At 45.2% G+C, this 70,317-nt stretch overlaps 4 protein-coding genes, 1 non-coding gene and 1 pseudogene across 5 annotated transcripts; 2 read left to right on the top strand and 4 right to left on the bottom strand.

Moving 5' to 3' along the window:
- Positions 1 to 3,479: 3,479 nt before the first annotated feature.
- LOC117979582 (NADH-ubiquinone oxidoreductase chain 5-like) lies at positions 3,480 to 9,296 on the bottom strand (annotated as a pseudogene).
- A 5,267-nt stretch (positions 9,297 to 14,563) lies between these two features.
- Positions 14,564 to 15,929, bottom strand: LOC117978313 (PRAME family member 1-like). Its single transcript, XM_063596177.1, has 2 exons — positions 15,799 to 15,929; positions 14,564 to 15,321 (listed from the first exon to the last, which is right to left on the bottom strand). Exons 1-2 carry the CDS (start codon positions 15,927 to 15,929, stop codon positions 14,763 to 14,765), a joined length of 690 nt encoding a protein of 229 aa, XP_063452247.1. The 3' UTR covers positions 14,564 to 14,762.
- Positions 15,930 to 20,352: 4,423 nt separating this feature from the next.
- Positions 20,353 to 20,459, bottom strand: LOC117978368 (U6 spliceosomal RNA). Its single transcript, XR_004669198.2, has one exon. It is a non-coding gene; the product is annotated as a U6 spliceosomal RNA (small nuclear RNA).
- Positions 20,460 to 22,580: 2,121 nt separating this feature from the next.
- On the bottom strand, positions 22,581 to 25,300 carry LOC117978253 (PRAME family member 8). Its single transcript, XM_034951096.3, has 3 exons — positions 25,014 to 25,300; positions 24,056 to 24,631; positions 22,581 to 23,142 (listed from the first exon to the last, which is right to left on the bottom strand). The coding sequence occupies exons 1-3, from the start codon at positions 25,298 to 25,300 to the stop codon at positions 22,581 to 22,583; spliced, it is 1,425 nt and encodes a 474-aa protein (XP_034806987.3).
- A 21,900-nt stretch (positions 25,301 to 47,200) lies between these two features.
- On the top strand, positions 47,201 to 50,742 carry LOC134728943 (PRAME family member 10). The gene is made up of 3 exons (XM_063596175.1): positions 47,201 to 47,487; positions 47,884 to 48,462; positions 49,575 to 50,742. The coding sequence occupies exons 1-3, from the start codon at positions 47,201 to 47,203 to the stop codon at positions 50,131 to 50,133; spliced, it is 1,425 nt and encodes a 474-aa protein (XP_063452245.1). The 3' UTR covers positions 50,134 to 50,742.
- A 7,150-nt stretch (positions 50,743 to 57,892) lies between these two features.
- LOC117978587 (heterogeneous nuclear ribonucleoprotein C-like 1) lies at positions 57,893 to 59,600 on the top strand. The gene has a single exon (XM_034951331.3). It carries the CDS (start codon positions 58,544 to 58,546, stop codon positions 59,420 to 59,422), a length of 879 nt encoding a protein of 292 aa, XP_034807222.3. The 5' UTR covers positions 57,893 to 58,543; the 3' UTR covers positions 59,423 to 59,600.
- Positions 59,601 to 70,317: the final 10,717 nt, after the last annotated feature.

The raw sequence follows: 70,317 nt of genomic DNA, 5'->3' as shown, positions 1-70,317 counted from the left end.
AGTGATTAAATTAGATATGGACTTATGAAAGTGAAAGAATTAATAACAGGGTGAAGGACTAAAACTCATTTATTCACTTATTCCATAAATATTGGTAAAGTTTTACTAATATGTGACCTTCATAGTGATACAGGGAAGGGTTTAATCTGTTTCAGACATTAGAAATACATATATATATATATGGTATCTTTATTGGAGAACCTTTGTCCACATCAAAAGTATCAAAACTTTTCAGAGTTAAAACAGCTTTAAGAAGACAGTGATGTCATCCCTAAAAACACAATAAAAATCTCAGTGTATCCACTGGTCACCTGGGTTTTGTGCTACCTAACATGGTAGATCATATGCCCATTCAGGTGGAAGACAGGAACTACTGAGGGTGTAATTTATCTCAAGGTTAAGGTCAAGGCATCACTGAAAGAAATCAGGCCTAAATTACAAAGTGAGGTTGGGGCTGGGCTGGACAGGACTGAGTGTTTTCATGGGACCCTAGGAGGGAACCAAGACGGCATAAAACATGGCAGGTATTTTGTGGGCATCTAGACAAAAGGATTGAAAGACTTCCTTCTAGATTGAGTTTAAAAATTAAAAAAACCTAATTACAAAAGACATAATGCAGACTCGTAAAACATCACAGTGTCTTTGAGGGCAGAGAGGGCAGACACAGTCTTGACTCTTACTGGAAGGTGAAGCATCATTACTCACAAACAGGATGGGCTTCCCTCAGAATACCAGCTTGGGAAGAGTGAATCTGAGTGTGTGAGCTGGGGCAGAGCCCAGAGAGGAGCAGTGTGGTCAGACATAAGGAGGGAGACTTTTCAATCTGGAAGCATGAATGGTGCAAGCTGTGTATCTGAAGAATTTGGGAGAAAAATGAACCCCCTGGGGGAATCCTGCACCATCCTCAGGACCCCAGTGAGAATCCTGCAGTCTGGGGGGCCTTTCTACCATGTTCTGGTTGCCTGTGCTTCTGAAGGTGCTCCTCTGCTGTCCAGGTCAGAGTAGCTTTCAGAGCCCATCTGAAGGGACGGCCTGACTTCATTTCCACTCACAGAATTTCTACTGGGATTCCAAAGCTTCTCCAGGCTTTTGATGGGGGTCTCTAAAATATTTCTGAACTTCTGTTTTCCTCCCCCAGCCTGAGCTGTGAGAGAAGCTGAATCCTCTGCTTCCTGGAAATGTCAGCCGATCTCTCCTGCACCTGAGGAGTATGGCCACAAACAATGCTAAGAGACACTCTCCCTGGAATCAGCAGTGACTCATACATTCTCTCCAAATTCTACTGAGCTTTTTGGGTGCACATAGTAAGGCACAAAGCAGGGAGCTCCTCAGCTGCTCTTCTGGACCTAAAGAGGCACCCAGGACCAATGGAGGGGAAGTTTGTCTGCCTTCCACAGGAAGAGCTGACTCCTCTGGTTTTCCTAGAAGTGCCAGGCTGTTGGCAGAGCCTGGAACAGGTCCCAGTGCAGGGGCCCATCCCTTCTAGGATCCCCTTGCCCAGCCTTATTGCTGACGAGGCTGCACCTGGAATGCAGTAAGTCTGTTTCTGAGTCAGGGCTTTCTTTGCCTGTGGTGTTTGCCCTCTCCATGTTTCTAACAGTAGAAATCACTGTTCAGGCCCTGCTGGACTTCTTTAGTCCTCAACAGGATCTCATTCCAGGTCGCATTTGTGACCGTCTTTTCCAAGATCAGGGGCTGCCCTCCTTTTTTCCCCAATAAAGATCTGAGGAGAAGCTCACTCTGAGAGCAGAGTGGATGCCTAAGAAGGTGCTTGTGGCAGCCTGGGGTGGGGGAGGTCTGGGAACAGAACAGGCTCCTCTAGAGGGATATGAAGCACTGCCAGGTCCTTTGAGTTTTAAGCTGTGGCTCGTAGTGTTCTGGCGAGCAGTTTTGTTAATTTAACTGTTGAAGTTTAGGGCTAAGCATAGTGGGGTATCTAATCCCAGTTTGGGTCTTAGCTATTGTGTGTTCAGATGCGTTAAAGCCACTTTCGTAGTTTATTTTGTATCAGCTGGAGTTTTTTACAACTCAGGTGAATTTTAGCTTTATTGAGGGGAATTGATCTAAAACACTCTTTACGCCGGTTTCTATTGACTTGGGTTAATCGTGTGACCGCGGTGGCTGGCACGAAATTGACCAACCCTGGAGTTAGTATAGCTTAGTTAAACTTTCGTTTATTGCTAAAGGTTTATCACTGCTGTCTCCCGTGGGGGTGTGGCTAGGCTAAGCGTTTTGAGCTGCATTGCTGCGTGCTTGATACTTGTTCCTTTTGATCGTGGTGATTTAGAGGGTGACTCACTGGGACGGGGATGCTTGCATGTGTAATCTTACTAAGAGCTAATAGAAAGGCTAGGACCAAACCTATTTGTTTATGGGGTGACATAAGCCCGTCGAAACATTTTCAGTGTATTGCTTTAAGGAGGTAAGCTTCATAAACCGTGTGGGGTGTCTTTGGGGTTTGGTTGGTTCAGGGTATGGGGTTAGCAGCGGTGTATGTGCTGGGTGGGGTGGGTAGGGGGTTGCATTGATGGGGCTAGTAGAATGGGAGTTGAGGGGGAGGGCATGTTAGTTGAGGGGTGACTGTTAAAAATGCATACCGCCAAAAGATGAAATTTGAAGTCTGGTTAGGCTGATGTCAGGGTTCTTTGTTTTTGGGGTTTGGCAGAGATGTGTTTGAGTGCTGTAGCCAGAAGTGGGGGGAGGGGGGGGTTGCGGGAATTTTTTGTTATGATGTCGGTGTGGAAAGCAGTTATGTGGACATTTGCTGCTGTTATTATGTCTTACAAGCATTAATTAATTAACACGCTTTAATAGGTATGCTAAGCTGTAATATTGAACGTAGGTGCGATAAATAATGGGATGAGGCAGGAATCAAAGACAGATACTGCGACATAGGGTGCTCCGGGGCCAGCGTTTCGCAATGCTATCGCGTGCACACCCCCCAGACGAAAATACCAAATGCATGGAGAGCTCCCGTGACTGGTTAATAGGGTGATAGACCTGTGATCCATCGTGATGTCTTATTTAAGGGGAACGTGTGGGAGACTTTGAATGTTATGGCCCTGAAGTAGGAACCAGATGTCGGATACAGTTCACTTTAGCTACCCCCAGGTGTTATGGGCCCGGAGCGAGGAGAGTAGCACTCTTGTGCGGGATATTGATTTCACGGAGGATGGTGGTCAAGGGACCCCTGTCTGAGGGGGGGCATCCGTGGGGGCGAGAAGGGATTTGATTGTGATGTGCTATGTACGGTGTACGGCTGTATGTACTATGCACTGTTAAGGGGGGATGGGTTTGTTGGTATCCGGGGGGGGAAGGGTTGTCTTTGGAGGTGTGTTTTATGTTTGATAGTTGAGGGTTAATTATTGTGCATGCTTGTAAGCATAGGGTGGAGGTTTTAATGTGGAAGTAGGTTTTTATGTATTGTAGGTAGTTAAGTGTTTATAGTGCTGTATAATATTCATGGTGGCTGGCAGTAATGTACGAAATACATAGCGGTTGTTAATGAATGAGCCAATACTTGGGTGGTACTTAAATTTGCTTCCCCATGAAAGAACAGAGAATAGTTTAAATTAGAATCTTAGCTTTGGGTGCTGATGGTGGAGTTAAAGACTTTTTCTCTGATTTGCCCTTGGAAGAAAGTTTTCGTTTCCGGTTTACAAGACCGGTGTATTAGCTTATACTACAAGGGCAGGTTCATTCGAGTATTTTGTTTTCGATTAGGGAGGTAATTGGTATTAGGATTAGAATTGTTGTGAAGTATAATACGGATGCTACTTGTCCGATGGTGATGAAGGGGTAGTTCACTGGTTGCCCTCCGATTCAGGTTAGGATGAGGAGGTCTACGGCTAGGAGTCAGTAAAGCAATTGGCTTAGTGGGCGGAATATTATGCTTTGTTGTTTGGATGTATGGAGGATGGGGATTGCTGCTAGGATGAGGATAGATAGTAGTAGGGCGAGGACACCTCCTAGTTTGTTGGGGATGGATCGGAGAATTGTGTAGGCAAATAGAAAGTACCATTCGGGTTTAATGTGGGGTGGGGTGTTTAGGGGGTTAGCCGGGGTGTAGTTGTCTGGGTCACCTAGGAGGTCTGGCGAGAATAGTGTTAATGTCATTAGGGTGAGGAGAAAAAGGAATAAGCCGAGGATGTCTTTGATTGTATAGTAGGGGTGGAAGGTAATTTTGTCGGAGTGGGAGGTGATTCCTAGGGGGTTATTTGATCCTGTTTCGTGTAAGAATAGGAGATGAAGTGCTGTTAGAGCTGTGATAATGAAGGGCAAGATAAAGTGAAAGGTAAAGAATCGTGTGAGGGTAGGGCTGTCTACTGAGTAGCCTCCTCAGACTCATTGGACCAGGTCTGTTCCGATGTATGGGATGGCGGATAGTAGGTTTGTAATTACTGTGGCTCCTCAGAAAGATATTTGGCCTCATGGGAGGACATAGCCCATAAAGGCTGTTGCTATGGTTGTGAGCAGGAGGATGATGCCAATGTTTCAGGTTTCTAGGTAGAGAAATGAGCCGTAATATAGGCCTCGGCCGATGTGCAGGAAGAGGCAGATGAAAAATATTGAGGCGCCGTTGGCGTGAAGGTAGCGGATGATTCAGCCATAGTTTACGTCTCGGGTGATGTGGGCGATCGATGAGAAGGCGGTTGAGGCGTCTGGTGAGTAGTGTATGGCTAGGAATAATCCTGTGGTGATTTGAAGGATTAGGCAGGCGCCAAGAAGTGAGCCGAAGTTCCATCATGCGGAAATATTGGATGGGGTGGGGAGGTCGATGAATGAGTGGTTAATTAATTTTATTAGTGGGTTAATTTTGCGTGTTGGGGTCACTGGTGTTCTTGTAGTTGAAATACAACGATGGTTTTTCATATCATTGGTCGTGGTTGTAGTCCGTGCGAGAATAATGACATATGCTTTATTTTTATTGAGTGTGGGTTTAGTAATGGGGTTTGTGGGGTTTTCTTCTAAGCCTTCTCCTATTTATGGGGGTTTAGTATTGATTGTTAGTGGTGTGATTGGGTGTATTATTATTTTGAATTATGGGGGAGGTTACATAGGTTTAATGGTTTTTTTAATTTATTTGGGGGGAATAATGGTTGTTTTTGGGTATACTACAGCGATGGCTATTGAGGAGTATCCTGAGGCATGGGGGTCAGGGGTTGAGGTTTTGGTGAGTGTTTTAGTGGGGCTGGCGATGGAGGTAGGATTAGTGTTGTGGGTAAAAGAGTATGATGGGGTGGTGGTTGTGGTAAATTTTAATAGTGTGGGAAGTTGAATAATTTATGAAGGGGAGGGGCCAGGGCTGATTCGGGAGGATCCTATTGGCGCGGGGGCTTTGTATGATTATGGGCGTTGATTAGTAGTAGTTACTGGTTGAACATTGTTTGTTGGTGTATATATTGTAATTGAGATTGCTCGGGGGAATAGGTTATGTGATTAGGAGTAAGGTTAAGATGAGTGGGAAGAAGAAAGAGAGGAAATAAAGTTTGATTATACCTTTTTGGGTTGAGGTGGTAATGGAGGCGGAGACTTGGTATTGTGAGATTGTTTTAGGTAGTAGCTTTTCTAGTCAGGTCAGGTCTAGGAGGAGCAGGGGCAGGTTTTGGCTTGTGAGAAGGCCTAGATAGGGGATTGAGTGGTGTATAATGTTAGGGTAGAATCCGAGTATGTTAGAGAAGAAAAATGTATATAGTGGGGATTTTATTTTGAGCTTGTTGGTTAGGTAATTGAGGTCTAGGGCTGTCAGAAGTCCTAGGGAAGTAACGCCTAGGGCTGTGAGTTTTAAGTAAAGTGGGATTGTCATTTGGGAGGTGGATGTGGGGAGAATGTTGTTGGTAATGAGAAATCCTGCAAATAGGCTTCCAATTGTTAGGCGTTTAATGGGATTTAATAGGGTGGGGTTGTTTTCGTTAATGTTAGTGAGGGTTGGGAAGCGAGGTTGGCCCGTTAGGGTGAGGAGAATTATTCGGGTGCTATAGGCGCTTGTCAGGGAGGTGGCGATGAGAGTAATAGACAGGGCTCAGGCGTTTATGTATGATATGTTTGCGGTTTCGATGATGAGGTCTTTGGAGTAGAAACCTGTGAGGAAGGGTATTCCTGCTAATGCTAGGCTGCCAATGGTGAGGGAGGTTGAGGTGAGGGGTATGGTTTTGAGTAGTCCTCCTATTTTTCGAATATCTTGTTCATTGTTGAGGTTATGGATAATGGATCCGGAGCATATAAATAGTATGGCTTTGAAGAAGGCGTGGGTGCAGATGTGTAGGAATGCTAGGTGTGGTTGGTTGATACCGATTGTGACTACCATGAGTCCTAGTTGGCTTGAAGTGGAGAAGGCTACGATTTTTTTGATGTCATTTTGTGTGAGGGCGCAGACTGCTGCGAACAGGGTAGTGATAGCGCCTAGGCATAGTCTGAGAGTTTGGATTAGTGGGTTATTCTCTGCTAGGGGGTGGAAGCGAATGAGTAGGAAGACTCCTGCTACGACTATGGTGCTTGAGTGGAGTAGGGCTGATACGGGGGTGGGGCCTTCTATGGCTGAGGGGAGTCAGGGGTGAAGGCCTAATTGAGCTGATTTGCTTGCTGCTGCTAGGAGGAAGCCTAGTAGTGGAGTAAGGCTTGGATTAGCACTTAGGAGGGTTATTTGTTGTGGGTCTCATGAGTTGGAGTGTAGGAGAAATCATGCTAGGGCTAGGATGAAACCAATGTCACCGATACGGTTATATAGGATTGCTTGAATAGCTGCTGTGTTGGCATCTGTTCAGGCGTATCATCAGCTAATGAGTAGAAAGGATATGATTCCTACACCTTCTCAGCCGATGAAGAGCTGGAATAGGTTGTTAGCGGTGACTAGGATTAGTATGGTAATTAGGAAGATAAGTAAGTATTTGAAGAATTGGTTGATGTTTGGGTCTGAGTCTATATATCATAGTGAGAATTCTATGATGGACCATGTAACGAACAGTGCTACGGGTATAAATATTATGGAGAAATAGTCTAGTTTAAAGCTCAGGGAGAGTTGGGTTGTTTGGGTTGTTGCTCAGTGTCAGTTCGAGATAATAACTTCTTGGTCTAGGCATATGAATATTGTTGTGGGGAAAAGGCTAATGATAAAGGTGGACGCGATAATGGATTTTACATAATGGGGATATGAGTCTTTTTTGTTAGGGTTAATGAAGGTGGTGAGGATGGGGGGAATTAAGGAAGTTAGGGCCAAGGTGGTTATAGTAGCATACATGGTTAATACTTTTATTTGGAGTTGCACCAAAATTTTTGGGGCCTAAGACCAACGGATGGCTGTTATCCTTTAAAAGTTGAGAAAGCCATGTTGTTAGACATGGGTGTACGAGTTAGCAGTTCTTATGAGCTTTCTCGGTAAATAAGGGGTCGTGAGCCTCTGTTGTCAGATTCACAATCTGATGTTTTGGTTAAACTATATTTACAGGAGGTGAATCCAGTAATAATATCAGGATTGAGGGATAGAAGGAGGATGGGGGATAGGTGTATAAATATGAGAGTGTTTTCTCGTGTGAATGAGGGTTTTATGCTATTAATGTGATGGGTGAGTGAGCCTCACTGCGTTGTGGTAAACATGTAGAGGGAGTATAGGGCTGTAATCAGTATGTTGAACCCTGTAAGTAGGAGAGTGATATTTGATCAGGAGAATGAGGTTACTAGCACGGAGAGTTCTCCTAGAAGGTTAATGGTGGGGGGTAGGGCGAGGTTGGCGAGGCTTGCTAGAAGTCATCAAAAGGCTATTAGTGGGAGTAGAGTTTGAAGCCCTTGGGAGAGAATTATGATGCGACTGTGGGTACGTTCATAGTTTGAGTTTGCTAGGCAGAATAGTAATGAGGATGTAAGTCCGTGGGCGATTATGAGAATGACTGCGCCGGTGAAGCTTCAGGGGGTTTGGATGAGAATGGCTGTTACTACGAGGGCTATGTGGCTGATTGAAGAGTATGCAATGAGCGATTTTAGGTCTGTTTGTCGTAGGCAGATGGAGCTTGTTATGATTATACCTCATAGGGATAGTATGAGGAAAGGGTAAGCTATATGTTTTGTTAGGGGGTTGAGAATGAGTGTGAGGCGTATTATACCATAGCCACCTAATTTTAAGAGTACTGCAGCAAGTACCATTGATCCGGCAATAGGGGCTTCGACATGGGCTTTAGGGAGTCATAGGTGGAGTCCGTAAAGAGGTATCTTTACCATAAAAGCTATTGTGTACGCTAGTCATATTAAGTTGTTGGCTCAGGTGTTTGATAGTTCTTGGGCGGTAAGAGTGAGTAATAGGATATTTAGCGAGCCTAGGGTGTTGTGGGTGTAGATTAATGCGATGAGTAGGGGGAGGGAGCCTACTAGGGTATAGAATAGGAAGTATGTACCTGCGTTCAGACGTTCTGGTTGGTTACCCCATCGAGTGATGATAGCTAGGGTGGGGATAAGTGTGGTTTCGAAGAAGATATAAAATATAATTAGCTCTGTGGCTGAGAATGTTATAATTAAGGAGATTTGGAGGGAGATTAATATAGAGAGGTAGAGTTTTTTTCGTGATAGTGGTTCGTTGGATAGGTGGCGCTGGCTTGCTATGATTGTGAGGGGTAGAAGTCAGGCAGTTAGTATTAGGAGGGGGGTCGTTAGGGGGTCGGAGGAGAAGGACAGGGAGCAGCTGAATAGGTTGTTGTTGATTTGGTTAAAAAATAGTAGGGGGATGGTGCTAATAATCAGGCTGTGAGTGGTTGTGTTGATTCAAATTACACGTTTTTTAGAGAATCATGTTAGTGGTAGTAATATGATTGTTGGGATGATTAGTTTTAGCATTGGAGTAGGTTTGGGTTATGTACGTAGTCTAGGCCGTATGTGTTAGAGATTGAGACTAGTAGGGCTAGGCCTACTGCTGCTTCGCAGGCGGCAAAGACTAGTATGGTGATAGGTACAATATTGGCTAAGAGGGAGTGGGTATTGAGGGTTATGAGGGTGGCTATGATGAATAGTGATAGTATTATTCCTTCTAGGCATAGTAGGGAAGATATCAGATGTGAGCGGTATACTAGTATTCCTAGAAGTGAGATGGTAAATGCTAGCATAATATTTATATAAATAAGAGGCATTTGGTAAATATGATTATCATAATTTAATGAGTCGAAATCATTCGTTTTATTTAAACTATGTACCAATTCGGCTCAGTCTAACCCCTTTTGTAATCATTCGTAGGCCAGGCTTAGGGCTAGGATAATGATTAATAAGAGGGACGATATGACTATTAGTGGTAGGTTGGTTGTTTGTAGGGCTCATGGCAAGGGCAATAGGAGGGCAATCTCTAGGTCAAATAATAGGAAAGTGATGGCTACTAGGAAAAATTTTATGGAGAAAGGAATGCGGGCGGGGTATATAGGGTCGAAACCACATTCGTAAGGGTTAGATTTTTCTATGTAGCCGTTGAGTTGTGGTAGTCAGAACGTAATAATTATTAGTAGTAGGGCTAGAAGGGTATTGACTATTAAAATTAGGACGAAATTTGTTACTCTTTTTTGAATGTTGTCAAAACTAGTTAATTGGAAGTTAACGGTACTGCTTATACTAAAAGAGTAAGACCCTCATCAGTAGATGGAGACGTATAGAAATAGTCAGACTACATCTACGAAGTGCCAGTACCAGGCGGCGGCTTCAAAGCCGAAGTGATGTTTGGATGTAAAGTGAAATATTAGTTGGCAGATGAGGCAGATAGTGAGGAAAGTTGATCCAACGATGACGTGGAGTCCGTGGAAGCCTGTGGCTACAAAAAATGTTGAGCCGTAGATGCCATCGGAAATGGTAAAACGGGATTTGAAGTACTCTGAGGCTTGTAGGAGGGTGAAGTAGAGACCCAGTAAAATCGTAATAAGCAGTGCTTGAATTATTTGGTTTCGGTTATTTTCTATTAAGCTGTGATGGGCTCAAGTAATTGATACTCCTGATGCGAGTAATACAGATGTGTTTAGGAGTGGGACTTCTAGGGGATTTAGTGGGGTGATGCCTGTTGGGGGTCAGTGCCCTCCTAGTTGGGGGGTGGGGGCCAGGCTGGAGTGGTAGAAAGCTCAGAAAAATCCTGCGAAGAAAAAAATTTCTGAGGTAATGAATAGAATTATCCCGTATCGGAGGCCTTTTTGGACGGGTGGTGTGTGATGGCCTTGGTATGTGCTTTCTCGTATTACATCACGTCATCATTGGTATATGGTTAACGTGTTAGTTAGTAGGCCTAGTGCGAGCAGGGTTGTGGAGTAGAAGTGGAATCATATGGCTAGGCCGGAGGTTATTAGAAGGGCTGAGAGGGCCCCTGTTAGGGGCCATGGGCTGGGTTTTACTATATGATAGGCATGTGATTGGTGGGGGAGGTCTGGGAACTCCATCCAGCTGCAGGCTGGATGGAGCCAGGGGGACTAAGGAAAAGAACAGGGCCCAGAAAGGGAGTGGCCCAGAGGAGCTGATGTGGGCCAGAGTAAGTACAGAGGAGAGAGATGGCAGCAGGGTAGGGGGCCGGGTTATTTGGCTTTCACAGAGCCGCGTCCCTGATAAGCTGTGCACTTGTGTCTGAGATCCTCAAAGGACCTGTGCCTGGATGTGGAGCTGTGAGTTTCTAAGGCCCTTTGATTTCACCCTGGTCTACATGAGGTTCCAGTGGCTGCCCCATCTCACCCCAGGGGCAAAGAGTCAGTCTAGCAGGGAGACATGGGGAGAGAGAGTCAATGGCAAACATCCACCCTGGATGCAAAGACAAGGGACATGTCAGAGGGAGGGAGACTTGGTGTGAGGCCAGGGGAAGGGAGGCACATTGGATATGGTGCAGTTCCGTCTCTGCACTTGCCACAGCCTCATAGGACTGTGAGGATTGATCTTTGCAGGAGGGAATGGGGTAGAATGGGGTCTGGACTGGAGTCCCTGTCATCCAAGTGACCCCATATCTACTCCTGCCAACCAGGTGAAGGTCTTGCTGGATGTAAGTCAAACCAGGACCTATCAGACTGCCTGGCACTTTCTGGTGGATCTAGAAGGAGCACAGTGATCCTCAGTCAAAAAAAATCTTGCATTGTCCCGGGCTGAGGATTTTCAGGTGGTCCTGGAGGGGGAGACTCTGGGGAAAAACCACAGAGAAGATTTTGGCACATTTGACACTATTAACATCCAGTGCCTCCCCTTCCTATTGGCCGGGTGTGGTGGCAGGAGAATTGCTTGAACCCGGGAAGCAGAGGTTACAGTGAGCTGAGATCACGCCATTGCACTCCAGCCTGGGTGGGCAACAAGAGTGAAACTCTGTCTCAAAAACAAACAAACAAACAAAACAAACAGACAAAAAAATGTGAAACAAAAAAAAAAAAACCTTTGACTGAGTGCCTGCAATGTGCCACCTACTATTCTGGGTGCTACTTAGGATAAACAAGAAGCAAGGCAGCTGCAAAGTGAGCTCAACAGAATACACCTGGCTTGGCAGTGCAGTGCAGATCAGTAAAAAAATGCCTGTGCAGCATAAAATGTGAAGAGACATCTTCTTTGCTTTTCTTTTCTTTCTTCTTCTTTTTAAAGACAGAGCCTTACTCTGTTTCTAAGGCTGGCGTGCAGTGGTGCAATCTCGGCTCAGTGCAGCCTTGGCCTCTCAGGCTGAAATGATCCTGCCATGTCGGTCTTCCAGTTAGCTGGAAATACAGGTGTGTTGCATGGAATATCTTTTTCTACCCCTTCACTTTCAGACTACATGTGTCCTTATAGGTGAAGTGAGTTTCTGGAAAACAGCATATAGTATGGTCTTATTCTTTTACTCATTCAACGACCCTAAGACTTTCACTTGCAGAACTGAGATAAATTGTCTTCATTGTTGTTATTGATAAAGGCTTAGTACTCCCATTTAATTTCTTGTTTTCTGGTTGGTTAGAGACTTCTCTCTTCCATCCTTCCTTTCTTATTGTCTTTCTTTGTGTTTAAGTAATTTTCTCTTATGAAATCCTTGGGATGTGACTTTTCTGGCCAGAAGCCTCTATGGCTGGGGGCACCTTTGCCAGAGTTTTGATGGGGTTCACTGGGTTTGTTCTGCCCACTCAGACTGGTAGACTATGCTTGGCTCATGCTTCAGGCCTGGATCACATGCCTATTAAGGGAGGGTCAGGACTGGAGCAGTGAGGGGTGTGTGAGTGAGCAGGGGGTCTGGCCACTTTGGACAGTCACTGGCTCCCGCAGCAGTGGGGCAGGCAGCTCCAGGTGCCAGCACAGGTGCCAGATTTTTGCAAGGCTGCAAATGAACCAGGCACAGCAAAAGCAGCTTCCATGTTTGTCCCTGGAGTACACAGTGGTGTCTGCTGCTCTTTCCAGGAAAGTCATCTCATCATCTCCACAGCTCTCAGTAGAGAAAAGGCCCCGGAGTGGATTGCTTGTCTCTGCAGGAAAATCATCCAAGAGTGGGTAGTTTCACTCTGCCACTGTTCATCCTGATGTTTTCCCTGAGTCTGGGGCTTTTGGGGCATCATGGGGAAGGAATTATGTGCTGCTTGGGTCATAGGTAGCCATTGGCAGGCACAGAAAAGGCACCACATATTCCCACTCTGGTCCATAGCACTAGTGGACCAGCCCACGGGCTTCAGGCCCCGCTTGGTCACAAGGTAGAGCCTCACCAGTTACCCTCGTCTTCCCATCCAGGAGTCTGTCTGCCTGCCACCACCACCCATGGCGCCCAGGTCACTTGCATCAAGGAGCATCCAAAGGCCAGCACTGATCTGTCCTCAGCCCCCTCTCAGCCTCCCTCCCATGCTCATCAGGGCCCAAAGCCCAGAGTGTTCAAGACAGCAGGCGGACGGTGCATCAGCACTAACCTGAGCATGCGCACACTCATCTGGGCTGCCACAGCATACATGCTTGACCCCAACCCCGCTCCAAAATTACAGCAGGTGCCAGGAGGGACCACACAGTGGGAGCAGACACCCCCATGCTGCAGGAGAAGGGGAGACCTCCTGAGCCCCCAAGAGTACTGGGGGACCTTGGTTGGAACTGCGACCTGGGCAGCTTCAGTTGTGCCTTTGGAGCTACTGTCCTGCCAACTCGGGAGAGCCAGGACTCCCTCTTGTCCCAGGATCCCATCAGGTTCAAAGTGTATGTAGCCTCAGTTATGCCCTCTCTCTGTGTTTCTCCACAGAGGTGACAGGTGAGATGCAGGTTCACAGCAGCTCTGGCCAACCCTGCAAAAACAAACCCAATGCTTCTGGGTCTGGTTTAATGAGCCCCAACTGCACTCTAGTTAAGAATATTGCAGGCTAACAGCAGGCAGTGAGGAGTGAGTTTGAGGCTTTGTAGAGGCTCCAGACCTGGGAGCGGGTCTCATTAAGCCATGAGAGGGTGTGGGTGGCACAGCTGTCTGCCCCAGGAACATGGGGCACAGGCCTGGCTCACAACCCTGCCAAGGTGGGGTGCCTCCAGGAGTGGACCGTGGTCCCCAGACCCAGCAATTAGGAACGTCAGTCTCCGTGGTCACCCCTGTGGGGGGCAGATCTTGGAAATGCAGCCCCAGGAGGATTAGCACAGAACCTCCCTTCGACACCCAGGAACTTGGCACTGTTAGCAGGGTGGGCACAGTGGCCCCATAGCTGGCCAGGTCATTGAACTAGGTGCCATTTCTGCTTCCCAACAAAGGCCCCTGTAGCTTGATCCCAGCTCTGCCTACCACCTCAAGCCCATCTTCTCCTCGGGGCCCCTCTCTGCCCGTCCCTTTGTGCCTGACTGAGCTGCTCCTTGCAGGTGAAAATGTAAGGAAAAAACAGATGACTGAAGAGAAGTAAAGAATGGGTGGAGATCATTGGCACACCCGTAATCCCAGCACATTGGGAGGCCAAGGTCAGCAGATCACTGAAGCCAGGAGCTCAAGACCAGCCTGGTCAACATGGAAAAACCACCTCTCTACTAAAAATACAAAAAGTAGCATGCTTGGTGGCACTTGCATGCAATTCCAGCTACTAGAGTGGCTGAGGCATGAGAATCACTTGAGCCCCGAAGGATAGGATTGCAGTGAGCCCAGATGGGACCACTGCACTGCAGCCTGGGTGACAAAGCAAGATGTTGTCTTTTATTTATTTATTTTTTTAAAAAAAAGCAAAGAAAAAGAATGGGTGGGAATTAGATGTTTTGCAGCTGAATCTCAATCACAGACAACAGAGTACTTTGATACTTTTCCATCAATAACTCAATAACTAGAGATTTCTGATGTATAAATCGCTAAAACAAGTCAATCAAATACAGAGGACACCAGAAAGTTTTCATTGACGTTATTTCTGATATTCCTGGGTAACCGTCCCTGCAGGGATAACATTCTCATCACTGTAGAACTTTAGCTTCTCTTTCTGACTCTGTAGGACATGGGTCCCGTAAGGTCTCATTGACTCCACCTCAACATTTTCCTCTAGTCTTGCCCCCTGCTCTTATCTTTTTTCCCTCATACTGAGCACCTGCCTGAAGCAAAGAATTCTCTGCTTCCTGTAAGTTGCATGTGGCCTGGTCACAATCATTCATGCCAGTAATCCTAGCACTCTAGGAGGCCAAGGCAGGAGAATCCCATGTGCCCAGCAGTTTCAGACCAGCTGGGGCAACAGAGCGAAACCCTGTCTCAAATGTTCTTTAATAAAATTTTAGAATTATTAAAAAAGGAAATAAGAAAAAACAAACATAACTTGCACCTACATACTAGATTTTAGTGTCCAAGGGCCTAGAAGAGAACTTTGGATTTCTCTACCCTGCTAGGCACGCCTTCCCTAGCAGCAAAGATGGAGCTCCAGTTCCTCAGACGGTGATGAGCCACAGGAAGGGCAGGGGGTGGGACCAGTGAAGATCCTCTTGGGCTGCCTGACTTCCCTCAGTGTACACACCAGCTCAGCCCGAAGTGGGGTGAAGATCTCCCAATCGACACGAACCAAGGAATTCAAACTCTCCTCAGGGGCAGGATACGTCTCCAGGCTTAACTTGCTCAGCCCACTGGTGTGGCGCAGCAGGTCCTTCAGGGCGCCCATAGACATACAATTTCTGCCAAAGTAGAAGGTGCTGAGCTGGGAGCAGTGGCTCAGTCCAGGCAGGATGGCACTGAGTTGGGAGTAGTGGATCTGACAGCCCTCCAAGATGAGGGTCTTGAGAGTGGCAGCAATTTTCTCTAGCAGAGCTCCGAGGGGTTCAAGACTGATGCGGAACAGCAGCACGTAGCTGAGATTCAGATGCTTTAGGTAAGCGAGGCTTGGGTACTGGGAGAGACACTTCATGTCCTCTTCCAATAGGTAGCCACAAGTTAACTCCAAGTTCTCCCAGGGGTTCTGGAGGCACCTGTGGAGATCAAGAAGTTAGTTCTGGGCAGTGATACCAGTTAGATGAAGGTGGTGGGGAATAACTGAAAGGGAAATGTCTGCTTCACCCAAACACAAGTTTATTCCCATCATGTGATGATGGTCCACATGCAAGTTGCTGTGTGATGAGGACTCTGATCATTCAGGGGCAGTCCTAGTTTAGCCTTGATCCTTTCACCATTGCTTGTGTGATTGGTTCAAGGCCACAAAATCACATCACTAAAGCCTCTTTTCTTCATCTTTTAGCAGAAAAGTTCATCTCTGGGCCACAGTTACTCAGTGGGAGATGTGCACGAAGAACTCAACTGAGCAAGGTCTAGGGTCATCAGCTAGGGCTACCTACTGGCAGGGGCTCCCTGACGTGCCTGCATCTGCAAACCACCTATCACTTTTTACCACTCTCACGCCTACTCCCTCAGCCTCCGTTCAAGAAGCACACGTTTCCCATGTCAGTTACATTTCCGGGGGTTCAAAACAACCTTTTACAGACAAGGAATTAGAGACAGGATCATTTGTGATCACTAAGCTGGTGAGGACAGAGATTCTACTGTGAAATGCACAGGTTTGATGCGCTATCCCTCCTTTCATACCCTCCTGTATTACCTCTTTTATATCATATCAACTTGAAACACACTTTGTAACGAGAAATTCACATATGCACCCCCCAGTAGAGCTGAAACCCCCACTACCTGGCTTGTACATGATGTAGCTCTCTAGCCTCTACCCCAGGTGACCCCGCTGCCCTCATTGCAGAGATCCTGTGATAGCCACTCCAGAACATGGAGCACTGAATGGGACAATGTGTTGATATTCTGGTGTCCCCTTCACTGTGATGTCGCCACTGGCTGACACAAAAGTTATGCCTTCTAGCGTTTGCTGTAACAAAAAAAGGCTGTGTTGTGGTCTACAGAGAAAGTGCACGATCCTTTCTCACCTGATCAGCTGTTCCATGTGCCCACTGAAGAAGGTGATCAATTTTACTTTAAGCAATTGGAGGTGTTCCAGCCTGAGGAACACAGGCTGAATTTGGTGAGTAACCATTCCTCGAGGTCATTGTCTGACGTGTAATGATGGCACCTGGAGAAAACGAGTTTGCGAAGATTCTTCATCTCCTTCAGGTAACAATGAAGCTTTCTTATCAGATGCAGCCAGGACATGTGAATTTCCAGCTCCTGAATACTATTCAGGTGGACTATTTTCAATGACTTTCTAAGATATTTAATGGGTGTTAGATAATTCACCAACTTACTACAGCACAGGTGTACTAAAACTCTCCTTTGGTAAACCCACTGGAAGAGGTATCTCAGGCATTCATCTTGGGGTGTTTCCTTGAGGCAGACGTCTATGAACACCTTTAAGGGCCGGTGCTCTCCCATCCTTGGATAGTCCTCTGCTGTCTGCCTCTTACTCATGGCCTCTGGGGAGGAGGACAGGGCCTAGCCTCCAGGCCATCCGGCCCAGACATTCTCATCAACATCCAGCAAGTCCAGCACTTGAAGTTTCCACCTCCTATAGGTAAAGTAAGGGAGAAGCTCAGAATTTAGAAGGAGCCATCCCTGACTTTTGCTTTCATTCTCATTGCTCCCTGTTCTCTCTCTGACTTTTCTCAGTCCGTTTTCTCTTTTGATTCATACTGCTCCCCACTTCTAGTCCCTTTACCTTCCACTGGGAAAAAGCAGGTTTCTGTTCCCACAGTGGACCCTGAATGGTGAGCAGTCCTTTCTCTGAGGATCTGGACAATGGCCAAAGCCTCCTTGAGCTTCCTCATCAGCACCATCAGAAGACTCTGGGCTACCCTGAGTCAGGCTGGAAAACAAGCCGCTTTATTTTATTTATTTATTTATTTATTTATTTATTTATTTAGTTATGGATTTTGAGACCGAGTTTTGCTCTTGTTGCCCCAGTTGCAGTGCAATGGTGTGATCTCAGCTCACCACAACCTCCATCTCCTGCGTTCCAGCGATTCTCCTGCTTCAGCCTCCCGAGTAGCTGGGATTACAGACATGCACCACCATGCCCAGGTAATTTTGTATTTTTAGTGGAGATGGTGTTTCTCCAAGTTGGTCAGGCTGGTCTCCAACTCCTGACCTCAAGTGATCTGCCTGCCTTGGCCTCCCAAAGTGCTGGGATTACAGGCGTGAACCACTGCACTCAGCCTCAAGCCACTTTATATAGGGTTAAATAAACCCCCTCTGAGGGGACTTTGTGATTTGTAGAAGCTGACTCCCCAGGCCCTTTAGTTAGGAATTGGGGACCTTCATGTCCCAACTTCACCTTTGGATGCAGAGAACCTAATTATAATGCATTTAAATGTAAAGCCTCAACCACCAGGTGAACCTGGGACGTATGTGACATGTATATTTGCTCACCATACATGCATGCATCCCCTACCCTGTGAATTTTCATAGCTGCTCCAATAACCTGCTGAATATGCACACTTGGCGGCCTACAGGTTCAGCATAGATTCCTGCGTCACCTTCCCTCCCTCCAAACGCTTGCCTCAGGTCCTGCCTGGAGGCCCATTTCCCAGCGAGCAGGTTGTAAACCTTTAGAAGAAATTACGCTCCTTTTTTCTAAATCTATAGACCCCATAATTTTTAATGGACCTCATTGGTGTTAGAAGTGGGATTCAAAGGGGACCTCCGATTTCTTCCTGATGCCTCCAGAACAAATGCATCCTGCACTGGCAAGAGCCCCGTGAGCTCTTCTCGATTGCGCCATGGGAAGGCCTCGGGTAAGTCTTCCTGAATTCAGATGTCCAGCTCTTAGGTGGAAGATCTCAGAGACTTTGATTCTTCCCAGCTGGTTCTCTCCAAACAGTTTCTGGAGGGGACCTTCTCCATCGGTTCCAGGTTTTGGGACCTATGGTGCCTTCCCTTCCCTGTTCCCTCTCAGTCCCTGTCCTGGCTCCCTAATTGGGATCTTGGAGGGAATCTCTTTGTTGGTCCTGGGTTTGAGGAGACTCTTCCAGTTCCCTCCATCTGGACTGGATAGAAGATTCCTCTGAGGACTCCTGCCTAGCAGGGAGACATTCAGGTCAGACTTCTTGGGTCCATCAGGTTTGGTGAAGATGCTCGCCCTCTAGTGGTGCTTACAGGGACACCTGTGGTAGGTAAGTGCAGTTATGAGGGCCCTTAGTTCCAAGGGGACAGACTCAGGCCAGTGGCCATCAGGAACCCTGGTGACTCTTTGTTTAAAGACTGTGTCCTGTATTACATGGGGGGAAATCTATAAAAAACAGATGAAGTTCATCCATGTGATGACGGCACTGCCGTGACACACAGGTAGTGACCCCGGCAAAAGGAGGGTGACTTCATCCATATTCAACGTGTTTATATTATTGATGGCAGCTCATGTTGACTGCCCGACATTTGCATTGTAGTGGCTATAAAGTGATTTCTAAGCACTATGTGATCAATAAGCATTTACAGCCACCTGCCAGGCTCCATGCTCTGCTGTGGGACCACAGGGTGACAGAGACACAGTCCCTCCCCTTGAAGAAGCAATCTCTGTCTACCACATGAGATTGTCCAGGAAAAAAATCATTATCAAACACAACCTAGGCACATGGCCCAGCAGCCACGCTCCTTGGCACTTACCCAAATGAGAAAACCTAAAACCTGGATGTTTTTAACCACTACATTCACAATAGACAAAACTTAATAGGGACCAACATGTTCTTCAGCAGATAAATGGATGTATATACTGTAGCACATCCTGACAGTGTAGATTATTAAGTCCTAAAAGACATTAAAAAAAGTAAATGCACATAACCATGTGAAAGAAACCAACATGAAAAGGCCACATGACATTCTGGAAAAGGCAAATCTATGGACACAGTAGAAAGCCTGGGGGGGCCAGGAGTCAGGGTACAGTGGGATGGATAGAAAGAGAACAGGTGATTTTTAGGGCACTGAAGCTACTCTGCATGATGCTATAAGGGTGAATACTTGTCATCATCAATTCATCAGAGCTCATAGACTATACAGCACCAGATGTGAACCCTTAATGTTAATTATGAACTTTGGGTGATAAGGATGGTTCGTGTGGTTCATGCATTGGAACAAATGGATCACGCTGGGGCAGGACGTTGATCCTTTAGGAGTCCGTGCTAGAGTGGGGTCATGAAGTATGTGGGAATGCTCTACTTTCTGCTCAACTTCACTGTGACCTTATAACTGCTCTAAGAAAATAAATCATATTTCCCTAAAAATATTGCACTTCCTTCCAGCTCCAAAATTGTATAAATTTAAATATTTTTAAATAAGAGCATTTCTTATTCATTGATCTTCAAAATCAGTTTTGAAGGTGTCATTTTATTTGAGACTCAAAACCACATTAAGCATTTTTTAAATCTACTTTAAGTTCTGGGATACATGTGCAGAATGTGCATAGGGATACATAGCGATACATATGCCATGGTGGTTTGCTGCACCTATCAAGCCGTCATCTACGCTAGGTATTTATCCTAAGGCTATCCCTCCCCAACACCCCCACTGCCCGACAGGCGCTGGTGTATGATGTTCCCCTCCCTGTGTCTATGTGTTCTCATTGTTCAACTCCCACTTATGACTGAAAACATGTGGTATTTGGTTTTCTGTTCTTGTGTTAGTTTGCTGAGAATGATGATTTCCAGCTTCATCCATGTCCCTGAAAATGACCTGAACTCATCATTTTTTATGGCTGCATAGTATTGAATGGTGTATATGTGCCATATTTTCTTTATCTAGTGTATCACTGAAGAGCTTTTGGTTTGGCTCCAAGTCTTTGCTATTATGAACAGTGCCACAGTAAACATATGTGTACATGTGTGTTTATAGTAGAATGATTTATAATCCTTTGGGTATATACCCAGTAATGGGATTGCTGGGTCAAATGATATTTCTAGTTCTAGATCCTTGAGGAATTGCCACACTGTCTTCCACAAAGGTTGAACTAATTTACACTCCCACCAACAGTGTCAAAGCATGCCTAATTTCTGAACATTCTCTCCAGCATCTGTTGTTTCCTGAAAAATATGGAACGTGTCACGAATTTACATGTCATCCTTGTGCAAGGGCCATGCTAATCTTCTCTGTATCATTCCAGTTTTACTATATGTGCTGCCCAGACCAACACAGACATTTTCTTTTTTTTTTCTTTTTTTTTTTTTTTTTTTTTTTTGAGACGGAGTCTCACTCTGTCCCGCAAGCTGGAGTGCAGTGGCACACTCTCGGCTCACTGCAAACTCTGCCTCCTGGGCTCACGCCATTCTCCTACCTCAGCCTCCTGAGTAGCTGGGACTACAGGTGCCCACCACCACACCCGGCCAATTAATTGCATTTTTAGTAGCTACGGAGTTTCGTTGTGTTAGCCAGTATGGTCTCGATCTCCTGACCTCGTGATCCACCCATCTTGGCCTCCCAAAGTGCTGGGATTGCAGGCGTGAGCCACTGTGCCTGGCCCACAGACATTTTTAAAATGTTGCACTACATACTTTAAAATACCAAATTGCCATTATAAGTTAAAATTTCAATATATATATTCAATATGTATAAATGTGTTATATATAAATCACAATATTTATTCTCTATAAACATTTACATAACAGCAGATTTTTGGAGATACCACTCAATATCACCCTGTTTGCATCAATAAATTACACCAGATGGTCTGAGCAACCAGCAGATGGCACATGAGTCTTATGGGTTGGAAATTTTTATCTCATGATCACTAGAGATGAACTCAGTCCTGCCTCACCCATCGCACCCTCTGCTGGCTGCTGAGGCTCTGCTGTTTGGGGGAATCATGATTAAGTGGTGGTGGCATGTAGAAGTTGAGTCCCATTGCCTGCCCTGGGTTTCTGCTGCCTCCCTGTTATCAGGAATAGAAGGTGAGATTGAAGGGTGAAGAATGCTGGGACTTCTATTAGGAGGGGAAAAAAAGAACAAGATGCATGTATTGAGCTCTTACTGTATGCCAGGCCCCATTCCAAGTCCTGGTCGTGCACCGTCTCATTGGGTCCTACGATAGTCTCATAGGGTGGTGGCATCATCATCTTCATTTTACAGGGAAACTGAGCCTCTTGGCTGTTTCGTGCCCAACAGCACCAGCCCCTGAGTCCTCGGCAGGGTTCTACACTTACGTGCCCTTTGTGTAGGGTCCCTCAGCACAGGTGTGGTCATTAATTACCCACAGGCACTTGATCATTATCCACCCTCTAAGGATGTGTGATTCCTACTACCATGCACTAGTCTTCCTTCACAGGGAGAAAAAGGAGGAGTTAAGAAAAGGTCTTTCATTGATGTTATAGGTATTATATGCCTACGTAATGTCAGCATTTTGCTAAAAGGGAATTTGGATGTCTTTATTGGCCACAACTACTTTAATTCAGCAAGGGCCGCTACCCACCATGACAGGCATGGGTTAGTGATGCCCTGAGGCTCCTGCTCATACAGTGTGGAGCTCTCCTTCCAGGGCAGGGCCACGCCTTGGGCAGTGAAGTCCTTTCCCAGCACAGGTAACGGTCAGGAACTGAGAGCTCTGAATCCACCCATTGAGAGTGAACAGGGTCTTGGCATTGGGACAGAATGAGGGCACCTGAAGGGGCTTAACTTCAGGGGCTGACACTCACTTTACACTTAGAATGCTTCAGGCCCTGTGTGCGTCTCTCATGTGTATTAACCCATTAAATAGGCACAGAGAATAGCAAGAAGGTAACAGATGCACAGAGAGAAGAAAAGAAAAGGAGGGAATTGTTCCAAATGATCAAATTCCATTTTGATGGCTTGATTTCCAGGAGCTGAACCTCATCAGTCACAGACAAATCAGTGCCTTATTAGCTCGATCAGTAACTGGACTTTTTTAGGTTTAAATTGTTTAATTGTTAAGCCATGTTAAGCAATTATGGAGGACACCAGAGAGTTTCCACTCAGTTTCCCTTTATTTCTGACTGTTACTTTACAACCATCTGTGCAGGGGTAACCCTCTCATGTGTCTCTCCTCCCCGATTCTCACTCTAGCAATTCAGATTCCCATTTCTGATTCTCTGGGACACAGGTCTCTAAAGAGCCCATCCACTCCAAGTCAACTTTTCCCCCAGTCCTGCCCCTCCTGCATCCTCATTCCTTTCCCATTCACACTGAGGAGGCATTTGAAACGATGGGTCTGTGCTCCCTTTAACATGCACTCATGGCCTAGGTTTCAGCTGCGAAATGACCAGAAGAAAGCTTGAAATATATCCACCCTGATGGCAGGCATTCAACAGAGGCAGTGACTGGGCTCCAGGTCATAGGAGGCCCTGATGCCACAGCGAGGGCAGGGGATGGTGCAGAACACAATGATCTTGGGCTGCCTTAAGTCCCTCAGTGTCTTCATCAGCTCAGCCCCAAGTTCAGCAAATCTCCCCCAGCAGAGAGCACCCTGGGTGTCATAACTCTCCAGAGGGGCAGGATACAGCTCCAGGCTTAGCTTGCTCAGCCCGACGGTGTGGCGCAGCAGGTTCTCAAGGGCAGCCATGGAGATGAGGTTCCCACAGAAGCTGAAGGTGCTGAGCTGGGAGCAGCGGCTCAGGACAGGCAGGATGGCGCTGAGTTGGGAATCCATGATACCACAGTCCTCTAAGTCCAGGGTCTGCAGGGTGGCCACAACTTGCTCCAGCAGACCTGTGAGGGGCTCAGGGCTGAAATGGGTCAGTGTGACGCCCCTCAGGTCCAGCTCCTTTAATTGACGGATGCTCGGGCACCAAGAGAGATGCTTCAAGTCTGACTCTGACAGCAGGCAGTCGGTCATAACGACCATCTCCAAGGGGGCCTGGAGACACCTGGGAGAGAACAAGAAGGAGTTAGAGGAGAGAGGTGGGGATGACTTCAGGGTGAGAGATGACGCTCTCCATAACCCAGGGCTGCTCTGCTCATCTGAGGATAGTCAGCACCTGGGGTTTGGGAATGGAGACTGTTCCTTCAGTGCAGTCCCAATCGAGGCTCAGTCCTTCACCATCACCGAGGTGACTGGATCAAGTCCATGAACTCTAAGGCTCCCTTTCCTCATCTGTCAGGTAGAAAACCACATCTCTGGGCCACAGGAGCCCGATGGAGACACAGGCCTAAATGACAAACCCAGGCAGGATCCTGCAACATCAGCTGGGGTGGCCAGGTTGCAGGGGACCCTGACATGCCTGTACCATCAGCAAACCATCTATCACTTTTACCATTCTTCACTCCTGCTCCCTCGCCCTCTATTCTATCATCATGTATTTCAATACATTAATTACCGACCTGGAGCTCAAAACAGGGTGCTGACAGGGAAACACAGGATTTTGCCTGTTCACTAGGCAGGTGAGGATAGACCTCATATTTTAAAATATAGGAGTGTGATGGGCATTCTCTTCTTTAGTGCCCTCTTCACCTCCCTATTTCCCATCATCTTAACTTAGACACACATCCTCAGGAGGAATTCACAAATGCACTCTCATCAGATCTAAACCCTGCAGTAGCTAGCTTCCTAGCTTGGCACCTTCTCTATAGCATCTAGCCCAGGAGATCCCTCTGACTTTATTGGGATGGTTGTGTGATACCCATATCAGGACAGAGCCACCAACAGGATAATGCATGGATATTCTAGTGTCCCCTCACTCTTACTTCCTCACAGGCTCACAGTGCATACCCACTGGTGTTTACCGTAACAAAGAAAGGCTCTGCTGTGGTCTGAAGAGAAAGCTCACCATCCTTCCTCACCTGAGCAGCTGGTCCAGGTGGCCTTCGAGGAAAGAGACAGAGTGCATAAACAGATTCTGGAAATAGTCCAGCTTGTGGAACTGAGAGGTGAATCGGGCAATGAACTGCCCCTTGTTGTCTGGGGGAATGCGGGCAGATGCATGGATGTTGAAGAGAACAAGTTTGCGGAGATTCCTCATCTGGCCCAGGTAAGGGGCAAACTTGACAAGAATGGACAGCTCCCAGGGGCAGCACACTTCCACCTCCTGGATACAGTCAAGCTCCACCATGTTCAGGACCTCTATGATACTGTGGATGGGCATTCCAAAAACCTGCAGCTCCTTGCAACACACATGCAGTAAGCCTTTTCTCTGCTTGCCCCACTCTAAGAGGTGGGTGAGGCATTCATCCAGTGTCCTGTTCTTGAGACAAAGGTCTATGAACACCATGAATGGCTGCTGCCCGCCTGTCCCTGGACAGTTATCTGCTGTTTGCTTCTGACTCGGAGCCTCCGGGAAGGATGCAGCAGCTCCAGACAATATGTCGCAGAAGTTCTCATCCACATTCCTCAAGTCCAGCACTTGAAGTTTTGACTGCCTGTGGGTAAAGGAGAAGAGAGGCTCCAAACTAAGGCAAGGACCTGAGCTTTTATTTACATCCCAGACATCAGCTGTTCTCCTCTCTGCCACTTTTCCTTCTCTGATTTTGTCCAACCCCTTTGCCCTCCGGATTTTGCCTCATCCCCATTGCCTGTAGCTTTCAGAGCCACTAGAAGAGAAGTTTCTGTTTCCTCAGTGGACCCTGCATGGTGAGCAGTCCTTTCCCAGAGGGGCTGGGCAATGGCCAAGGCCTTCCTGAGCTTCCTCACTGGCACCATCAGAAGCCTCTGGGCCTCCATTGTGCCCCTCCTCCTCCTGAAACAGCTGTCCCTACCCTGGACAAAAGGGCCCTCCCCACCTGGACACCTGGGTCACCTCACCTGGGGCAAACCTCTTGGGTCAGCAGCACATCAACCCCTTCCAGCACAGATTTTAACGACTCCAGATGAGGCGACTTCATCAGGGACCCTAGAGGGAGGCAGGTGAAAGGCCAGGCCTGCACCATCGTTTTCAGGGTTTCACAGCGTCTCCTGCTGAAGGCTTCCATGAACAGTGTGGGGAAGAGCTCCCTGGGCAGCTCCTCCACGGTGGAGATGGCCAAGGCCTGGTCCCTCAGCAGCCTCTGCCTTGCCAGCTCCAGGAGTCTGGGTGGGGCCCTGATGCTCATCTTGATGAATCTGCAAGGGAAAACTCTAGAGGACAAATCCAGAGAAAAGGCATCACTCTAAGGCCAAATACGATCACCTCATCTTCTCCTATTGCTAATCTCATTGCTCTGGTGGAGGTGGAAAAGCCCTCAATTCCCCCCAATTCCATTCTGCACTTGGTGGCCACAAATCTGTACCTGTGCCCCTGCGACTACCACAAAGAATGTCTTCCAAACACCAAGGAGGGGACGAGGTGGCCAGTGGCCCATTAATTTCTATGCATTGCTCCACTGAAACTCAGGATTACTGGGATCTGTCACTCAGGATCCTGAAAGCTAAGCTCCACCTTTTTGAGGGAAATTTTTTTGCTACTTACCACCCAAAAACAATGAGAATGACTGTCCTGTGGCCCCACACAGCCTGCATTCTCAGTTTACACAATTAGCATGCTTGGGGAAGACTAAAGTGACTCCCTAAAATCAATGCCATTTGTTTTTATTTTGAAAAATTATAAGAGAAACTATAAAAGCAGTGTGGCAGTATTCTAGAGCACTTGGAAGGTGCGGATGGAAACACTAAGTCTCAGATGAAGGATCCAATACACATCCCTTCCACATACTCACAATCACCCACTTAGGGACAGAGTCTAAGGGCAGAGATAAATCCCATGTTCAGAACAAGACTCGAGAAAATCACAATATCACCAAGTGTGTGAACTCTAGCTGAAGGGCACAGAAACCAGTAACTTCACATGTCAAGACATAAAAATTCATCCAACTGTAAATTTTTAATATCTTTTTTAAAAAACTGCTTCAATAAGAATTTTGAAATGAGAAAAATGAAGCAGAAATCAAAATTTGAGGGATGAAGTCAAAACTATATTTAGAGGAAAAATCAAAACCTACATCTGTTTAATTGAAAAAACAGACAGGAAATTCTCTGTGCCACTTTGGGCTGCGTGTCACCATCCCTGACTGGCTGGCTGCAGATCAGATGGGCATGTTCCTAAGGAGGTGGCGACTTACCAGATCTGGACTCAGTTTGCAGGGTGCTGGGATCTCTCAGAGAATCAAGCAGTAGTTCCAGGCACCAGGGCTTTGGGTCTCTCCTGTGCAAACTCAGGAGCTTTTATTGATGTTTCTAACCACACCCTCCCCTTCTCAATCACCAGCTTCCAATCAGAAAGTGATACGTGATTAGATTCTGAAGTTCCACCTAGTTAATCCTGATTGAGTTTCACACTTTCTTCTGATTCATTGATTAAATTAGATGTGCATTTATGAAAGTGAAAGAATAAATAACAGGGTGAAAGTCCAAAACTCATTAATTCATTTATTCCCCAAACACTGATGAAGTTTGACTAATATGTGACCTTCATAGTGACATGGAAGGTTTAATCTGTTCCTGGCATTAGAAAGAAAAAACAAAACCTGATGATATCTTTATGGAAAAATCTGTGGCCACATCGAAATTATCAACACGTTTCGTTAAGACAGTTAAAACAGCTTTAAAAAGACAGTGATGTCCACCCTAAGAAAATGGATTAAAAAGCTCCTTTATCCAATGGTCACCTGGGTTTTATGTTTTATAACAGGGCAGGTCATATGTGGGTTCAGGTTGAAAAGGGAACCACGGAGGGTGTGATTGATCACAAGACTAAGGTCAAGGCTTCACTGCAGGAAATCAGGACAGAATGACAAAGTGAGGTGGGGGCTGGGCAGGATGGGACCGGGTGTTCTAATAGAATCCTGGAAAGGAACCAAGACAGCATAAAACATGGTGGGTATTTTGTGGGCATCTCCACAGAAGGATTGAAAGACTCTGTCTAGATTGAGTTTAAAAATTAAAAAGGGAATAATTACAAAAGAGACAGTGCAGACTCTTCAAACACGACATTGTCTTTAAGGGCAGAGGAGGCAGATACAGTCTTGGCCTCTACTACAAGGGAAAGCGTGTTTACTCCAAAAAATGATGGGCTCGCCTCAGAAAATCAGCCTGGGAAGATGGAATCTGAGAATGTGAGCTGGGGCAGATGCCACAGGAAGGAAGGAAGGAAGGAAGGAAGGAAGGAAGTGAGGGAGGGAGGAAGGAAGGGAGGGAGGGAGGGAGGGAGGGAGGGAGGGAGGGAGGGAAGGAAATAAAGAAAGAAAGAAAGAAAGAAAAGAAAAGAAAGAAAGAAAGAAAGAAAGAAAGAAAGGAAGGAAGGAAGAGAGAGAAACTCAGCCTTCCTGTCTTTAAGAACGGTGCACACATCTGGTTGTATTGTGTGCAAATGTACAATACATTTCCCCAACAAAACCTGGAAGCTCTATTTCATGTTAAAAGATCTGCTAAGTTCAGGGATGGCTCCCATCCTAAGCAGGATCACACAGTCATTCTTCTGCTATTTTAGGGCACAAAGTAGCAAGAACGTCCCCCGCCTCCAGAAAGTCCTCCAGGCCTTTCTCTCCCATTCCATATGAAACCCAAACAGCTCGGAGATGCCACTGGCTTCCAAAACTGCAGTACTTTGAAGGATGTTCTCCATCATGGAATATTTCTGTAAATGTTCTTTCTCCACATTTCTGACCTCACTATCAATGCCCTGCTATGTGTGCAATCGAGTTAAACTGAAACGTGCTCAGTGCGGCTTCTACTTCACCTGCCCTCACTTTGTGAGCCTGAGGCTGAGGGTGAGCTCAGCACCAAAGGTGATCCTGAATGTCTCTGTTGATTGAGCATGCACAAGGCACAGCAGGGACTGGTACCATTCATCCGAGATCTCAGCTCTCCCTCACGAGGAATCTAAGGCATGTTGCTATATTCCCCATTTTTAAAGTGGTGACCCTGAGACTTGGCTAGGGAGAGGAACCTGCCCGTGTTCAGGCAGCAAATGATGGACAGACCCCTCAGGTGAGGGGCTTAGAGGATCCCCTAAGGATTTCAATAATCTAAATGTTGAAAAGAACTGATTGACAAACTTTCCCTTCCTGCCCAATTCAGAAGGTCCAGCACCATCCCCAGGACCCCATTGAGAATCCCGCACATGGGGGCATTTCTACCATGTCCTGTCACCTGTTCTTCTCAAGGTGCTCATCTGCTGTCAAACTCAGAGCAGCCTTCAGAGCCCCTCTGAGAAGATGACCTGACCCCTTCTCCACTCACAGAATCTCCACCAGAATACCAAAGCTCCCCCAGGCCCTTGCTGAGGGTCACTAGAATATTTCTGAGCTTCTGTTTCCATCCTCCAGCCTGAGCTGTCAAGGCAGGTATCTCTTTATGCATCCTGGATACCTCAGCCCAAATCTCCTGAACAACAGAACATGGCCACAATGCTGGGAGACCCTCACCCCAGAGCAGTCATTGAGGAATTCTCCCAAAATTCTATTGAGCTATTTTGGTGAACATGAGAAGCCATAAAGCAGGGAGTTCCTCAGCTGCTGCTCTGGCCCTAAAGAGGCCCCCTGGGACCGGACTGCTGGAGGGTGACCCTGCCTGGCACGCAGAAGGAGACCTGAGTCCTCTGGTCTTCCTATGGGTGCCAGGCTGAGAAGAGGTCCTGGGAAATGTCCCGGTGCAGGGGCCATCCCTTCCCAGGCTCCCCTGGCTCAGCCTTAGAGCTGACAAGGCTGCACCTGGAATGCAGTCAGTCTGTTTCTGTCCAAGTCAGGTCTCTTCTTAGCCTGAGCTGTTCACCCTCTCTGCATTTCTAAGAGTCAAACTCCCTGTTCTGGCCCTGTTGCCCTTCTCTGGTCCTCAACCAGGTCTGATTCCAGGTCAGATTCATGAATATCATGAGCTAAAATAGGGGCTTCCTCTCTTTCTTCCTCCAATCAAGTCTGAGGACAAGGTCACCCTGAAAGCAGACACTTGATGCTGAGGGAGGTGCTCAGAGCCTGGGGTGGGAGGAGGTCTGCACCCTCACTCCAGGCTGGACGGAGCCAGAGGGACTGAAAGTAGGAACTGGGCCAAGAAGGGGAGTGACCAGAGGAGCTGATGGGGCTGAAATAAAGGGGAAGGAGGGAGGTGGCAGCAGAGCAGGCAGCCAGGTTCTCTGGCTCTCATAGAGCTGTGTCTCTGAAAGGCAGGGACTTGTGTCTGAGACCCTGGGGCACTGGGGCTTGGACTTGGGTCTGTGAGTTCCCAAGACACTTTATGTGCCCTGGTCTGCATGAGATTTTAGTGGCTGCCCCATCCTGCCCCAGGGGCACAGAGTCAGGAGAGTGGGGATTCCCAGGAGAGGAAGAGCGGGTGGCGAGTGTCCATCCTGGATCCAAAGACAAGCAGCAGGTCAGAGGGAAGCAGCTGTGGCTTGAGGCCAAGGAAAGGATTCTGTTTGGAAATCGTGCAGCTCCATCTTTTCACTGGTCAGAGCCTTATGGGACAGTGAGGACTGGGCTTTTCAGGAGGGAATGAAAGAGAATGGGGTCTGGCTCAGAGTCCCTGACATCCAAGTTATTCCAAACCTCCTCTGACAAGCAAAGGGAAAATCATGGAGGATGGAAGTCAAACCAAGGCTCATCTGGCTGCCCAGAGCTTTCCAGTGGATCCAGAGAGGGCACAATGATCCTCAGTCAGAAAAATCCTCCAATGTCCAGCACTGAGACCCAACAAGAGTGCCTGGAGGGGACTCCCTGTGACACGTCTGAAGAGAAGATTCTGGCACATGTGACTCCTCCCACACCCTCTGCCTCCCCCTGACTCCTCTCCCCTTGATTCATTCAAAGACCTTCACTGAGCACCTGGGATTGCTTCCTGCAATTCCAGGTGCTACCAGGGAAGATGAATAAAATGCAAGGAAGCTGGAAAATGAACTCAGCAGAGGACACCAGGCTCAGCACTGCAGTCCCGGTCAGAAAAATGTCTGTGCAGGCTGCGCGGTGCAGAGCGATCATAATAACCCATGGGGATAATCACAGGTGTCCCAAATCCTTTAATCACTTTTTGTTGGAATATGAAGAGGTCTCTCACTGCTGAATATAAATATACAGGGAAGTGAAAAACATTAGTAAAACGAACATTTACTAAGTGCAATGTGACTCAAAACACTGAGAAGCCAAGGGTTTTATTTCTTTGAAACAACTTGCCAAGGCAGTTTGAACAGTGATCATCTTGCTCCTGGGCTCAGCACCGCAGAGGCAGCTGGTGTCTTCTCCACCTGGGAGAGTTGTCCTGCTTTTTTTTAAGTTGGGATAGGCCAGTGAGTCGGGAAGTTTGTTCATCTTGGGCTTGGGGTACAGGAGGATTTGGTGGGGTGCCTGTGGCCACTCCACTGCCCTCTGGGATTAGGAGGAGACAGTGGGGTCAGGACTCACCCCCTGGCCTGTGCTTCAGGTGATCCCTCTCCGTCCTGTGGATGTGGGGTTGGGAGCAGGTTTGGGGTCCTCGCCTAACCCCATTGGCTCTTCTTGGGAAGATGAATTTATGGGGCACCTGCAGGTGGCCACGTGTGGGAAGGAATCTCAGAACTTACATGGATCCATGCAAATGAGGCTTCCTTCAGGCAGACACAGGAACTCTGAGCCTCCCTGATGCTGCAGGCACCTGGGTTTGGGGACCGTCTTGGAGACAAATGCATGGAGCGTCCCAGCAAGTTTCCCTGTCTCCCAGCTCCTCCCTGGGCTTCTGCATCTGGGAGTCAGGGCCGGATCAAGAGAAGCCCTGCGGGGAGTGGGAAGGACATAGGATTCTCAGGGTCTCAAGTTCAGCTTTTAACATTATCCTCAAAGGTGGGGTTTTTCCCAGAGGCCTCCTTTCCACAGATCCCATGCCTTCTTGCTGGACTCACGGGAAACTTGCCCTGCTAGAGACATGGGATATTTTACTTGTCTCTGCCATGGAGCCATGCTGGAGAGCTGTGACTTCCTAGCTGACCACACACACACATAAACATGTAAACACCATGAGGTCATTGTAGGGATGCCCACTGGGCCTGCGGTTCTCGATAGCACCCAGTTCATAAAAGCCTCCCTTCCACTCACCTGGGGCCTGGAGTCATTGGCCTCCTCCTGTCTCATTGATCCAGCATTTGGCCTTGACTGGCCAGTGACTCAGACCCCAGCAAGAAGGACAAAATGACTAGTTCACGTGCTTTAGGGGAAACACAGAGAGAATGAGAAGACCAGTGTCTGAAGTGGCAGGTTGTGAATTGGCTCAGGGAGATGAGACTGGAGAGGTGCAGCCAGGGGCAAGGGTGACTCAGGGGTCATTGGCAGTTTGGGGTTAGGGTTGTGAGGCCACTTGAAGCCTATTTTCCACATCCCCGAGGTGGCTGAGAGGACCGTGTTCCCTGGGGGGATAACCAGAGGGCAGGGACATGCATCAGAAGATTCTTGCACTGTCCAGACAGGAGGTCCTGGTGTCCACTTGAGTGGCCATGGACAGCATGGGGACGTCCTGGAGGCAGAGTCAGCAGGACTTGCTCTTAATTCTTCCTGGGGTGGATGTGAAGCTTGTGTCCTCAGAGGGAGTGGCTGGCACAGGAGAGGACTCTGCCTTAGGGCTGAGTTATCCCCTGTGGCCTCAACTGTTTTCCTGATTATGCCTGTTGTCTTTGAATGTCAACAAAAGTAGCCAACATTTATGGAGGGTTTATTATGCCCCATGCTTTGGGCTCAGCATTTTTACCTGAAGATTGAGATTATCCTTCTACACATTTGATGGAGAAAGAGACAGATTCAAAGAGAGAGGGAGAAATTTTCAAGGCCAGACAGCCTGTAAGTGGTGGGACTGGAATGACAGAATGCCTGTTTGTCAACATCTTTGGCGGTGACATGATACCGTCCCAGTCCCTGCAATCTGCTGCTCATTTTCATCCTTTCAAATAAAACTCCACAGTCAGAGGCTTGTGCAAGAGTTGGGGTCCAGAGCATCAGGTCTAATGTTTGCTATGTTTATATTCACTGCCAAATCTGTTATTCCAAAGAAATTTTACTAGTGAAATAGAAATACGTTGTCTGACAGCATTACCCCCTGTGATATGGTTTGGATCGAACCATTGCTCTCCAGCCTGGCAACAGAGTGAGACTCCATCTCCAAAAAAAAAGCAATTAATTATAACAACACGTCCATTCACTCTCCAAAGTGTCTGGGACTGGACAATTAATTGTCAGGCCCTCTTCTGTAGCACCATACACTAGAGCATATACGTGGATTAAAATAAATACTCACACAAAATGCAAGTATATATTCTTTTTTCATTATTATTATACTTTAAGTTTTAGGGTACATGTGCACAACGTGCAGGTTTGTTACATATGTATACATGTGCCATGTTGGTGTGTGGCACCCATTAACTCATCATTTAGCATTAGGTATATCTCCTATTGCTATCCCTCCCCCCTCCCCCCACCCCACAACAGTCCCCGGCGTGTGATGTTCCCCTTCGTGTGTCCATGTGTTCTTATTGTTCAATTCTCACCTACGAGTGAGAACACCTATGAGTTTTCTTCTAGGGTTTTTATGGTTTGAGGTCTAACATGTAAGTCTTTAATCCAGCTTGAATTAATTTTTCTATAAGGTGTAAGGAAGGGATCCAGTTTCAGCTTTCTACTTATGGCTAGCCAGTTTTCCCAGCACCATTTATTAAATAGGGAATTGTTTCCCCATTTCTTGTTTTTGTCAAGTTTGTCAAAGATCAGATAGTTGTAGATATGCGGCATTATTTCTGAGGGCTCTGTTCTGTTCCGTTGGTCTATATCTCTGTTTTGGTACCAGTACCATGCTGTTTTGGTTACTGTAGCCTTGTAGTATAGTTTGAAGTCAGGTAGCATGATGCCTCCAGCTTTATTCTTTTGGCTTAGGATTGACTTGGCAATGCAGGCTCTTTTTAGGTTCTATATGAACTTTAAAGTAGTTTTTTCCAATTCTGCGAAGAAAGTCATTGGTAGCTTGTTGGGGATGCCATTGAATCTATAAATTACCTTGGGCAGCATGGCCATTTTCACCATATTGGTTCTTCCTACCCATGAGCATGGAATATTCTTCCATTTGTTTGTATCCTCTTTTATTTCATTGAGCAGTGGTTTGTAGTTCTCCTTGAAGAGGTCCTTCACATCCCTTGTAAGTTGAATTCCTAGCTATTTGATTCTCTTTGAAGCAATTGTGAATGGGAGTTCACTCATGATTTGACTCTCCGTTTGTCTGTTAGTGGTGTATAAGAATGCTTGTGATTTTTGCACATTGATTTTGTATCCTGAGACTTTGCTGAAGTTGCTTATCAGCTTAAGGAGATTTTGGGCTGAGACGATGGGGTTTTCTAGATATACAATCATGTCATCTGCAAACAGGGACAATTTGACTTCCTCTTTTCCTAATTGAATTCCCTTTATTTCCTTCTCCTGCCTGATTGCCCTGGCCAGAACTTCCAACACTATGTTAAATAGGAGTGGTGAGAGAGGGCATCCCTGTCTTGTGCCAGTTTTCAAAGGGAATGCTTCCAGTTTTTGTCCATTCAGTATGATATTGGCTGTGGGTTTGTCATAGATAGCTCTTATTATTTTGAGATACGCCCCATCAATACTTAATTGATTGAGAGTTTTTAGCATGAAGGGTTGTTGAATTTTGTCAAAGGCCTTTTCTGCATCTATTGAGATAATCATGTGGTTTTTGTCTTTGGTTCTGCTTATATGCTGGATTATGTTTATTGATTTTCATATGTTGAACCAGCCTTGCATCCCAGGGATGAAGCCCACTTGATCATGGTGGATAAGCTTTTTGATGTGTTGCTGGATTCAGTTTGCCAGTATTTTATTGAGGATTTTTGCATCAATGTTCATCAAGGATATTGGTCTAAAATTCTATTTTTTGTTGTGTCTCTGCCAGGCTTTGGTATCAGGATGATGCTGGCCTCATAAAATGAGTTACGGAGGATTCCCTCTTTTTCTATTAAGTGGAATAGTTTCAGAAGGAATGGTACCAGCTCCTCCTTGTACCTCTGGTAGAATTCGGCTGTGAATCCATCTGGTCCTGGACTTTTTTTGGTTGGTAAGCTATTAATTATTGCCTCAATTTCAGAGCCTGTTATTGGTCTGTTCAGAGATTCAACTTCTTCCTGGTTTAGTCTTGGGAGGGTGTGTATGTCGAGGAGTTTATCCATTTCTTCTAGATTTTCTTGTTTATTTGCGTAGAGGTGTTTATAGTATTCTCTGATGGTAGCTTGTATTTCTGTGGGATCAATGGTGATATCCCCTTTGTCATTTTTTATTGCATCTATTTGATTCCTCTCTCTTTTCTTCTTTATTAGTCTTACTAGCAGTCTATTAATTTTGTTGATCTTTTCAAAAAGCCAGTTCCTGGATTCATTGATTTTTTGAAGGGTTTTTTGTGTCTCTATTTCCTTCAGTTCTGCTCTGATCTTAGTTATTTCTTGCCTTCTGCTAGCTTTTGAATGTGTCTGCTCTTGCTTCTCTAGTTCTTTTAATTGTGATGTTAGGTTGTCAATTTTAGATCTTTCCTGCTTTCTCTTGTGGACATTTAGTGCTATAAATTGCCCTCTACACACTGCTTTGAATGTGTCCCAGAGATTCTGGTATGTTGTGTCTTTGTTCTCATTGGTTTCAAAGAACATCTTTATTTCTGCCTTCATTTCGTTATGTACCCAGTAGTCACTCAGGAGCAGATTGTTCAGTTTCCATGTAGTTGAGCAGTTTTGAGTGAGTTTCTTAATCCTGAGTTCTAGTTTGATTGCACTGTGTTCTGAGAGACAGTTTGTTATAATTTCTGTTCCTTTACATTTGCTGAGGAGTGCTTTACTCCCAACTATGTGGTCAATTTTGGAATAGGTGTGGCGTGGTGCTGAAAAGAATGTACATTCTGTTGATTTGGGGTGGAGAGTTCTGTAGATGGCTATTAGGTCTGCTTGGTGCTGAACTGAGTTCAATTCCTGGATATCCTTGTTAACTTTCTGTCTCATTGATCTGTCTAATGTTGACAGTGGGGTGTTAAAGTCTCCCGTTATTATTGTGTGGGAGTCTAAGTCTCTTTGTAGGTCACTAAGTACTTGCTTTATGAATCTGGGTGGGGCAACCCGCTCGGGTCCCCTTCCACAGTGTGGAGGCATTGTTCTTTTGCTCTTTGCAATAAATCTTGCTACTGCTCAAAAAAAAAAAAAAAAAAAAGTATGAATCTGGGTGCTTCTGTATTGGGTGCATATATATTTAGGATAGTTAGCTCTTCTTGTTGAATGGATCCCTTTACCATTATGTAATGGCCTTCTTTGTCTCTTTTGATCTTTGTTGGTTTAAAGTCTGTTTTATCAGAGACTAGGATTGCAACCCCTGCCTTTTTTTGTTTTCCATTTGCTTGGTAGATCTTCCTCCATCCCTTTATTTTGAGCCTATGTGTGTCTCTGCACGTGAGATGGGTTTCCTGAATACAGCACACTGATGGGTCTTGACTCTTTATCCAATTTGCCAGTCTGTGTCTTTTAATTGGAGCATTTAGCCCATTTATATTTAAGGTTAGTATTGTTATGTGTGAATTTGTTCCTGTCATTATGATGTTAGCTGGTTATTTTGCTCGTTGGTTGATGCAGTTTCTTCCTAGCCTTGATGGTCTTTACAATGTGGCATGTTTTTGCAGTGGCTGGTACTGGTTGTTCCTTTCCACGTTTAGTGCTTCCTTCAGGAGCTCTTTTAGGGCAGGCCTGGTGGTGACAAAAATCTCTCAGCATTTGCTTGTCTGTAAAGTATTTTATTTCTCCTTCACTTATGAAGCTTAGTTTGGCTGGATATGAAATTCGGGGTTGAAAATACTTTTCTTTAAGAATGTTGAATATTGGCCTCCACTCTCTTCTGGCTTGTAGAGTTTCTGCCAAGAGATCAGCTGATAGTCTGATGGGCTTCCCTTTGTGGGTAACCCAACCTTTCTCTCTGGCTGCCCTTAACATTTTTTCCTTCATTTCAACTTTGGTGAATCTGACAATTATGTGTCTTGGAGTTGCTCTTCTCGAGGAGTATCTTTGTGGCATTCTGTGGATTTCCTGAATTTGAATGTTGGCCTGCCTTGCTAGATTGGGGAAGTTCTCCTGGATAATATCCTGCAGAGTGTTTTCCAGCTTGGTTCCAGTCTCGCCACCACTTTCTGGTACACCAGTCAGACATAGATTTGGTCTTTCCACATAGTCCCATATTTCTTGGAGGCTTTGTTTTTTTCTTTTTATTCTTTTTTCTTTAAACTTCTCTTCACACTTCATTTCATTCATTTCGTCTTCCATCGCTGATACCCTTTCTTCCAGTTGATTGCATAGGTTAATGAGGCTTGTGCATTCATCATATAATTCTCATGCTATGGTTTTCAGCTCCATCAGGTCCTTTAAGAACTTCTCTTCATTGGTTATTCTAGTTATCCATTTGTCTAATTTTTTCCCAAAGTTTCTAACTTCTTTGCCATTGGTTCGAACTTCCTCCTTTAGCTCGGAGTAGTTCGATCTTCTGAAGCCTTCTTCTCTCAAATCATCAAAGTCATTCTCCATCCAGCTTTGTTCTATTGCTGGTGAGGAGCTGCGTTCCTTTGGAGGAGGAGAGGCACTCTGAATTTTAGAGTTTCCAGTTTTTCTGCTCTGTTTTTTGCCCATCTCTGTGGTTTTATCTACCTTCGGTCTTTGATGATGGTGATGTACAGATGGGTTTTTGGTGTGGATGTCGTTTCTGTTTGTTAGTTTTCCTTCTAACAGTCAGGACTCTTATCTGCAGTTCTGTTGGAGTTTGCTGGAGGTCCACTCCAGACCCTGTTTGCCTGGGTATCAGCAGCAGAGGCTGCAGAACAGTGGATATTGGTGAACCACAAATGCTGCTGTCTGATCGTTCGTCTGGAAGTTTTGTCTCAGAGGAGTACCCAGGTGTGTGAGGTGTCAGTCTGCCCCTACTTGGTGGTGCCTCCCAGTTAGGGTACTCGGGGGTCAGGGACCCACTTGAGGAGGGAGTCTGCCCGTTCTCAGATCTCAAGCTGCATGCTGGGAGAACCACTACTCTCTTCAAAGCTGTCAGACAGGGACATTTAAGTCTGCAGAGGTTATTGCTTTCTTTTGTTTGTCTGTGCCCTGCCCCCAGAGGTGGAGTCTACAGAGGCAAACAGGCCTCCTTGAGCTGTGGTGGGCTCCACCCAGTTCCAGCTTCTGGGCTGCTTTGTTTACCTACTCAAGCCTCGGCAATGGTGGGGGCCCCTCCCCCAGCCTCGCTGCCACCTTGCAGTTTGATCTCAGGCTGCTGTGCTAGCAATGAGCAAGGCTCCGTGGGCATAGGACCCTCCAAGCCATGTGTGGGATATAATCTCCTGGTGTGCAGTTGTTACGCCCATTAGAAAAGCGCAGTATTAGGGTGGGAGTGACCTGATTTTCCAGGTGCCATATGTAACCCCTTTCTTTGACTAGGAAAGGGAATTCCCTGACCCCTTGTGCTTCCCAGGTGAGGCGATGCCTCGCCCTGCTTCAGCTCACGCACGGTGCACTGCACCCACTGTCCTGCACCCACTGTCTGGCACTCTCCAGTGAGTTGAACCTGGTACCTCAGTTGGAAATGTAGAAATCACCCGTCTTCTGCATCACTTATGCTGGGAGCTGTAGACTGGAGTTGTTCCTATTCGGCCATCTTAAGTATATATTCTAAATCCTTGCTATATACTTATATTCTAAGAGGTCACATGCAAATTCAAGGCTAGGTCAAAGAGTAGAGTGGCTATCTATGGAAAGGGGAGTGGAAGTGAATCATGGTAATAAAAATTAAGTATAGATAGAGATAGGAATAGATAGACATACACACATATAGCTGCAAGAAAGGGGAATGTCATGGACCAATGATGACAGCGAGCCATATAAAAAGGCTACAATTCTTGTGATTATGTGTCTGTTTTCAGGATGGGTTGTAGCTTACCTTTTTAGAAAGGCTGATGCCACAGCCATAGTGAATAAATGATTATAAAATGTGTTTCCTTTCTGGGGCGTCTCTGGAGAAATCTCCAGTGGTAGGAGAACTCCGTTTACTGGGCGGGTGATCACACAGATAAGATTTTTCAGATCCAATGGCACTACCATTAACTTCATTATCCTTGGTATCCTACAAAGGTCGAGTGAAGAAATGGTATCTTGAAACTAAAATTAGCTAAACTAACAAAGGAGACTGGGTTAATTTTTTTTTTTTTTTTTTTTTGAGACAGAGTCTCTGTTACCCAGGCTGGAGTTCAGTGGTGCTATCTCAGCTCACTGCAACCTCTGCCTCCTGGGTTCAAGTGATTCTCATGCATTAGCCTCCCAAGTAGCTGGGATTAGAGGTATACCACCACACCCAGCTAATTTTTGTATTTTTAGTAAATAATGGGGTTTCACCATTTTGCCCAGGCTGGTCAACTCCTGGCTTCAAGTGTTCCGCCAGCCTCGGCCTCCCAAAGTGCTGAGATTACAGGTGTGAGCCATCATGTCCAGCAAGACTGGATTACTTTAATGAAATTTTTACCACCCCCTATGGGAAAACACAGCCAGATCCCCCATAAGGTATTTTATTTTTACCAACTGCAATCAGAAACACTGATAATTAAGTATTTACTGGAGAACCTATGCCTTTGATAATAGAACCTCATGTATCCCCTGCACTTTTTAGCTCTGATCATGTAACCAGAGGATCAACTCCAACAGATTAGTCATTGCTTAAGTTGTTACAGGTGATGACGCAAAGCCCAAATTGCTCAGGCATGTCCGATGGGAAAAAGGTTTAACCTCTTAACTATTAACACAGCCAGGCAGACTGTTTGAATTGGCATCATCTGAAACCAGTTGGAAAGATGATGCAAGCTTGCTGCACCATCCCCAGATTGGGGAGACAGGTTTAGAACTTGTCTCCTATCTGCTTGTCAGTTAACTCTTTTTTATTTTTATTTTTATTTTTTTCTTTGAGACAGAGTCTTGCTCTGTTGCCCAGGCTGGAGTGCAGTGGCATGATCTCAGCTCACTGCAACATTGGCCTTCTGGGTTCAAGTGATTCTCCTGCCTCAGCCTCCCCAGTAGCTGGGATTACAGGCATGCACCACCATGCCCAGCTAATTTTTGTATTTTTAATAGAGAGGGAGTTTCACCATATTGGTCAGGCTGATCTGGAGCTCCTGACCTTGTGATCCGCCCACCTTGGCCTCCTAAAGTGCTGGGATTACAGGTATAAGCCACTATGCCCAGCCCAGTTAACTCTTAATAAATTTTTTTTCCCAAAATGGAGGCTTGCTCTGTCACCCAGGCTGGAGTGCAGAGGTGCAATCTCGGTTCACTGCAACCTCTGCCTCACAGGAACAAGCGATTCTTCTGCCTCAGCCTCCTAAGTAGCTGGGATTACAGGCATGGGTCATCACACCCAGCTAATTTGTGTATTTTTCATAGAGACAGGGTTTCATCATATTGGCCAGGCTGGACTCGAACCCCTGACCTTGTGATCCGCCTGCCTTGGCCTCCTAAAGTGCTGCAAATATAGGTGTCAGCCACCATGCCCAGCCTTTTTTGCTTTTCTATGCGCTTAGGAGAGTGAGCCCATCGTTCAGTAACAATATGACTCAGTACCGCAAGACCTTTCAAAGCCTATTTCCAGTTGGTGAAGGAGGGTTTTGATGATCGCTGGACCTTCATGCCCTACCATTTGGAGACTTCATCTTTTATTTTTTTATTATTTTTTTTTAATTGATCATTCTTGGGTGTTTCTCACAGAGGGGGATTTGGCAGGGTCATAGGACAATAGTGGAGGGAAGGTCAGCAGATAAACAAGTGAACAAAGGTCTCTGGTTTTCCTAGGCAGAGGACCCTGCAGCCTTCCGCAGTGTTTGTGTCCCTGGGTACTTGAGATTAGGGAGTGGTGATGACTCTTAACGAGCATGCTGCCTTCAAGCATCTGTTTAACAAAGCACATCTTGCACTGCCCTTAATCCATTTAACCCTGAGTGGACACCGCACATGCCCCAGAGAGCACAGGGCTGGGGGCAAGGTCACAGTTCAACAGCATCCCAAGGCAGAAGAACCCCTCCCAGTACACAACAAAATGAAGTCTCCTATGTCTACTTCTTTCTACACAGACACAGCAACAATCTGATTTCTCTATCTTTTCCCCACCTTTCCCCCTTTTCTATTCCACAAAACCGCCATCGTCATCATGGCCCGTTCTCAATGAGCTGTTGGGTACACCTCCCAGACAGGGTGGTGGCCGGGCAGAGGGGCTCCTCACTTCCCAGAAGGGGCGGCCGGGCAGAGGTGCCCCCCACCTCCCTCTCGGACAGGGCGGCTGGCTGGGCAGGGGCTGAACCCCCGCCTCCCTCCCGGACGGGGTGGCTGCCGGGTGGAGACGCTCCTCAATTCCCAGACGGGGTGGCTGCCGGGCGGAGGGGCTTCTCACTTCTCAGACAGGGCGGCTGCCAGGCGGAGGGGCTCCTCACTTCCCAGATGGGGGCGGCTGGGCAGAGACAATCCTCACCTCCCAGACGGGGTGGCGGTGGGGCAGAGGCGCACCCCACATCTCAGACGATGGGCGGCTGAGCAGAGACACTCCTCACTTCCTAGACGGGACGGTGGCTGGGCAGAGGGGCTCCTCACATCCCAGACGATGGGCAGCCAGGCAGAGACGCTCCTCACTTCCCGGACGGGGTGGCGGCCGGGCTGAGGCTACAATCTCGGCACTTTGGGAGGCCAAGGCAGGCGGCTGGGAGGTGGAGGTTGTAGGTAGCCGAGATCACGCCACTGCACTCCAGCCTGGGCAACATTGAGCACTGAGTGAACGAGACTCCGTCTGCAATCCTGGCACCTCAGGAGGCCAAGGCTGCCAGATCACTCGCGGTTAGGAGCTGGAGACCAGCCCGGCCAACACAGCGAAACCCCGTCTCCACCAAAAAAGTATGAAAACCAGTCAGGCGTGGCGGCACGCGCCTGCAATCGCAGGCACTCGGCAGGCTGAGGCAGGAGAATCAGGCAGGGAAGTTGCAGTGAGACGAGATGGCAGCAGTACAGTCCAGCTTCAGCTCGGCATCAGAGGGAGACCGTGGAAAGAGAGGGAGACCGTGGGGAGAGGGAGAGGGAGAGGGACTGCATCTTTTAAAATTACACCAAGGGAAATCTGCCCATGAGCAGCATTGGATGGGACCATACCAGGTGACTTAAAATTAAGGATAACCAAGGAACAAAGCCTTTCTTACAAGCAGACATCATCACATGGTAGACAGCTTTTTTAAGAAAATGGGACAAAACTCCATTTGATCTCCTTCCATTGACTGAGACTTGGTTTTGTTTTGTATTAACACAAAATGATCAAGCCTACATTTTATTTTGTTACGTACTTTCACCAGTCAAAGCAAACAATTTCTAAGGTCTCCTATTCAAAATTTAGCCACTCTCACTAACCAAAGCAATTACTGGTTATGGAGTCATTTAGATGAATGGGAAGGATCACAACTAATAGTAGAATCTGCTCTCACACGTGGTTGGTTAATATTTATAATTAAATGACTTGGCACTGAGCAGAAGCTATAGATGGAAATGAGTGGCCTATGACTCTTGTTAATTTCATTACTTGTAACTTATCTCCATGCATAGGAAACATTAGTGTAACCGGGTCTAATCTAGGTAGTGTCCCAGACTCCCCCTAGAATCAAACTCTTTCATTTGACACACATTATGAAGACTGAAATGCTAAAAGTATTGACATAGACACAGAATCAGAACATGACCATGTTACCCTCTGCCATATAATCAGAGAACTTACTGAAACTAGACATTTGTTCATTGGAAACTCGAGGCAAACAGAATGCATCTATAGCTCTACTATATGAAATAAACAATAGTTTCATTTATTGGATGCATCCATACTCAGCACATATTTGGAGAAGACCCTATTCATTCTTCAATGGAGATGACATGCAAGGATTATTTAATAAAATTCATAAAAATATTTTTTCATCCCACCCCAGTTCAAACTGTCACCATGCAACCTGGTGTCAGTGGAAGGTAAGGCTCTTAAGGCAGAAATAATTAAATAAATCTTCATTGGAAGCTAAATGTGAGAATCAATGTGGAAGACACAGACCAACAAAGTGGGTGTGTTCCAAAGTCTGTTACAAGTTGGAAGGCTTTTGTGAGAAAAGTTAAAAGAAGGGAATGAGACTCCTCCTATCAGTTTTTTTTTTTTAATTTTCTTTTGTTTTACTGACCTGGCAAGGTTCAAATAGAGTTGAGTTTTTGTTTTGTTTTTGTTTTCTCCATTGGAAGGTACAATACAGAGGTTACAATCATTGACTTTAGCTGACAACATAACAAGTTAAACATTTTCCTTGCAAGACAACCAGTGAAACTTCATGATCAGAATCAAATCAGTGTCCTTCTCACTGTCAGTGGGTGAAGCTTCATCAATACATGTAGAGTTTGAGGCACTCATGAACTCAAGATCAGATTCTTTACTCAGGGACAGAATGTAAGCCAATCATAAGACCTTCCACAGGTGGTTAATTTGGACTCCTGAAAAATGTGACCTGTAAGTTTTCACTGGCAATATGCAGGTGCACATATGACAAATAATAACCAGGACCTTTATATCACCCCCAGCTGGTGGGGAATGGGACCCTTTTGACACTTTCTCTCCATAATACCAGGCTACTCATCTTGTGTGGCAATAAAATATATGGTCTACTTCACAGAGAAAGAGATTCTTTTAAAAAAAAGGATTTTTATTATGAAATGAGCAAAGCAATGGGAATAGATGTGAGATTATTCAGGGAGGTAAAGGAAGACAAAGGTTTTGAAAGGAAAAATCAGGAGAATTACATACACTGTTTTGGAAGACTCATTCTTGGTCACAAGTATCAACACCAAGGGGGCCTCAGTGCAATGTTGGAAAGATTCCTCCTCCACACCCTCAATAACCCCCAACATGTTTACCAAGTCTTGGTTCACTCCCCGGATCCCATTAAAACACACAGCTCAACCCTGACCAGCCTCCACCTTCACTTCCCTTTGTAATTTTGACATGACTTTTTTACAGGACCATCAGGTTCCTATGCCTGCAGCACAGTAGCATACTAACATTCTTAGACGGCAGGGTTTGCAGCAGAGAGTTTAACGATCACAGGGTGGCAAAATGAAAAGCTGGGAGGAGACCCTCAAATTCATCTCCCCAAGAAGTACTGAGAGTTTTCAGAGGATCATGGATAGCAAGGGGCTGGAAAGTTGGTGCAGTTTGGTGGCAGTAAGAGGTATGAAGTCATCAGGATGTCAAAACTGCATTCCTTGGTGAGTTGGTGCCTTGCAGGGCCCTTCAGATCACCTGCCATCAGTAGCTTCACTGACATGCAGAACCTGAAAGAATATGTCAAATGAAAAGTTAATGTTTTACAAGGCCTAAATTGTTGTCTGCAGGGCAGTTAAGGGGAACTGTAATCTAAGGTCTACATGATTTTGGGACAGTAGGCTGCCAGCAACCATGAGGAAGCAGGTCAGAGAGCAAGCTGACCTTATGATGAATGATGAATGCGCTGCAAGCTTGGTTTATGTTTGTTTCTCCCCCTCCCTTCTTCACTGATTAAATTTATAAAGTTTATAAGTATGGTTGCAATTTCTTCCAGAGTAGCCTTAACGTAAGCCCTGAGACCACTCAAGCCCTCAGTGGCACCTCTCTTCCACCAGCAGGAGTGAAAAAATTGCTACCTTAGGTGATATAAAACCCACAAGACCATTCAATACATGGAGATTTTTATTCTGATTTTGTAGGGACGACTCCTCTGTTTTTATAAAGCTATTTTAACTATAAAACATTTTTGTGATTTTGATGTGGCCAAAGATCTCCCAACAATACTACTTTCAGATTTTAGTTTTCTGTCTAATATCTGGGAAAGATTAGACCCTTCCCTGCCTCAAACTCAGGACTATGCAGGTCACATATTAGTGAAATTCCATCAGTGTTTGTGAAGTTCATGAATGAATGAATTTTTTTTTTTCTGACAAAGTCTTCCTCTGTCACCCAGAGTGGAGTGCAATGGTGCAATCTTGGTTCACTGCAACCATTGCCTCTTGGGTTCAAGCGATTCTCCCACCTCAGCCTCCTGAGTAGCTGGATTACAGGCATGCGCCATCGTCCCTGGCTAATTTTTGTATTTTTGTAGAGACGGGGTTTCACCTTGTTGGCCTGGCTCGTCTTGAATGTCTGAACTCAGGTGACGCACCCAACTTGTCCTCCCAAAGTGCTGGGATTACGGGAGTGAGCCACCTTGCACGGTCTTGAATGAATGCATTCTTGATTCCCACCCTATCCCTAACACTGTCAATTTCTTGATTCATGAACTTCATATGGATATCTGATATGAATGGATATCTGATTCAATCCATTAATCTGGGGAGAGCCAAAAACCCAATCAGGATTAACTGGGTGGAGCTTCAGAAATGCAATCAGATATCACTTGTTGATTGGAAGCTAGCAGTGGATACGTGGAGGGGTGTGGGTGGGAGTTGTGATTAGAAAGGTCAATAAAAGCTTCTAAAGACCCACAGTAGAGACACAAAGTCTTCAAGTCTGGAGTTCCTGCTTGGTTCTTCCTGAGGTCTGAGCACCCTGCAAACTGAGTCCAGATCTGGTAAGTCACTAATCTCTCTGTAAGGACACTCCCATCTGACCTACAGTCAGCTGGTCTGGGATGGTGACAGTGCAGCCTAAGATGGCATAGAGTTATATCCTGTTTTGTTTTTTTTCTCATATGAACAATTTGAAGCTTTGCATTTTTTCCTCTAAATGCAGCTTTGTCTTTATTTCAAAAAATTGGACTGTGCTTTGGTTTATGTCATTTCAAAATTCTTGAAGGGAGCAGTGACTCATGCCTTTAACCCCAACACTTTGGGAGACCAAGGCGGGAGGATCATTTCAGCCCAGGGGTTTGAGACCAACCTGGACAACACAGCAAAAACCCATCTCTATAAAATATTCTTTATTGAACGGGGGATGGAGTCTTGCTCTGTTTCCAAGGCTGGAGTGCAGTGGCATGATCTCAAATCATTGCAACCTCTGCCTCCCCGGCTCAAGCAATTCTCATGCCTCAGCCTCCTGAGTATCTGGTATTACATCCAACTGCCAACTTGCCTGGCTAAATTTTGTATTTTTAGTAGAGGTGGGGTTTCACCATGCTGGCCAGGTTGGTCTCAAACTCCTGACCTCAAGTGATCCACCTGCCTTGGCCTCCCAAAGTGCTGGGATTACAGCCATGAGCCACTGGTGCTTGGCCTCTACAAAATATACATATTTTTTAATTAGCCGGGCATGGTAGCATGCATCTGTCTTCCCAATTGTATGGGTTGCTGACATGGGAGAAACAATTGAGCCCAGAAGATTTTGGCTGCAGTGAGCCATGCTCACACCACTGCTGTACTCCAGCCTGGGCAACATTGTGAGACCCTATTAAAGAAAAAAAATCTTAACCAAAGAGGATCTTTGACCTTAATTTTAAACCAATCACATCCTCATTGTAACTCTTCCACCCAAACGGAGACATGGGTGTGGAGGTGCATGCCTGTAATCCCAGCTACATGGAAGGCTGAAGCATAAGGATCACTTGAACCTGGGAGGCAGAGGTTACAGTGAGCCGAGATGGCACCACTGCACTCCAGCCTGGGTGATGAAGTGAGACTCAGCTCCCCCGACACGAAAAAAATTAAATTATACCACCCAGGTGATCATTGGATTCATGAAGATTTCTACTGTGTTTTCTTAGGGACTGTCATGTCTATCTTTGTAAAACTGTTTTAACTCTGAAATATTTTGATAAATTTGATGTGGCCAAGGATCTCTCAACAAAGATACTTTCACGTTTTTTTCTTTCTGTCTAATGTCAGGAAGAGATTCAACTCTTCCCTATCTCACACTCAGAACTACAAAGGACACATATTAGTAAAATTCCATGTTTGTGGAGTAAATCAGTGAATGAGTCCTGGACTTTCACCATATCCCTAAATATTTCACTTTCATGGATGAATAACTAATTTGATAGTTAATCTGGAAGAAAGACAAAAATCCAACCATGATTAACTGGATGGAGCTTAAGAAGTCTAATCCAATGTAGTTCTCCCTCTCTCTCTCTTTTTTGAATCTAGCCAATTTCCCAGGCTGGATTGTAGTGGTATAATCTCAGCTAACTGCAACCTGTGCCTCCTGGGTTCAAGCGATCCTCCTGCCTCAGCCTCCCTAGTAGCTTGGACTATAGGCGCAGACCACTGCACCTGGCTAATTTTTGTAATTTTAGTAGAGGTAGTGTTTTACCATGTTGGCCAGGATGGTCTCAAACTCCTGAACTCAGATGATCCAATGCCTCTGCCTCCCAAAGTGCTGGGATTACAGGTGTGAGTCACTGTGCACAGCCAAAGTGGTTCATTTTGAACATGTGTAAGAGGTGTGTACTGGAAACATCTGTGTCTTGCGAATGATGCATAACACTGTCACATAGCTTTCAAAGCTTCTTGCTGAAATTTTCAATAATGAGGCCGGGAAGAGGATTACGCCTGTAATCCCAGTAGTTTGGGAGGCCAAAGTGGGTGGATTGTTTGAGTCTAGGAGTTCAAGACCAGCCTGGACAACATAGTGAAACCCACTGTCTTTACAAAAAGTCAAAAAATAAAAGATTAGCTGGGCATGAGATCCGAGCTTCAGAGATCCTCGGTAACATTTGCCAGTGCTATGAGTTTATTGCAACAGTGGCTAATAATTCATGGACTAGGAGGGATCTTGCCTGCTCTTTAGAGGTTGGGACACACTCTTCTTGGTACCAGAAGGGCAGAACTATGCCTCTGTGGCCACTTATTGCAGAATGGAATTGGAGTAAACTGAGGGCTCTTTCACACATGCTAGAGAAATGACTTTGGCCCTAGGAGAAGCGGGGATTGCAGGGGATTGGCCCGAGAAACTTGCCTTTTCACTTGATTGTCCTCTAGAGTTTTTCCTCGGAGATTTGTCAGAATGAGCCTCCAGTCCCCATCCAGACTGCTGGAGCTGGCAGGGCAGAGCCTGCTGAGGAACCAGTTCTTGACCATCTTCACCCTGGATGAGCTGCCCAGGGAGGTCTTCCCTCTGATGTTCATGGAGGCCTTCAGCATGAGACGTTTTGAGGCCCTGAAGCTGATGGTGCAGGCCTGGCCCTTCCTCTGCCTCCCTCTGGGATCCCTGATGAAGACACCTCATCTGGAGACCTTGCAAGCTGTCCTGAGGGGACTTGATACACTGGTGGCCCAGAAGGTTCGCCCCAGGTGAGGTGACTCAGGTGGCTTGCGGGGAAGGGTCCAGGCATCCAGGGAAGGGACAGCTGGCTCAGGAGGAGTGGTGGGGTTGGGGAGCTAGGGTGGCTCAGAGCCTTCTGACAGTGCCCATGAGAGGCCTTGGCCTTTGCCCAGATCCTCTGGGAAAGGTCTGCTCACCATACAGGGTCCACTGAGGAAACAGGAGCCTGCTTCCTCCCAGCAGAAAGTAAAGGTATTAGAAGTGGGTACAAGGCAGAATCCAAGGGGGAACAGGATGGAGAAGAGACAGAAGGAGGAGCACTGAGGACAGGAGCAGCTGACTGATGTCCTGGATGTGGAGTGAAAGCTCAGGTCAGGGGTGGGTCCTTGCCTACATTCTGAGCTTTTCCCCTATGTTACTCACAGGAGGTGGAAACTTCAAGTGCTGGATTTGCGGGATGTTGATGAGAATTTCTGGACCATATGGTCTGGAGCCAGGGTCCTCTCCTGCTCCCCAGAGGCCATGAGTAAGAGGCAGACAGTGGAGGACTGTCCAAGGATGGGAGAGCGCCAGCCCTTGAAGGTGTTCATAGACCTCTGCCTAAAGGAAAGTACACTGGATGAATGCCTGAGCTACCTTTGTGGGTGGATCCACTACAGAAGAGGCCTAGTGCACCTGTGCTGTAATAAGGTGCAGAATTACTCAATGTCCACTTCAAGTTTCTGCAATTTATTGGAAAGGATATACCCAGACAGTATCCAGGAGTTGGAAGTCTGGAAAGAGTCCTCTCTGAATAAAACAGGAAAGTTTGCCCCTTACCTGAGCCAGATGAGCAATCTTCGTGAACTCTTTTTAGCCTTCGGTTATGAGCGTGAGTTATACGTGAGCATCCAGTGGCCGTGCATTCCTGACTTGGACTCTCCATTCCTCTGCCTGTACTACCCCCAGATGCTTTATATAAAAAAGATCAGTAATATCAAAGAGCACCTGGAGCACCTGCTCAGGTAAGAATTGATGGTGAGCTTTCTCTGCAGACCATACCACAGACTTATGTTCTTTTTCACAGTAAATGTTAATGGGCATCTACTGTGTGCCAGCCACCGGTGATGTCACAGGGAATGGGACGCTAGAATGTCAACTCATTATGCTCTTCAGTGCTCTATATCCTGAAGTGGGTATCACAAGACCAGTCAAATAAGGGCAGAGGGATGGCCTGGGGTAGATGCCACAGAGAGAGGTGTGTAGGGAGCTGGTTAGTTGAGGGTTCAGATCTAGTGAGGGTGCATTTGTGAACTCCTTGTGAGGAACAGTGTATAAAGTTAATATGATGAAAACACATTCTTCATACAGAGGATGGTATGAAAGAAGGGAAGGTGTGGCCGGTTGTGGTGTCTCATGCCTGTAATCCCAGCACTTCGGGAGGCCAAGGCAGGGAGATCATGAGGTCAGGAATTTGAGACCAGTCTGGCCAACACAGTGAATCCCCGTCTCTACTAAAAATACAAAAAAAAAATGTCACCGGGCATGCAGACAGGCATCTGTAATCCCAGCTGCTTGGGAGACTGAGGCAAGGGAAGTGGAGGCTGCAGTAAGCTGGGTTGGTGCCACTACACTCCAGCCTAGGTTACAATGTGAGACTGTCTCAAAAAAAAAAAAAAAGAAAGTACATCAAACCTGTGCATTTCACAGTAGCAGCTCTGTCTTCAGCAGCTTAGCAAACTGCTCTAATTCCCTGTCTGTAAAATGTTGTTTTGAACTCCAGGAAAGATAATTGATATCAGAAGTGCATGCTTCTGGGATGGAGGGTGAGGGAGTAGGTGTGAGAGTGGTACCAATCACACAGGCAAGGGTGAAAGGACTGAGCCTAAAATGGAGTGGCCCCTGAATGATCTGTGTCTTCATCAGGCAGCACCTTGCACGCAGACCATCATCTGATGATGGGAACAAACTTGTGTTTGGGTGAAACAGGCTTCCCCGTTGCAGTTACTATAACACCTGTGTGGTAGTAAGGTGCAGAATTAATCAATGCCCACTTCAAGTTTACCGTTGAGATGATTTCCCACCCCCCTCCTCTAACTGGCACCATTGCCCATAACTAACTTCTTGCTCTCCCCAGGTACCTCAAGAACCCCTTGGGGGCCTTTATATTCAGTGATGCTTACCTAACTGATCGGGACATGGAGTGTCTGTCTCAGTACCCAAGCCTCAGTCAGCTAAAGGAGCTGCGTCTGATTCATATCCTAATGTGGACCACCAATCTTGAGCCCCTTGGCGTTCTGCTGGAGAAAGTTGCTGTTACTCTCAAGACCCTCGTCTTAAAGGACTGTCGGATCCAGGACCCCCAACTCAGGGTCCTCCTGCCTGCCCTGAGCCACTGTTCCCAGCTCACCACCTTCAACTTTCATGGAAATGAGACCTCCATGAATGCTCTGAAAGACCTGCTGCGTCACACAGGTGGGCTGAGCAAGTTAGGCCTGGAGTTGTATCCTGCCCCTCTGGAGAGTCTTGACTACAAGGGTCATGTCAATTGGGAGATCCTCACCCCAATTCGGGCTGAGCTGATGCGTACACTCAGGGAATTCAGGCAGCCCAAGAGGATCTTCTTTGGTCCCGTCCCTTGCCCTACGTGTGGCTCATGGCCATCTGAGAAAGTAGACTTCCATCTTTGCTCCTAGGGAAGGCCTGGTTCGTGGGATGGATAAGCTTTCTTCTGGACACTTGGGAACTAAAATATTGTACATGGGTGCATTTTTTAAATTTTTATTTTATTTTTTATATTTTTTATTTTATTTTGTTTTATTTTTATTTTATTTTATTTTTTGGGACAGAGTCTCACTGTGTCCCTCAGGATGAAGTGCAGTGGCACAATCTCAGCTCACTGCAAGCACCACCTCCTGGGTTCAAGTGATTCTCCTGCCTCAGCCTCCCAAGTAGCTGGTGTTGTGGGTGTATGTCCCCACGCCCGGCTAATTTTTGTATTTTTAGTAGAGACAGGGCTTCACGATGTTGGCGAAGGCTGACCTCAAACTCCTGACCTCAAGTGATCTGACCACCTTGGCCTTCCACAGTGCCAGGTTTACAGGTGTGAGCAGCAGGGCCCGGTCAGCCGCTTCTTCAAGGAAGCACACAGCCGCGTATTTGAGGCACGTGCTCACTGTGAGTGGAAAAACAAAGGTGACTCAGCCAGGGGCAGGACTGGGTAAAAATGCTGACTTGGCATCAATGAGGCCTTCAGGGACCTGTGTCCTAGACTTAGAAATAGAACCTGAAGTTCTAGAGTGATGCAGGAGTTACCATCACAAGGATGGTTATTTAAAAATGTCAAAAATAAATGGAACCTGAATGGAAACTTTCTGGTGTCTTCCATGATTGATCAACCTGTTTTAGACATTTATACATCAGAATTCTCTAGAAATCTGCCTCCTGGGTTCAAGCAATTCTCCTGCCTCAGCCTCCTGAGTAGCTGGAACTACAGGGACCCGCCACCATGCCTGGCTAATTTTTGTATTTTTTATAGAAAGGGGGGTTTCACCATGTTGACCAGGCTGGTCTTGAACTCCTGACTTCAGGCAAACCATCTGCCTCAGCCTCCCAAAGTGCTCAGATTGTAGACATGAGCCACTGCACCTGGCCTGAAATTCTGATATAAGCATAAGATGTGTAATGTTCAAATCATGGTAACAGGGATAGCCACCATCTCAAGAATTTATCATTTCTTTGTGTTAGCAACATTCCAATTCCATTGTTTTAATTATGTAGAAATTTACTATGAACTATTGTCAACATGATTTGCCCTATTGTGCTACTGAACCCTGGATCTTATTCCTATCTGTGTTTTTATTCCCATTAACCATCCCCTTCTTATTATCTGTTTCCCAGTACCCTTCCTAGCTTCTGATAACAGTCATTTTACTATTTTTAAGTTTCGTGTTTTTAATTCCCAATTATGAGTGAGAAGATGCCATGTTTGTCTTCTATAGCTGGCTTACTTCACTTAACATAATGCCCTCCAGTTCCATCCATGTTGTTGCAGATGACAGGATTTCATTCATGTTTATGGCTGAATGATATTCTATTGTGTGTATTTACCACATTTTCTTGATCCATTCATCTGTTGATGGACACTTTGTTTGATTCCACATTTTGGCTATTGTGGATAGTGCTGCAATAAATAGGGGAGTGCAGGCTGGGTGCAGTGGTGTATGCCTGTAATCCCAGAATTTTGGGCGTCTGAGGCAGGTGGATTACTTGAGGTCACGAGTTCGAGACCAGCCTGACCAACATGGTAGTGTAGATATCTCCTGGATGTATTTATTTAATTTTGGATATATATCCAGCAGTGGGATTTATGGTTCATATGCTAATCCTATTCTTATTTTTTGGAGGAAACTCCATACTGTTTTCCATAGTAGCTGTACTAATTTACATAACTACCAATGTTGTACCAGGGTTCTCATTGCTCCATATTCTCTGTAGTATTCATTATTTTCTGTTGGATTTTTATTTTTATTTGTTCAGAGACAGAGTTTTGCAATGTTCCCCAGGTGGGTTTTGAACTTCTGGCCTCAAGTGATCCTCCCACCTCAGCCTCTCAAAGTGCTGGGATTACAGATGTGAGTCACTGCACCGATCTACTGAGTAAATTAGAATCCTCGCAGGAGGCTGTGACTGTGGGTTACCTGGTTTATATCAGTTGACACAAATGTATTAGGACCTGGGAAAGCCTAAAAGTGAATGACTACAGCACGGTGGAAAAAGCCTGAGGAAAGTATGAATATTGTGTAACATTCTATTACACAAACCTGGGTTTATACTTTTTGTTGATAGATTTTATGCCAAAAATGTAGGAGAAAAATGCCAAGCAGGAAATGCTATCACTTCTGAAGATGAACTCATAGAGATGGAAATTCTTTCAGAATTTATTTTTCCAGCTTTTTTGGGGTTTTTTGTTGTTGTTTTGTTTTTGTTTGTTTGTTTTGAGATGGAGCCTCTCTCTGTCACCAGCTTGGAGTGCAGTGGCGCGATCTTGGCTCACTGCAACCTCCTCCTCCTGGGTTCAAGCGATTCTGCTGTCTCAGCCTCTTGAGTAGCTAGGACTACGGGCGGACACCACCATGCCCAGCTAATTTTTGTATTTTTTAGTAGTGATGGGGTTTCACCATGTTGGCTAGGATGGTCTCAATCTTTTGACCTCGTGATCTGCCTGCCTTGGCCTCAGAAAGTGCTGGGATTACAGGCGTGAGCCACAACCGCGACCGGCCTTCTTTTTTTTTTTTGAGACGGAGTCTCACTCTGCTGCCCCGGTTGGAGTGCAGTGGCGAGATCTCAGCTCACTCTAAACTCCGACTCCGTAGTTGAAATGATTCTCCTGTCTCAGCCTCCTAAGTAGCTGGGATTACAGGCCTGTGCCACCATGCCTGGCTAATTTTCATATTTTTTAGTAGAGATGGGGTTTCACTATGTTGGCCAAGATGGTCTCCATCTTCTGACTTTGTGATCTGCCTGACTTGGCCTCCCAGAGTGCTGGATTACAGACATGAGCCACCGCTCCCAGCCTATTTTTCCTGTTTTAAAAGTTGGTTAATTCTGTTGCGTTTATTTTAGAGTTTATATCAGAACAATTTACAGTAAGATACACCCCTACTAGAGCTTGTCATACAGTCAAAGACAAAGTAGTTAGTACTTTTACAAATAGTAGATATGCCTTTGGAGTGATTCATAATTTTAAAATGTTATGTAAACTATGAGAATTTCTCACTTCTAGTGGAAGCACATTAAATATACACCACGAGTGAACAAGATTTTGTCCTGAAAGGACGTGTGTGTGTGTGTGTGTGTGTGTGTGTGTGTGTGTGTGTGAGAGAGAGAGATAGAGCCTCACTCATTCACCTAGGCTGGAGTGCAGTGGTGCAATCTCAGCTCACTGCAACCTCCACCTCCCAGGTCCAAGTGATTCTCCTGCCTCAGCCTCCTGAGTAGCTGGGACTAGAGGCACACACCACCATGCCTAGCTAATTTTCTTTTTGTATGTTTTGTAGAGAAGGCGTTTCACTGTTTCACCAGTGAGCCACTGCAACTGGCCAACATCTCTTTATGATAAAACTCTCTACAAAAACCTCAGAATAATAAAGAGTATTTTTCACACACCCACAGCCAACATCATACTGAATGGAGAAATTGAAAGCCTTTTTTTCTATGATCTGGAGCAAGACAGCAAAAGTTCTTAATAAAATGTCAGCTAATAAATGCAACAGTGCATTAAAAAGTATTATATAGGCCAGGCATTCTGAATCTCGCCTGTAATCCCAGCACTTTGGGAGGCCAAGGTGGGTGGATCACCTGAAGTCGGGAGTTTGAGACCAGCCTGACCAAAATGGAGAAAACCCATCTCTACTAAAAATACAAAATTAGCCAGGTGTGGTGGTGGGTGCCTGTAATCCAAGCTACTCAGGAGGCTGAGGCAGGAGAATCCCTTGAACCCAGGAGACAGATGTTGCAGTCAGCCGAGATCATGCCATTGCACTCCAGCCTGGGCAGCAAGAGTGAAACTGCGTCTTAAAAAAAAAAAAAGGAAAAGAAAGTAATATATAATGGCCATTCCAGGAATGCCAGACAATCTCAGAAAAATCTGTGCATAATTCACCACACTAACAAATTAAAGGAGGAAAAGCAAGGTTCCTAAAAAATGCAGAAAAATCAAAGTAAATGTATAATAACATATTTTGGAAAATGAAATGTTATATATTAAAAATTTGCATTAAACATAAGATGTAATGGATAAACATTAGCTCCCTTCCTACTGAGATATGAAACAAGGTAAGACCCTCAGCAGCTTAGGATTTAGAGGCACATAGGTATTTTGGTCAGTAGGAAAGATTCCAGATCCAGATTGATTAATTTAGGTTCAAATCTGGCTCAGTGGCCAATGGCTGTATGATCTTATCCAACTTACTTAACCTCTGTGCCCCAGCTAACTCACCCATAAAAAGGAATAATCACAAGATTGACTTCACAGAGTGCTATGAGTTAATCTATTTAAGTACTTCAAGCTGGATTTGACATAGGGCAAGCAATACTTTTATTCTTATTATATTTGAAAGATATATTAGTTAAAAATTTGGTAAGAGACCAAGGTCTATAGTTAAGTTGATTATAAGCCTTCATTCACCCTGTTGTTCTGAAAATCTTAATTACAACAAGGACGGACAAGATGGCTCATGCCCGTAGTACCAGCACTTTGGGAGGCTGAGGTGGGTGGATCACCTGAGGTCAAGAGTTCGAGACCAGCCTGGCCAATATGGTGAAACCCCATCGTAATAAAAATACAAAAAATAGCCAGGCATGGTGGCGGGCGCCTGTAATCCCAGGTAGAGTGGAGGCTGAGGCAAGAGAATCACTCAAACCCAGGAGGTGGAGGTTGCAGTGAATCGAGATCATGTCATTCCATTCCAGCAGCCTGGCAACAGAGTGAGGCTGCATCTCCGAAAAAAAAAAGAAAAGAAAGAAAATTAACTATAGCAGCATGCTCATTCACTCTCCAGTGTCCAGGACTGGACAATTGTCAGGCCGTCTTCTGTAGCACCATACACTATAGCATACATGTGGATTAAAATAAATACACATATGAAATGCCAGTATATATTCTATATACTTTCCATATACTTATATCCTATAAGATCACATCCAAATTCAAGGTTGGTCAAAGAGTAGAGTGGCTATCTATGGAAAGGGGAGTGGAAATGAATCATGGTAATAAAAGGAAATAGATATAGATATCGATATGAATAGATGGACATACACACATCTAGCTGTAAGAAAGAGGAATGTCATGGACCAATCATAACAGTGAGCCAGGTAAAAAGGCTACAATTCTTGTGATTGTCTGTCTGTCTTCAGGATGGGTTGTAGCTTAGAAAGGCTGATGCCACAGTCATAGCAAATAAATGATTATAAAATGTGTTTCCTTTCTGGGGCATCCCTGGAGAAATCTCCAATGGTAGGAAACCTCAGTTTACTAGGCAGGTGATCACACAGGTAAAATTTTACAGATTCAATGGCACTACCATTAATTTCAGTATCCTTGGTATTCTGCAAAGGTATTCAAGAACAAATGGTATCTTGAAACTAAAATTAGCTAAACTAACAAAGAAAACTGGATTATTATTATTAATATTCTTTTGAGACTGAGCCTCTGTTGCTCAGGCTGGAGTACAGTGGTGCTATGTCAGCTCACTGCAAAATCCACCTCCCAGGTTCAAGAGATCCTCCTGCCTCAGCCCCCTGAGTAGCTGGAATTATGGGCGCACCCCATCACACCCAGCTAATTTTTGTATTTTTAGCAGAAACAGGAATTCACCATGTTGGCCAGGTTGGTCTCGAACCCCTGACCTCGTGATCTGCCTGCCTCAGCCTCCTAAAGGGCTGGGATTATAGATGTGAGCCACCACATCCAGCTGAATCTTTTTTCTTTTCTCAAAAGATAGTGTCATAGTATTGGCTTCTATGCACTTAGGACAGTGAGCCCATCATTCAGTAACAATGTGACTCAATACTGCAAGACCTTGATGCAGTATTTGAAAGACTATTTCCAGTAGGTGAAGGAGGCTTTCAGTGATGCTTAGACCTTGATGCCCTAGCGTTTGGAGATTGCATCCTTTAGAAATGACGCCAAGGGAAATCTGCGCATGAGCGGCAATGGACGGGACCGTACCAGATGACTTAAACTTAAAGATATCCGAGGAAAAGCCTTCCCTAGAAGCAGACATCATCACCTGGTAGACAGCTTTTCCAAGACAATGGAACAAGACTCCATTTGATCTTCTTCCATTGACTGAGACTTGGTTTTGTATTAACACAAAATTATCAAACCTATATTCTATGTTGCTAGGTAGTTCCACCACTCAAACCAAACACTTTCTAAGATCTTCTGTTCAAAATGTAGCCACTCGCACTAACCAAAGCAATTGCTGGCTATGGAGTCATTTAGATGAAAGGGAAGGATCATAGCTAATCCTACAACCTGCTTTCATCACAGTTGGGTAGCAATTGAGGATGCTACATTCATGATAAGATTTGTAATTTTGGCATGATTTTATTACAGGACCATCAGGTTCCTATGCCTGCTGCACAGTAGCTGACCAATATTCTGAGACAGCAGGCTTTGCAGCAGAGTTTAATGATCACAGGGTGGCTGAATGATAAGCTGGGAGGAGATCCTCAAATTCATCTCCCCAAGGAGTACTGAGGGTTTCCAGTGGATCCCAGATAGCAAGCGGCTGGAAAGTTGGTGTAGCAGTAAGAGGTATGAAGTCATCAGGATGTTGAAACTGCATTCTTTGGTGAGTTGGTGCCTTGCAGGGCCCTTCAGATCACCTGGCATCAGTAGTTTCACTGACATGCAGAACCTGAAAGAATATGTCAAATGAAAAAGTTAATGCTTCACAATGCTTAAATTGTTGTCTGCAGGGCAGTTAAGGGGAACTGTAATTTAAGATCTACATGATTTTCAGACAGTAGGCTGCCAGCAACCATGAGGAAGCAGTTCAAGCTGACCTCATGATGAATGCTGAATGAGCTGCAAGCTTGCTTTATTTTTGTTTCTCCCCCTCCCTTCTTCACTGATTAAATTCATAAAGTTTATATGTATGGTTTCAATTTCTTTCAGAGAAGCCTTAACCTAAGCCCTGAGACCACTGACACCCTCAGTAGCACCTCTCTTCCACCAGAATGAGCATATAACCTGCTACCTTAGGTGATATAAAACCCACAAGACCATTCCATACATGGAGATTTTTATTCTTATTTTGTAGGGATGACTTCTCTGTTTTTATAAAGCTATTTTAACTATAAAGCATTTTTAAAATATTGATGTGGCCAAAGATCTCCCAACAACACTACTCTCAGGTTTTATTTTTCTGTCTAATGTCCGGAACAGATCAACCCCTTCCCTGCCTCACACTCAGGGCTATGAAGGTGACATATCAGTAAAATTCCATCACTTCTTGTGGAGTTCGTGAATGAAGGCATTCTTTTTTGTTGTTGCTGTTGTTGTTGTTGTTGTTGACAGAGTCTCCCTCTGTCACCCAGTCTGGAGGGCTGTGTGCAATCTCGGCTCACTGCAACCTCAGCCTCCTGGGTTCAAGCAATTCTCCCACCTCAGCCTCCCAAGTATCTGGATTACAGGCAGCCGCCATCATGCCCGGCTAATTTTGTATTTTTGTAGAGACAGGGTTTCACCATATTGGCCAAGCTGGTCTTGAACTCCTGACCTCAGGTGATCCGCCTGTCTTGGCCTCCCAAAGTGCTGGGATTACAGGCATGAGCCAACTCAGCTGGCCTTAAATGAATCAATTCTTGACTTCCACTCTATCCCTAATGCTGTCAATTTCTTGATTCATGAAATGAATATGGATATGTGATATGAATGGATATTTGGTTCAATCCATTAATCTGCGGAAAGCCAAAAACCCAATCAGGATTAGCTGGGTGGAACTTCAGAAATGCAATCAGATATTGCTTTTTGATTGGAAGCTAGCAGTGCATACGTGGAAGGGCGTGGGTGGGAGTTGTGATTAGAAAGGTCAATAAAAGCTTCTAAAGACCCACTGGAGAGACCCAAAGTCTTCAAGCCTGGAGTTCCTGCTTGGTTCTTCCTGAGGTCTGAACACCCTGCAAACTGAGTCCAGATCTGGTAAGTCACTAATTTCTGTAAGGACACTCCCATCTGACCTACAGTCAGCCGATGTAGAATGGTGACAGTGCAGCCTACGACGGCACAGAACTATATCCTGTCTTTTTTTCTTTTTTTCATAAGAACGGTTTCAAGCTTTGATCTTTTTTTTTCTAAATGCAGTTTTGTCTTTATTTCAAAAATGTTGATTGTGCTTTTCTTTACGTCATTTCAGAATTCTTGTTGGGAGCCATTTTGTGAAGAGAGGAAGACTGAGCTGTTTTGGCTGCATTTCTGGCCTCGAGCTGCAGTCAGCTTCTCCACGTAGAACCCGGCAGTAGGAGACTTAGAATCGAATCTCTTCTCCCTCTCGCCTCCTGTTTTTGGCTTTTGGAGAAACCTTATCATCCAACACAATGGCCAGCAACGTTACCAACAAGACGGATCCTCACTCCATGAACTCCCGTGTGTTCATTGGGAATCTCAACACTCTTGTCAAGAAATCGGATGTGGAGGCGATCTTTTCCAAGTATGGCAAAATTGCAGGCTGCTCTGTTCATAAGGGCTTTGCCTTCGTTCAATATGATAAGGAGAAAAATGCCCGGGCTGCTGTAGCAGGAGAGGATGGCAGAATGATTGCTGACCAGGTTGTAGATATTAACCTGGCTGCAGAGCCAAAAGTGAACCGAGGAAACGCAGGTGTGAAACGATCAGCAGCAGAGATGTACGGCTCCTCTTTTGACTTGGACTATGGCTTTCAACGGCATTATTATGATGGGATGTACAGTTTCCCAGCACGTGTACCTCCTCCTCCTCCCATTGCTCTGGCTGTAGTGCCCTCGAAACGTCAGCGCGTATCAGGAAACACCTCACGAAGGGGCAAAAGTGGCTTCAATTCTAAGAGTGGAAAGCGGGGATCTTCCAAGTCTGGAAAGCTGAAAGGAGATGACCTTCAGGCCATTAAGCAGGAGTTGACCCAGATAAAAGAGAAAGTGGATTCTCTCCTGGAAAACCTGGAAAAAATTGAAAAGGAACAGAGCAAACAAGAGGTAGAGGTGAAAAATGCTAAGTCAGAAGAGGAGCAGAGCAGTAGCTCCATGAAGAACAATGAGACTCATGTGAAGATGGAGTCTGAGAGGGGTGCAGAAGACTCTGCTGTGGAGGGGGACCCACTGGATGATGATGATAATGAAGATCAGGGGGACAACCAGCTGGAGTTGATCAACGATGATGAAAAAGAGGCTGAGGAAGGAGAGGATAACAGAGACAGCACCAATGGCCAGGATGACTCTTAAGCACATAGTGGGGTTGAGAAATCTTATCCCATTGTTTCTTTACCTAGGAGCTTGTCTAACATCAAATTTTTCACCAGATCCTCTCCCTTAGTATCTTCAGCACATGCTTACTGTTCTCCCCATCCTTGTCCTTCCCACATTCATTAATTCATATTGCCCTGCGCCTAGTCCCATTTTCACTTCCCTTGACACCCCTAGTAGTTTTCCTAAGTCTTACCCTGTAATTTTTGCTTTTAATTTTGACACCTCTTTATGACTTAACAGTAAAAAGGACGTATGGTTTTTATCAACTGTCTCCAAAATAATTTTTATGCAGGGAATACAGTTCTTTTCTTTCATACATAAGTTCAGTAGTTGCTTCCCTAACTGCAAAGGCAATCTCATTGAGTTGAGTAGCTCCTGAAAGCAGCTTGGAGTTACAAGTATGTGTGTTACACCCCATATTAGTGTGCTGTGTGGGGCACTTCAACAAAAATCTAACAATGTATTTTTGTGAATGAGAGTTGGCATGTCAAATGCATCCTCAGAAACATAATTGGTGTTATAGTCTTAAAACGTGTTTTCTAAAGTTGATACTGTGGGTTATTTTTGTGAACAGCTTCATGTTTGGGACCTTTTTCCTCAAAATAAACAAGTCCTTATTAAACCAGCAATTTAAAGAAAAAAAATTCTTGGTGGGAGCAGTGACTCATGCCTGTAACTACGACACTTTGGGAGGCCAAGGCGGGAGGATCATTTGAGCCCAGGGGTTCGAGACCAACCTGGGCAACATGGCAAAACCCTATCTTTACAAAACATTTGTTTTGAGGGGTGGGATGGAGTTTCACTCTGTTACCCAGGCTGGAATGGAGTGGCACAATCTCAGCTCACTCCAACATCCACCTCCCAGGCTTAAGCAATTCTCATGCCTCAGCCTCCTGAGTAGCTGGGATTATAGCCACCCGCCACCATGCACAGCTCATTTTTATATTTTTGGTAGAGACGGCGGTTCACCATGTTGGCCAGGCTGGTCTCGAACTCCTAACCTCAAGTGATCCACCTGCCTTGGCCTCCCAAAGGGCTGGGATTACACCAGTGAGCCACCAATGCCCTGCCTCTTTTTTAAAAAATGAGATGGGCATGGTTGAAGAGGAGCAGCCCCTCCACACCTGTGGGTATATCGCATCAGGTGGGACGAGAGACTGAGAAAAGAAATAAGACACAAAGTATGGAGAAAGAACAGTGGGCCCAGGGGACTGGTGCTCAGCATAAAACATGTGAGAAAAGGAATGTGTGTCACAAATAAGTTCAAGGGAAGGTACTCTGCCTGGATGTGCATGTAGGCCAGATGTACGCTTCTCTCCACCCAAGCATCTCAGTGGAGTAGAGAATAACAGAGCAGCATTGCTGCCAACATGTCTCACCCCACACCACAGGGCAGTTTTCCTCCTATCTCAGAATAGAACAAATCTGCAATCGGGTTTTATCCTGAGACATTCCATTCCCAGAGGGAGGCAGGAGACAGAGGCCTTCCTCTTATCTCAGCTGCAAGAGGCCTTACTCTTTTACTAATCCTCCTCAGCACAGACCCTTCACGGGTGTCAGGCTGGGGGATGGTCAGGTCTTTTCCATCCCAAGAGGCCATATCTCAGGCTATCACATGGGGAGAAACCTTGCACAATATCCGGCTTTCCAGGACAGAAGTCCCTGTGGCTTTCCACAGTGCATTGTGCCCCTGGTTTATCGAGAATGGAGAATGGCAACGATTTTACCAAGCATATTGCCTGTAAACATATTGTTAACAAGGCACATCCTGCGCTGCCCTAGATCCCTTATACCTTGATTACATACAACACGTGTTTTTCTGAGCTCAAGGTTGGGGCAAAGTTACAGATTAGCAGCATCTCAGGGCAAAGCAATTCTTCAGGGTACAGGTCAAAATGGAGTTACTTATGTCTTCCTTTTCTACATAGACACAGTAACAGTCTGATCTATCTTTCTTTTCCCTACACATGGTGGCATGCATCTGTAGTCCCAGCAATTTGGGTGGCTGAGGTGGGAGGATCCCTTGAACCCAGAAGATTGATGCTGCAGTGAGCCATGCTCACACCAGTGCTGTACTCCAGCCTGGGCAGCAGAGTCAGACTCTGTCGAAAAAAAAAAAGGGGGAATATCATACTCTGGGGACTGTGGTGGGGAGGGGGGAGGGGGGAGGGATAGTATTGGGAGATATACCTAATGCTAGATGACGAGTTAGTGGGTGCAGCGCACCAGCATGGCACATGTATACATATGTAACTAACCTGCACAATGTGCACATGTACCCTAAAACTTAAAGTATAATAAAAAAAAAAAAAGAAAAGAAAAAAAGAAAAATCTTAACCAAGCAGTTAAAAAAAATCCAATTAATTGTAATCAGTAGGCTGATCCCAAATTCCTCAAAGAGGGAGAGAAAGAGTTTAGAAGGCTCTACATGCTAGCATCCCATTCAGACTGTTTAATCCTACCATTGTGGTTTTGTAAGAAAAACAGTCTTAAAGATTTCCAATAATTCCCACAATGGCCATAAATTAACCTGGGTGTCATTTTCCCACCAACTTAAAAAGGCACGTGAGAGGCCGGGCACGGTGGCTCACACCTGTAATCCCAGCACTTTGGGAAGCCGAGGCAGGTGGAACACCTGAGATCAGGAGTTCGAGACCAGCCTGGCCAACATGGAGAAACTCCATTTCTACTAAAACTACAAAAAATAGCCGGGCGTGGTGGTAGGCACCTGTAATCTCAGGTACTTGGGAGGCTGAGGCAGGAGAAACAGTTGAACCCGAGAGGTGGAGGTTGCATTGAGCCAAGATAGCACCTTTGCACTCCAGCCTGGCCACAGAGCAAGACTCCATCTCCAAAAAATACTACTAATAATAATTATAACAGCATGTCCATTCACTCTCCAAAGTGTCCAGGACTGGACAATTAATTGTGAGGCCCTCTTCTCTAGCACCCTACGCTATAGCATATATGTGGATTAAAATAAATACACATAAAAATGCAAGTATATATTCTATATACTTTCCATATACTTATATTATATAAGGTCACATGCAAATTCAAGGCTAGGTCAAAGAGTAGAGTGGCAATATATGGAAAGGGGAGTGGAAGTGAATAATGGTAATAAAAGGAAACAGATAGATATAGATATAGATATGAATAAGTAGACATACACATATATAGCTGCAAGAAAGGGGGTTGTCATGGACCAATGATGACAGTGAGCCGTGTAAAAAGGCTAAAATTCTTGTGATTGTGTTTCCATTTTCAGGATGAGTTGTAGCTTACCTTTTTAGAAAGGCTGATGATGCAGTCATAGCAAATAAGTGATTATAAAATGTGTTTCCTTTCTGGGACAATTCTGGAGAAATCTCTAATGGTATGAGAATTCAGTTTACTGGGCAGGTTATCACACAGATAAAATTTTACAGATCCAATGACACTAGCATTAACTTCATTATCCTTGGTATTCTATAAAGGTTGAGTGAACAAATGGTATCTTTAAACGAAAATTAGCTAAACTGACAAAGAAAACTGGATTATTATTATTTATTTTTGAGACAGAGTCTCTGTTGCCCAGGCTGGAGTACAGTGGTGCTACATTGGCTCACTGCAACCTCTGCCTCCCGGGTTCAAGGGGTTCTCCTGCCTCAGCCACCTAAGTAGCTGGGATTACAGGCACACACCACCACACCCAGCTAATTTTTGAATTTTTGGCAGAAGCGGGGTTTCACCATGTTGGCCAGGTTGGTCTCGAACCCCTGACATCGGGATCTGCCTGCCTCGGCCTCCTAAAGTGCTGGGATTATAGGCGTGAGCCACCACACCAGGCCGAATCTTCTTTTCTTTTCTCAAAGATAGTGTCATAGTATTGGGTTCTACGCACTTAAGAGAGTGATCCCATCATTCAGTAATAATATGAATCAATACTGCAAGACCTTGATGCAGAATTTCAAAGACTATTTCCAGTAGGTGAAGGAGACTTTCAGTGATGCTTAGATCTTCCTGCCCTAGCATTTGGAGATTGCATCCTTTAGAAATGACACCAAGGGAAATCTGCGCATGAGCAGCAATGGATGGGACCGTACCAGATGACTGAAACGTAAAGATATCCGAGGAAAAGCCTTCCCTAGAAGCACACATCATCACCTGGTAGACAGCTTTTCCAAGACAATGGAACAAGACTCCATTTGATCTTCTTCCATTGACTGAGACTTGGTTTTGTTTTGTATTAACACAAAATTCTCAAACCTGTATTTTATATTGTTAGGTACTTTCACCACTCAGAGCAAACACTTTCTAAGGTCTCCTGTTCAAAATGTAGCCACTCTCACTAACCAAAGCAATTGCTGGCTATGGAGTCATTTACATGAAAGGGAAGGATCACAAATAATAGTAGAAGCTGCTCTCATACACAGATGGGTAGCAATTGAGGATGCTAACTTCATGATAAGGTTTGTTATCCTTCCTTTGGAAGGTTGGTTAATATTGATAATTAAATGACTTGGTACTGAGAACAAGCTATAGGTGCAATTGGGTGGCCTATGACTATTATTGATTTCATTACTGGTAATTTATCTCTATGCCTAGAAAACATTAGTGTAACTGGGTCTAACCTAGATAGTGTTCCAGACTCCCACTGGAATCAAACTCTTTGGTTTGACACGCATTATGTAGATGGGAATGCTATAGATATCGACATAGACATAGAGTCACAACATGACCATGTTACCCTCTGCCATATAATCAGAGAACTTACTGAAACTAGGCACTGGTTCATTGGAAACTCCAGAGGCAAATAGAATGCATCTATAGCTCTACTGTATGAAATAATAGTTTTATTTATTGGATGCATCAATACTCAGGACATATTTGGAGAGGAAACTATTCTTTCTTCAATGGAGATGGCATGCAAGGATTACTTTATAAAACACACAGAAATATTTTTTCTTCCTACCCCAATTCCAACCATTACCGTGCAACCTGTTGTCAATAGACGTTAAGGTAGTTGAGGCAGAAATAATTAAATAAAGCTTCATTGGAAGCTAAATGTCAGGATCGACCTGGAAGACACACACTGACAAAATGAGTGTTTTCCAAAGTCTGTTACAAGTTGGAATGCTTTTTATAAGAAAGGTTGAAAGAAGGGAATGGGACTCCTCCTATCAGTTGTTTTTTTTTAATTTTCTTTTGTTTTATCCTGGCAAGGCTCTAATAGAGTTGAGCTTTTTTGTTTTTGTTTTTTCCATTGGAAGGGACAATACAAAGGTTACAATCGTTGACTTTAGATGACAACATGACAGGCAAAAATATTTTCCTTGCAAGACAACCAGCAAAACTTCACGATCAGAATCAAATCAGTGTCCTTCTCAGTGTCACTGGGTGAAGCCTTCATCAGTACTTGAAGAGTCTCAGGCACTCATGAAGTCAAGATCAGATTCTTTACTCAGGGACAGGATGTAAGCCAATCATAAGACCTTCCACAGATGATTAATTTGGAAGTCTACCTAATGTGACCTGCAGGTTTTCACTGGCAATATGCAGGTGCAGATATAACAAAGAATAATCCTGACCTTCATATCACCCCTAGCTGATGAGGATTGGGATTCTTTTGTCCCTTTCTCTCCATAAAACCAGGTTACTCATCTTGTGTGGCAACAAAATATATGGTCTACTTAACAGAGAAAGATACTCCACAGGAAAAATAAAAGGATTTTTATTATGAAATGAGCAAAGCCATGGGAATAGATGTGAGATTATTCGGGGAGGTAAAGGAAGACAAAGGTTTTGAAAGGAAAAATGAGGAGAATTACATAAATTTTTTTGAAAGACCCATTCTTGGTCACAAGTATGAAAACCAAGGGAGCCTCAGTGCAATGTTGGAAAGATTCCTCCTCCACCCTCTCAATAACCCCCAACACATTTACCAAGTCTTCGTTCACTCCCAGGATTCCATTAAAACACCCAGCTCAACACTGAGCAGCCTCCACCTTGACTTCCCTTTATAATTTTGACATAAATTTGTTACAGGACCATCAGGTTCCTATGCCTGCTGCACAGTAGCTTACCAATATTCTGAGACAGCAGGGTTTGCAGCAGAAAGTTTAATGATCACAAGGTGGCTGAATGAGAAGCTGGGAGGAGATCCTCAAATTCATCGCCCCAAGGAGTACTGAGGGTTTCCAGTGGATCCTGGATAGCAAGGGGCTGGAAAGTTGGTGTAGTTTGATGGCAATCAGAGGTATGAAGTTATCACGATGTCAAAACGGCATTCTTTGGTTAGTGGATGCCTTGCAGGGCCCTTCAGATCAGCTGGCATCCGTAGTTTCACTGACATGCAGAACCTGAAAGAATATCTCAAATGAAAAAGTGAATGTTTCACAATGCTTAAATTGCTGTCTGCAGCGTAGTTAAGGGGAATTGTAGTCTAAGTTCTACACGATTTTGGGACAGTAGGCTGCCAGCAACCATGAGGAAGCAAGTCAGAGGGCAAGCTGACCTTCTGGTGAATGCTGAATGCGCTGCAAGCTTGGTTTGTTTTTGTTCCTCCCCTCTCTTTTTCACTGATTAAATTTATAAAGTTTAGAGATACGGTTTCAATTTCTTCCAGACAAGCCTTAACCTAAGCCCTGAGACCACTCAAGCCCTCAGTGGCACCTCTCTTCCACCAGCATGAGCAAATAAATTGCTACCTTAGGTGATATAAAACCCACAAGACCATTCGATACATGGAGATTTTTTTTCTGATTTTGTAGGGATGACTCCTCTGTTTTTATAAAGCTGTTTTAACTATAAAACAATTTTATAATTTTAATGTGGCCAAAGATCTCCCAACACTACTTTCAGGTTTTATTTTTCTGTCTAATATCCGGAACAGATCAAACCCTTCCCTGCCTCAAACTCGGGACTATGTAGGTCATATATCAGTAAAATTCCATCAGTGTTTGTGGAGTTCATGAATGAATGAATTCTTTTTTTTTTTTTTTTTTTTTTTTTTTGGACAAAGTCTACCTCTGTCACCCAGAACTGTGTGAAATGGTGCAATCTTGGCTCACTGCAACCATTGCCTCCTGGATTCAAGCGATTCTCCCACCTCAGCCTCCTGAGTAGCTGGATTACAGGCACCTGCCATCATGCCAGGCTAATTTTTGTGTTTTTGTAGAGATGGGGTTTCACCATGTTGGCCTTGCAGGTCTTGATCGCCTGACCTCAGGTGATCCAGCCAACTTGGACTCTCAAAGTGCAGGGATTACAGGTGTGAGCCACCTCACCCGGCCTTTAATGAGTGAATTCTTGATTTCCACCCTATTCCTAACACTGTCAATTTCTTGATTCATGAACTTAATATGGATAGCTGATATGAATGGATATCTGATTCAATCCAGTAATCTGGGGACAGCCAAAAACCCAATCAAGATTAACTGGGTGGAGCTTCAGAAATGCAATCTGATAGCACTTTTTGACTGGAAGCAAGCACTGGATACATGGAGGGGTGTGGGTGGGAGTTGTGATTAGAAAGATCAATAAAAGTTTCTGAAGACCCAAAGGAGAGACCCGAAGTCTTCAAGTCTGGAGTTCCTGCTTGGTTCTTCCTGAGATCTAAGCATGCTGCAAACGCAGTCCAGATCTAGTAAGTCACTCATTTCTGGAAGGACACTCCCATCTGACCTATAGTCAGCCGGTCTGGGATGGGGACAGTGCAGCCTATGATGGCACCGAGCTATATCTGTCTTTTTTATATATTCCAGCTAACTGGGAGACTGAGGCAGGAGAATCACTTGAACAGGGAGGCAGAGGTTGCAGTGAGCCGAGATCGCACCATTGCACTCCAGCCTGGAAAACAAGAGTGAAATTCCATCTCAAAAAAAAATTAATAAATAAATACATTATAAATTAATTAATTAATTAATGCTTTAAAGAAAAAAGAAATAAACTTTGCCTACAAGTTTCATATGCAATTGAATACCTCTTAAATTTTGATGTGAACCGACCAGGCATGGTGGCTGAGGCCTGTAATCCCAGCACTTTGGGAGGCCGAGGCGGGCAGACCACGAAGTCAGGAGATTGAGTCCATCCTAGTTAACATGGTGAAACCCCGTCTTTACTAAAAATACAAAAAATTAGCCAGGTGTAGTGGCATGCACCTGTAGTCCCGGCTATTTAGGAGGCTGAGGCAGGAAAATTGCTTGAACCGGGGAGGCAGAGGTCGAAGTGAGCTGAGATCGTGCCACTGCATTCCAGCCTGGTGACGGAGCGAGACTCCATCTCAAAAAATAAATGAATAAAATAAATAAATCAATAAATAAATAAAAACACTGTGACAGGAACCAACATTGCTCAACTTGTACACTAATGTCTTACAAAATCCTTTCCTTGTCACCTTCAAATCTCCATTTCAAATGCTACACTCTGCAAAACGTTACCACTTTGTTGCCATTTCCTGATGATGGAGAAGACCATACGTGTGTGTGGCATCAGAACTATTGACTCCTCCTATTGATGTTTAAGATATTCCATTACACAAACCTGGGTTCATACTTTTTGTTGATAGATCTTATGCCAAAAATGTAGGCAAAAAATGCCAAGCAGGAAATGCTATCAGTTCTGAAGATGAATTCATAGAGATGGAAATTCTTTCAGAATTTATTTTTCCAGCTTTTTTCTTTGTTTGTTCGTTTGCGTTTGTTCGTTTTCAGACGGAGTCTCGCTCTGTCACCAAGTTGGAGTGCAGTGCTGAAATCTTGGCTGACTGCAACCTCCTCCTCCTGAGTTCAAGCGACTCTCCTGCCTCAGTCTCTCGAGTAACCAGGACTATGGGTGGGCGCCACCATGCTCAGCTAATTTTTGTAATTTTAGCAGAGACAGGGTTTCACCATGTTGGCTAGGATGGTCTCAATTTTTTGGCATCGTGATCTACCTGCCTTGGCCTCCTGAAGTGCTGGGATTACAGGTGTGAGCCACCACCGTGCCCGGCCTTTTTTTTTTTTTCCTTTTGAGATGGAGTCTCACTCTATTGCCCGGGCTGGGAATGGGACTCCTCCTATCAATTATTTTTTTAAATTTTCTTTTGTTTTATTGACCTGACAAGGGTCAAATAGAGTTGACTCTTTGTTTTTGCTTTTTCAATTGGAAGGGACAAACAGAGGTTACAATCATTGGCTTTAGATGATAAGATAAAAGAATAAAACATATTCCTTGCAAGACAACCAGCAGAACTTCATGATCAGCATCAAATCAGTGCCTTCTCACTGTCAGTGGGTGGAAGCCTTCATCAATACTTGCAGAGTTTGAGGCACTCATGAACTCACGATCAGACTCTTTACTCAGGGACAGGATGTAAGCCAAGCAAAAGACCTTCCACAGGTGGCAAATTTGGAAGCCTGCCCAATGTGACCTGCAAGTTTTCACTGGCAATATGCAGGTGCAGATATGACAAAGAATAACCATGACCTTTACATCACCCCCAGCTGTTGAGGAATGGGATCCTTTTGACCCTTTCTGTCCATAGAACCAGGTTACTCACCTTGTGTGGCAACAACATACATGGTCTACTTAACAGAGAAGAAGACTCTGTAAAAAAAAAAAAAAGTTTATTATGAAGTAAGCAAAGAGGTGGCAATAGATGCGAGATTATTTGGGGAGATAAAGGAAGTTGAAGGTTTTGAAAGGAAAAATAAGGAAGATTATACAAATTGTTTTGAAAGACTCATACTTGGTCATAAGGATTAAAACCAAAAGGGCATCAGTGCAATGTTAGATAGATTCCTCTTACACCCACTCGATAACCCCCAACATGATCAGCAAGTCTTGGTTCACTCCCAGGTTCCCATTCAAAACCCAGCTCAACCCTGACCAGCTCCACCCTCACTTCCATTTGTAATTTTGACATGACTTTATTACAGGACCATCAGGTTCCTATGCCTGCTGCACAGTAGCTTAGCAATATTCTGAGACAGCAGGGTTTGCAGCAGAGAGTTTAATGATCACAAGGTGGCTGAATGAGAAGCTAGGAGGAGATCTTCAAATTCATCTCCCCAAGGAGTACTGAAGGTTTCCAGTCGATCCTGGATAGCAAGGGGCCGGAAAGTTGGTGTAGCGGTAAGAGGGAAGAAGTCAACAGGATGTAGAAACTGCATTCTTTGGTGACTTGGTGCATTTCAGGGCCCTTCAGATCAGCTGGCATCAGTAGTTTCACTGACATGCAGAACCTGAAAGAATATCTCAGATGAAAAAGTTAATGTTTTACAATGCTTAAATCATCTGCAGGGAAGTTAAGGGGAACTGTAATCTAAGGTCTATATGATTTTGGAACAGTAGGCTGCCAGCAACCTTGAGGAACCAGGTCAGAGAGCAAGAAGACCTCCTGATGAATGCTGAATGTGTTGCAAGCTTGGTTTATTTTTGTTTGTCTCCCTCCCTTCTTCACTGATTAAATTTATAAAGTTTATCGATGTGGTTTCAATTTCTTCCAAAGAAGCCTTAACCTAAGCCCTGAGACCACTCACGCCCTCAGTGGCACCTCTCCTCCATCAGAACGAGCATGTAATCTGCTACCTTAGGTTATACAAAATCCCGAAGACCATTCAATACATTGAGATTTTTATTCTGATTTCGTAGGGATGACTCCTCTGTTTTTATAAAGCTTTTTAAAGTATAAAGCATTTTTATATTTTGATGTGGCCAAAGATCTCCTAACAACACTACTTTCAGATTTTATTTTTCTGTCTAATGTCGCAAACAGATCAAATCCATCCCTGCCTCACACTCAAGACTATGAAGTTCACATATTAGTAAAATACCATCAGTGTTTGTGGAGTTCATGAATGAATGACTTTTTTTTTTTTGACAGAATGTCCCTCTGTCACCCAGACTGG

Source organism: Pan paniscus, chromosome 1 (genome assembly GCF_029289425.2).
Source record: "Pan paniscus chromosome 1, NHGRI_mPanPan1-v2.0_pri, whole genome shotgun sequence".
In the NCBI taxonomy this organism is placed as follows: domain Eukaryota; kingdom Metazoa; phylum Chordata; class Mammalia; order Primates; family Hominidae; genus Pan; species Pan paniscus.
Note: the sequence above shows the minus strand (reverse complement) of the source record. Positions and strands in the feature narration are given on the sequence as shown.

What these genes read in the sequence shown, in the direction of transcription:
- LOC134728943 (XM_063596175.1), top strand. Translation starts at nt 47,201, where the DNA reads ATGAGCCTCCAGTCCCCATCCAGACTGCTGGAGCTGGCAGGGCAGAGC. An exon ending in GCCCAGAAGGTTCGCCCCAG is followed by an intron (nt 47,488 to 47,883) that starts GTGAGGTGACTC and finishes TGTTACTCACAG; the next exon opens with GAGGTGGAAACTTCAAGTGC. An exon ending in CACCTGGAGCACCTGCTCAG is followed by an intron (nt 48,463 to 49,574) that starts GTAAGAATTGAT and finishes TGCTCTCCCCAG; the next exon opens with GTACCTCAAGAACCCCTTGG.
- LOC117978587 (XM_034951331.3), top strand. Translation starts at nt 58,544, where the DNA reads ATGGCCAGCAACGTTACCAACAAGACGGATCCTCACTCCATGAACTCC.
- LOC117978253 (XM_034951096.3), bottom strand. Translation starts at nt 25,300, where the DNA reads ATGAGCATCAGGGCCCCACCCAGACTCCTGGAGCTGGCAAGGCAGAGG. An exon ending in ACCCAAGAGGTTTGCCCCAG is followed by an intron (nt 24,632 to 25,013) that starts GTGAGGTGACCC and finishes CTTTACCCACAG; the next exon opens with GCAGTCAAAACTTCAAGTGC. An exon ending in CACCTGGACCAGCTGCTCAG is followed by an intron (nt 23,143 to 24,055) that starts GTGAGGAAGGAT and finishes GTTCTCTCCCAG; the next exon opens with GTGTCTCCAGGCCCCCTTGG.
- LOC117978313 (XM_063596177.1), bottom strand. Translation starts at nt 15,929, where the DNA reads ATGAAAGGAGGGATAGCGCATCAAACCTGTGCATTTCACAGTAGAATC. An exon ending in TGTTTTGAACCCCCGGAAAT is followed by an intron (nt 15,322 to 15,798) that starts GTAACTGACATG and finishes TGATCTCCACAG; the next exon opens with GTGCCTCCAGAACCCCTGGG.